At 46.4% G+C, this 60948-nt stretch overlaps 2 protein-coding genes and 1 pseudogene across 2 annotated transcripts; all 3 read right to left on the bottom strand.

Moving 5' to 3' along the window:
• Positions 1-12016: 12016 nt before the first annotated feature.
• On the bottom strand, positions 12017-14205 carry LOC137537147 (gastrula zinc finger protein XlCGF17.1-like; annotated as a pseudogene).
• On the bottom strand, positions 13828-26597 carry LOC137537145 (zinc finger protein 567-like). Its single transcript, XM_068259272.1, has 8 exons — positions 26579-26597; positions 24635-24755; positions 24384-24518; positions 24175-24298; positions 23966-24063; positions 22515-23853; positions 15591-15744; positions 13828-15494 (listed from the first exon to the last, which is right to left on the bottom strand). The coding sequence occupies exons 2-8, from the start codon at positions 24710-24712 to the stop codon at positions 14414-14416; spliced, it is 3009 nt and encodes a 1002-aa protein (XP_068115373.1). The 5' UTR covers positions 24713-24755; positions 26579-26597; the 3' UTR covers positions 13828-14413.
• A 13420-nt stretch (positions 26598-40017) lies between these two features.
• Positions 40018-52017, bottom strand: LOC137535376 (oocyte zinc finger protein XlCOF22-like). Its single transcript, XM_068257206.1, has 5 exons — positions 51986-52017; positions 50035-50158; positions 49826-49923; positions 49200-49713; positions 40018-41654 (listed from the first exon to the last, which is right to left on the bottom strand). Exons 2-5 carry the CDS (start codon positions 50066-50068, stop codon positions 40393-40395), a joined length of 1908 nt encoding a protein of 635 aa, XP_068113307.1. The 5' UTR covers positions 50069-50158; positions 51986-52017; the 3' UTR covers positions 40018-40392.
• Positions 52018-60948: the final 8931 nt, after the last annotated feature.

Here is a 60948-nt window from a genome sequence, read left to right as displayed (position 1 = left end):
CACCATCCTCCTCCTGCTCTGATTTTGGCACCCCACAACAACAACTTAGCAGTCGGCCGCCGGCAGGCAACACCACCACTAGCACCACAGCCACTCTGCTTGATATGTCAGAAGAGTTGTTCACACATTCGTGTGATGAATTTAGTGATGCACAACCATTATTGGCAGAAGATGAAGGTGATAAGGATGTCACACCACGTGATATGTCTCCGTCAGGCATCAGTACACACATGGACGTAAGGTGTGAGGTTGATGTTGGTGCCTCTTTGAAAGTGTCTGATACAAGTGAAGCGGTTGATGATGATGACAATGTGTGCATGGATGACACCTAGCTGCCTGGAAGAAGAGATGAAGTACAGGGGGACAGTTCAGAGAGGGAGGTAGAGAAGAGGAGGAGATTGTTGTTGATGAGTTGTAACAAGGAGGGGGAGCTGTCGCAAGGAGCTAGTGGCACTGTCACAGAGCATGTATCGGCACCTGGGGTCAGCCAGCCAACATGCCCTTCAACGCCTGCTGTTACCACCACCAGAATGCCAACATTCCAAAGCTCACCAGTGTGGCATTTCTTTTTGTTTGTGTGCCTCTGATACCAGCAATGCCATCTGTAACCTCTGCCAAAAGTTGTGGGAAGTCCAACAACCACCTAAGGACAACTGTTTTGTGAATGCACCTGATCGCAAAACAAAAACACCAATGGGAGGAACACATTCTAACCAGCAGGGAGAACAGTTCTGCATGATAATAAGAACCTTCTTAAATCCTAGGTAATAGTGGCAGTTTTGCATGAATTTCTAGAGATGCATTACAGTTAAGAAAAGTGCAAATCCATCCCTATACTGGTGCAGATTAACAAGTGCTTGATAGCAGTTCTATACATGTAGAACTGCAGGCTAGACATGATTGCAGAGTGCAGGTTAGACATGATTTGTGATGTGCTCCTCCCCCCACTGAATTCCTCCTCAGGGCCTGCTGCTATCAATACAGCAGGTGTGTTGGTTACCTCGGCAACAGCAATTCCCCTCACACACTGCTCTGTCTGAGAGACCTTCCTAGCTCCTCCTATTTTGCAACAGTTTTAGAGGGAATCTGCACTATCTAATGATTTCTTAAGATGTCTGAGACAGTTATGCACGGATTTCTAAAAACCTACCAATATTTTGTCTCAGACACTCTTGATAAATGTCCCCCACAGACTCAAAGCCACCCTTCTCCTCCTCCTCCTGGTCCAGCAGCATCTTCAGCCACCTCAACCTCTGCTGCCCTTGCCTCCTCTTAACCACCCTCCACTCCGCCGCCTCTCACCTTGAGCAGATCCTGCTCCTCATCTGCCCTCAGTTAGCTTTCTGTCAGGGAAGTTTTGGAGTGGAAGAAGCCGATTTCTGTGAGTCACTCCCTTGCCCAGAGTCTGAAAACTGGCCAGCTTTTACCATACAAGATAATGGAGTCTGAGGCCTTCAAAAGATGTGTCATGATTGGGACACCTCAGTGGAAGGTACCGGGCAGAAACTACTTTTCAAAAAAGACAATCCCCAACCTGTACCATCAAGTGGAAAGACAAGTCGTGGTATCCCTGGCACACAGTGTTGGGACAAGGGTCCATCTGACCACTGATACCTGGTCTGCAAAGCACAGTCAGGGCAGGTATATCACATACACTGCGCATTTGGTCAGTCTGTTGACGGCTGCCAGGCATGGAATGCGTGGCTGTGTGGTGGATTTGGTGACACCGCTACAACTTGCAGGCAGGCCTGCTGCCACCTCCTCTTCTTCTCCTCCCACTCCTCCCCCATCCTCTCCGCTATCTTCCTCAGGTGAGTCCTCTTCTGCTGCTGCAAATTTTTCTACAACAGCTACTGCACCCCCCAGGGCCAACTCCACATCCCACGCCATCACGCTGTCCTGGCCATGACTGCCTGCAAGCCGAGATTCACACCAGACTAGCACTCTTGGCCGCTTTGAACAAACAGTTGGATCAGTGGCTGACCCCACACAAATTGGAGATTTTCAAAGTTGTGTGTGACAATGGAAGCAATCTCTTGGTGGCGTTGAATTTGGGCAATATAACATGTTCCATGTTTTAAGCCTCACTATACAACGATTTATGTGTAAGTACCCAGGCTTACAGGAGGTCCTCCACCAGTCCAGAAAGGTATGTGGCCATTTCAGGCATTCCTACATGGCCATGGAGCCCTTTGCAGACATTCAGTTGGAAAATAACCTGTCAGTGAGGCGCTTAATTTGCGAAAGCCCAACTCGATGGAATTCAACGCTGCTCACGTTTGACCGCCTGCTACAACAAGAAAAAAGCCATCAACGAGTATCTGTACAAATACGGTGGTAGAATGGCCCGTGGGGACCTAGGGATTTTTTTGCCGCGTTACTGGAAGCTTATGCGCAATGCCCACAGGCTCATGCATCCGTTTGAAGAGGTGACAAACCTGATGAGTCGCAGTGAAGGCACCATCATAAACCTGATCCCATAGGCGTTCTTTCTGGGGCATGCCCTGCAAAAAGTGGTGAATCAGGTCATAGAGGAGAGGGACCAGGAAGAAATGTGGGCACCATCACCACCACCAGGCTTGTCCTCGACACCTGCGGCAACACAGAGGGAGGAGTCACAGGATGAGTGAGGTGGCTTTGGGGAGGAGGTGGAAGAACATCTGCAGCAGGCATCCCAGGGGGCTTGTGGTCACCTTTCGGGTACCTGTGGTGCTTGGGGGAGGGAGAGAACTTGCGTGACTAGAGATGGCCCGAATGGTTCGCCGGCGAACAGTTCCAGGAGAACTTTCGGTGGTTCGCGTTCGCCATGTAAGGCGAACTTTTCTGGAAGTTCGGTTCGCCCCCGTAGTGCACCATTAGGGTCAATTTTGACCCTCTACATCACAGTCAGCAGGCACATTGTAGCCAATCAGGCTATACTCTCTCCTGGAGCCACTCCCCCCCTTATATAAGGCAGGCTCCACCGGCCATTACACTCACTTATGTGCCTGCAATAGTGAGAGAAGGGACAGCTGCTGGCAGACTCTCATAGGGAAAGATTAGTTAGGCTGTTATAGGCTTGTTAGCTTGCTCCTGGCTTATTCTTATTGCTAAAATAGCACCCCACAACAGCTCTTTTGAGAGCTAATCTTGTTTTTGTGATCAATGTTTTTTCTGTGTGTCCCACTGACACTTGTGTTGCATAGACAGCCTTGCTAATTCATACTGTGTGTGTGCCACTGCCAGGCCCAGCACATTCAGTGACTACCTGTGAGTGTGACAGCAGGTGCACATTGTAATACCGATTACTGCATATACCTACCTGTTGTGTTCAGTGCACCCACCTCATCACTGCATATACCTACCTGTTGTGTTTAGTGAACCCACCTCATCACTGCATATACCTACCTGTTGGGTTCAGTGAACCCACCTCATCACTGCATATACCTACCTGTTGGGTTCAGAGAACCCACCTCATCACTGCATATACCTACCTGTTGTGTTGAGTGCACCCACCTGCATATACCTACCTGTTGTGTTCAGTGAACACACCTCATCACTGCATATACCTACCTCTTGTGTTCAGTGGCATGCTTTGCGGACATTCAGCGGAGAAACAACTTGCCGGTGAGACGCTTGATATGTGATAGCCCGACTCGCTGGAATTCGACCCTGGTCACGTTCTCTCACCTGCTAGAACAGGAGAAAGCCGTCACCCAGTACCTGTACAATTACAGTAGAAGGACACAATCTGGGGAGATGGGGATGTTGTTGCCCAACAACTGGACACTTATGTGAAATGCATGCAGGCTCATGCGGCCGTTTGAGGAGGTGACCAACCTGGTGAGTCGTAGTGAAGGCACCATCAGACTTGCCCTCCATAACAGATTCTTGTTAAAGGATTTAAAGTTGATTCATTTCACATATACAGCAGGGCCTCAAAAGTCCTTCTGTATTGTTATTTTTTGGTCACTACCTCGGGACGTGCATGCCTGCCTGCTGCCTTCCTTGGATGTGTGGTGGTAACCATTTCTTAGGCTCCAACTCTGGACCGGAATCAAACCAGGATTCCCTGGCCATTACTCGTGGTCACCATGGTACTGAAAAAGTACCATAGAAAGTTTCACACATTTGAATGAATGGCAGACTTGCCCTCCATAGTAACACATTCTTGGCAAATGCTTTTGATTTGGTTCATCTTCCACTGGGTCAAGGGCCCATCTAACCACAGATGCCTGGTCTGCAAAGCATGCTCAGGGCAGGTACATTACTTATACAGCATGGGTCTCAGGCTCCCACTCTGGACCAGAATAGAACCCTGATTTCCCGGCCATTACCCGTGGTCACTCACAATGGCAGACTTGCCCTCCATAACAGATTCTCGCCTCCTTGAGGAGGTGACCAACCTGGTGAGTCGCAGTGAAGGCACCATCAGACTTGCCCTCCATAACAGATTCTCGTTAAAGGATTTAAAGTTGATTCATTTCACATATACAGCAGGGCCTCGAAAGTCCTCCTGTATTGTTATTTTTGGTCACTACCTCGGGACGTGCATGCCATGCCTGCTGCCTTCCTTGGATGTGCAGAGGTGGTAGCTATTTCTTAGGCTCCCACTCCAGACCGGAATCGAACCAGGATTCCCCGGCCATTAGCTGTGGTCACTTGCAATGGCAGACTTGCCCTCCATAAGATTCTCGTTGCAGGTACTGAACAGCAAGCAGAACAAGTATTTAAAAAAATAGATGTAAGCTTTAACCACTTGCCGACCGCACGCTTATACCGTGCGTCGGCAAAGTGGCAGCTGCAGGACCAGCGACGCAGTACTGCGTCGCCAGCTGCAGGCTAATTAATCAGGAAGCAGCCGCTCACGCGAGCGGCTTCCTGTCAATTCACGGCGGGGGGCTCCGTGAATAGCCTGCGGGCCGCCGATGGCGGCTCGCAGGCTAAATGTAAACACAAGCGGAAATAATCCGCTTTGTTTACATTTGTACGGCGCTGCTGCGCAGCAGCGCCGTAAGGCAGATCGGCGATCCCCGGCCAATCAGCGGCCGGGGATCGCCTCCATGTGACAGGGGACGTCCTGTCACTGGCTGCACAGGACGGATAGCGTCCTGTGCAGCCTCGATCGCCTGGGGGGCAGCAGGTAGGAGAGGGAGGGGGGAATTTCGCCGCGGAGAGGGGCTTTGAGGTGCCCCCCCCCCGCATCACCCAGCAGGCAGAAGAGATCAGACCCCCCCAGCACATCATCCCCATAGGGGGGAAAAAAGGGGGGCAATCTGATCTCTCTGCCTGCTACCTGATCTGTGCTGGGGGCTGCAGAGCCCACCCAGCACAGATCAGTAAAAACAACGCTGGTCCTTAAGGGGGGGGGGGGTAAAGGGTGGGTCATCAAGTGGTTAACAATGGTGGAGAAAGAACCATTGAAAGTTAATAAGGCAGTCAGACATTACCTGACATCACTGAGTGCGGAAGAGCAATCTCGCCATGGTGCGCACCAGTCCAGCACGGCCATCACTACGCAAACAGTTGTTTGCGGTGCGTTACACAATGAGTTTGGTGTGTCAGTGTGAAGCAATACTCTAATTACACTCCCTGATTGATGTATACACGTGCAAGATGTTTTAAATAGTGATGTCGCGAACCTTCGATTTTCGATTCGCGAACCCTGTTCGCAAACCTCCGCGGTAAGTTCGGTTCGCGAAAAAGTTCACAAACCACAATAGACTTCAATGGGGATGCGAACTTCATAATTTACAAAAATTTCATTACACCTTCCAGCCACTGTTTAAGAATATGTAGCCAGGCATGGCCTTGTCTTTCGTGTTCAACAGTTGTCAAGAGAAAAATTAGACAAGACAAATAACATTTATATCGTGCTTTTCTCCTGGCGGACTCAAAGCGCAAGAGCTACAGCCACTAGGGCATGCTCTATAGGCAGTAGAAGTGTTAGGAAGACTTGCCTAAGGTCTCCTACTGAATAGGTGCTGGCTTACTGAGCAGAAAGAGCCGAGATTCGAACCCTGGTCTCCTGTGTCAGAGGCAGAGCCTTTAACCATTACACCGTCCAGCCACTGCTTAAGGATATGTAGCACCATCCAGCCACTGCTTAAGGATATGTAGCATGGCCTTGCCTTTAGTGTTAAACAGTTGTCCAAAGAGAACCCCAGATAGCCAGGTAGATTCATCTCTCTCTCTCTCGCTCTCTAGTAGTGATGGTCACCGCTTTCCGCGGAATTGTATTTTTGCGCATAAATGAGCATAAATGGTACATGCTAGGCTGGCTTCAGCATGTAGTGTTGGTGGTGGCAAGGCCATGCCTGGCTACGTATCCTTAAGCAGTGGCTGGAAGGTGTAATGGTTAAGGGCTCTGCCTCTGACACAGGCGACCAGGGTTTGAATCTCGGCTCTGTCTGCTCAGTAAGCCAGCACCTATTCAGTAGGAGACCTTAGGCAAGTCTTCTTAACACTGCTATCTTGTCTAATTTTTCTCTTGACAACTGTTGAACACAAAAGGCAAGGCCATGCCTGGCTACATATCCGTAAGCAGTGGCTGGATGGTGTTATGGTTAAGGGCTCTGCCTCTGACACAGGATACCAGGATTCGAATCTCGTCTCTGTCTGTTCAGTAAGCCAGCACCTATTCAGTAGGAGACCTTAGGCAAGTCTTCCTAACACTGCTACTGCCTATAGAGCTTGCCCTAGTGGCTGCAGCTCTGGTGCTTTGAGTCTGCCAGGAGAAAAGCGTGATATAAATGTTATTTGTCTTGTCTAATTTTTCTCTTGCATTGAGCATAAATGGTACATGCTAGGCTACTTTCAGCTAGTAGTGTTGGTGGTATAATGGATATGTTAGTTACCTACCATACACTGAGACCTGGGTTCAAATCCCAGCCATGGTACGTAAGCTGGTTTTTGAAATACTGGAATTCCCTGGCAGATAAGACCTTCCTCCCTCCGGTAGGAGAGAGGAGAAGCCCACAAGAGGCTAATTAAAATCTCCCTAGCAGAGTGTGTAGCAGCTGTACCTTAACTAATTAGTATTGGCAGACGAGTGAGTCAAATGGCTCAAGGACCTTGCCTTGTATAAGGGGGGGTGGGGCTCCACCAGTGAGTGCAGTCTGATTGGCAACAACGTGCCTGCTGACTGTGATGTAGAGGGTCAAAGTTTTGCACAATAGAGCATTATGGGGTGAATCGAACTTCCGGGAAAGTTCGCCATTGGTAGGCGAATGCAAACCACCGAAGTTGGCCTGGAACCGTACGTCGGCGAACCGTTCGGGACATCTCTAGTTTTAAAGCACTTTAGGCCTGCAATTAAGCATTCAATGTGATTTCTGCCCTTAAAACGCTACTTTGTGTCAAATCCAGATTTTTCCCCGGGACTTTTGGCGTCTATCCCACTCATCCATGCAAAAACTCAGACGTCCTTGAAAACATCTTTTCCATCACTTTTGTGGCCAGCATAAGTGTTTCTAGTTTTCAAAGTTCAGCTCCCCATTGAAGTCTATTGCGGTTCGCAAAAGTTCGCGCAACCGAACCTTCCGCAGATGTTCGCGAACCGAATATCGGAGGTTCGGGCCATCTCTATGCGTGACCTCAGTGAAGAGGAAGAGGGGCTGGCTAGCTCAGCATCCAACCTTGTGCAAATGGGGTCTTTCATGCTGTCCTGCTTATTGAAGGACCCCCGTATAAAAATGATCAAGGACCTGTACTGGGTGGCAATGTTACTGGATCCTCAGTATAAGCACAAAGTGGTGGAACTGTTACCAAATAGAAATCAGCCGCAAAGGATGGGCAGTTTCCAGAAGAGCCTGCGAAGTATGCTGTATGCAGGGATGCTCAAATCCAGACTCGGATGAAATCCGGATAGTTGTTTTCCGGATAACAACTATCCGGATTTCATCCGGTTCCGGATTTGAGCATCCCTGGCTGTATGCTGTCAAGGGGTGATGTCACAGCACAACGGGAAAGAGGTGCCAGGAATCCTCCTTCTCCCTTGGCCACGTCGGCAAGGACAACACAGTCTTCGGATGTGATGGTGATGTCAGACGTGTGCACTACTTTTTATCTGACGCATCACCACAGCCCTTCAGGATCCACCCTTTAAAGAACGCCTCCACCGACAGGTAGCGACCTACCTGGCCTTAACTGCCCATATGGACACTCTGAGGAGCGATGAACCCCTGGACTATTAGGTACGTAGGCTTGACCTGCGGCCTGATCTCTCACAATTTCCCATTGAACTTCTCGTTAGCCCAGCCTCAAACGTCAAGGACGTCCTGTCAAGGAGGACCTTCAGCACAGCAGGAGGGATTGTCACTGAGAAGAGGAGTCGACTAGGTCAAAAAAGTGTGGATTACCTCACCTTTATGAAAATGAATGAGGCATGGATCCAGGTGGGCTACTGTCTGCCTGAAGACTTGTAAAGCAGTCCCCACCCTGCATCTCTGTACACTGCATGACTGGCTGACTTCTCCGCCCACCACCACCTTCCTTGGATGTGCAGGGGTGGTAGCTATTTCTTAGGCTCCCACTCCGGACCGGAACCGAACCAGGATTCCCCGGCCATTACCTGAGGTCACTCGCAATGGCAGACTTGCCCTCCATAAGATTCTCGTTGCAGGTACTGAACAGCAAGCAGAACAAGTATTTAAAAAAATAGATGTAAGCTTTAACAATGGTAGAGAAAGAACCATTGAAAGTTGATAAGGAAGTCAGACATTACCTGACATCACTGAGTGAGGAAGAGCAATCACGCCATGGTGCGCACCAGTCCAGCACGGCCGTCACTGCACAAACAGCTCTTTGCGGTGCGTTACACAGTGAGTTTGGTGTGTCAGTGTAAAGCAGTACTCTAATTACACTCCCTGATTGATGTATACACATGCAAGATGTTTTAAAGCACTTTAGGCCTGCAATTTAGCATTCAATGTGATTTCTGCCCTTAAAACACTGCTTTGTGTCAAATCCAGACTTTTGGCGTCTATCCCACTCATCCATGCAAAAACTCAGACGTCCTTGAAAACATCTTTTCCATCACTTTTGTGGCCAGCATAAGTGTTTCTAGTTTTCAAAGTTCGGCTCCCCATTGAAGTCTATTGCGGTTCACAAAAGTTTGCGCAACCGAACCTTCCACGGAAGTTCGCGAACCGAAAATCGGAGGTTCGGGCCATCTCTATGCGTGACCTCAGTGAAGAGGAAGAGGGGCTGGCTAGCTCAGCATCCAACCTTGTGCAAATGGGGTCTTTCATGCTGTCCTGCTTATTGAAGGACCCCCGTATAAAAATGATCAAGGACCTGTACTGGGTGGCAATGTTACTGGACCCTCGGTATAAGCACAAAGTGGTGGAACTGTTACCAAATAGAAATCAGCCGCAAAGGATGGGCAGTTTCCAGAAGAGCCTGCGAAGTATGCTGTATGCAGGGATGCTCAAATCCAGACTCGGATGAAATCCGGATAGTTGTTTTCCGGATAACAACTATCCGGATTTCATCCGAGTCCGGATTTGAGCATCCCTGGCTGTATGCTGTCAAGGGGTGATGTCACAGCACAACGGGAGAGAGGTGCCAGGAATCCTCCTTCTCCCTTGGCCACGTCGGCAAGGACAACACAGTCTTCGGATGTGATGGTGATGTCAGACGTGTGCACTACTTTTTATCTGACGCATCACCACAGCCCTTCAGGATCCACCCTTTAAAGAACGCCTCCACCAACAGGTAGCGACCTACCTGGCCTTCAACTGCCGATATGGACACTCTGAGGAGCGATGAACCCCTGGACTATTAGGGGCGTAGGCTTGACCTGTGGCCTGATCTCTCACAATTTCCCATTGAACTTCTCGTTAGCCCAGCCTCAAACGTCCTGTCAAGGAGGACCTTCAATGCAGCAGGAGGGATTGTCACTGAGAAGAGAAGTCGACTAGGTCAAAAAAGTCTGGATTACCTCACCTTTATGAAAATGAATGAGGCATGGATCCAGGTGGGCTACTGTCTGCCTGAAGACTTGTAAAGCAGTCCCCACCCTGCATCTCTGCACGCTGCATGACTGGCTGACTTCTCCGCCACCACCAAGAGGGTCCATACCAGGACTTCAGGACTGCAGGTGGATCCTACATTTTTAAAAATGTCAGGACCTGAGACTAAAAGGGGGGAAAATTTATACATACCAGGGGCTTCCTCCAGGCTTACCATCCCCTTGCCATCCTCCTCTGCCTCCTAGGTCTTCTCAAATTGCCCATGGAAAGTTCTCCGGTCTGTAGCGTATGCATGCGTGGCGCGGTCGCACTGCTGCAGGTGCATAACGCTCCCAGCCACAGAAACGCAATGGTGGATTCCACACAGCCGCACTGTGCCTGCACCTACTGGAGGACTTTTCAAGGCCAGTTTTAATGAACCAGGAGAAGGAGGACAGCGAGGGAGCGGTAAGCCTTGAGGGGGCTGGAGGAAGCCCCAGGTATGTATACATTTTTTACACCTCTTTTTTTCAGGTACACTTTAAAACAGAACTTCCTCTCAGCTCTAAAAGATATGCATTAGCATAATAACCTCAAGGCTGGTTTCACACTGCTAACTGACATTTTAGGTGTGGTGCAGTCTGATGATCGCATCAAGCCGCAATGTTAAAAACAGCTTTTAGAGACTTCTGCAGCAATGCACGGTAATCTCTAATCCGGCTGTAAGCCAAGTTATAAGTAAGGCTCTCCAGTGCTCACTTCCTGTTGCTGAAATAAGAATTGTGCGGAAGTGTATTGAAAGAATGCACTGCTGTGCATGCGCGCCGCTAATGTAAACGTGAAACAGTTGAAAATACCTGCAGTGCCTTTGACTTACATGACTTTCAGTTGCCGCACATCACCGCGGGTGGTTGCCGATAATGCGCTGTTGTAATGTCAAATCCGATACTTCCAGCGCATTGCACCGCAGTAAGTATGAAAAGCCCCATAGATTTTCACTGCTGTAGTGTTACCCTTCTGCTGACGTCATGACGCTGCTCAGTCCCAACCCTCCTCCTACTGGAGGGTACGGGAGCTGTGCAGGAAGGCTGCGATCGCTGCAACCAGACTTGATGGTAAGCGGCTGGATTGGGGGATTAGGGGGGATCGGGGGTGGGGGGCACTTTACCTAACGTTGTTATCGCTGCCTACATTGTACAGGAACCCCTACACCTGGCTAACTAATACTGCAGGGCTCCTGTACTTCGCAAAACCTCCTGAGCGGCATGCCCAGCACTGAGCCAGGCATACCGCTTTCTGCAAAGATTCCTTGCTAGACACAGTGTTGGGCATAATGCTCAGGAGGATAAAGGACAACAGTAGTGGAAGGGATATGAAGACTACCATATTTTTTTCCTTGTAAGCAATACTAGTTGCCTGGCTGTCCTGCTGATTCTCTGCCTCTAATACTTTTAGCCATAGTCCCTGAACAAGCATGCAGTAGATCAGGTGTTTCTGACATTATTGTCGGATCTGACAAGATTAGCTGCATGCTTGTTTCTGGGCCAAATAGATCAGCGGGTCTGCCAGGCAACTAGTATTGTTTAATGGGAAATAAATATGACAGCCTCCATATACCTCTCACTACAGTTGTCCTTTAAAGAGTTTAGGCTGACTAATTCTTCCTCATTTGTGTCTAATCACAAGTTGTAATTTGAACTCTCCTCTGTGTTACCTGACTGCCCTGGCAGACAAGGCAGATGGGCTAATTTGAAATCACAGGATGTTAACAATATGTCTGCTTCCATGAAAGCGGGAAGTAGACACACTGCAGATGTATTGCAGGATTTGTATCAGCCGTAACAAAGACATGTTTTTTCATTAAAGGTTATTATGCTGTTACGTATCTTTTAGAGCGGAGAGGAAGTTATGAGTTCAGGTCCACTTTTAAACCACCAGCAATCAAGAAAAAGCTCTAATAATTGTTTTGATAGTAACTTGTTCACCCACTTTTTGGTCTTTTTTCCATTGCAAAGTGCTGAAAAGTTAATCTAAATAGAAGATGAAACATTATCTCCTAGGAGAAAACTCAGGAGAAAATGAGCCTAAGTGTATGAATACGGCTTTTCACCAGTGTGAGATCTCTCATGTCTGACAGGAAATAATGTCTGCACAAAACATTTCCCACACTCAGCACATGCAAAGGGCTTTTCACCAGTGTGAGATCTCTCATGCCTGACAGGAAATAATGTCTGCACAAAACATTTCCCACACTCAGCACATGCAAAGGGCTTTTCACCAGTGTGAGATCTCTCATGTCTGACAGGAAATAATGTCTGCACAAAACATTTCCCACACTCAGCACATGCAAAGGGCTTTTCACCAGTGTGAGATCTCTCATGTCAGACAGGAAATAATGTCTGCACAAAACATTTCCCACACTCAGCACATGCAAAGGGCTTTTCACCAGTGTGAGATCTCTCATGTCTGACAGGAAATAATGTCTGCACAAAACATTTCCCACACTCAGCACATGCAAAGGGCTTTTCACCAGTGTGAGATCTCTCATGTCTGACAGGAAATAATGTCTGCACAAAACATTTCCCACACTCAGCACATGAATAGGGCTTTTCACCAGTGTGAGATCTCTCATGTCTGACAGGAAATAATGTCTGCACAAAACATTTCCCACACTCAGCACATGCAAAGGGCTTTTCACCAGTGTGAGATTTCTTTGTTTTGTTTTTTTTCAGAAATAAGATTTTATTCAGTTTTTAAGGAAAAGAATGGTACAAACAGAGTGAAAAGTTGGCATCAATGTATACACATATATTCAGGGCTGTGGAGTCGGAGTCGGAGTCGTGGAGTCGGGCAATTTTGGGTGCCTGGAGTCGGAGTCGGGAAAAAATGCACCGACTCCGACTCCTAATGAATTTGTAACTGTAATTCAAATAGAAAATATGATAAAATGTTCTATTTCTCAGATAATAGTCATTAAAAATAATGTATATATACAGTAATAGCTGTGCTTAGTCCACAAAAATGAAATAAACCAATCAAAATTAGTTACTTGTGCTGCTTCAATAAAGCAGTCCCCGTATTTTTAAGGTCAGATATACAGATCTGATTGTGACTGTATATATGATGCGTACACAGGAATCTCTTATATATACTAAATAACATCTATGCTGTAAGAATAAAGCCTGATGTGTAGCTGTGTCACTAATAGAGATGGTCAATGAGATGGAAATAATTCTGCACTGATGCTGATTTATGCAAATGTATGCACTGAAATCAAATAATTTGATATGTTATTAAAATTTGGTTTGGTGACTACAAATTAAAGGGTACCTGAGACGGATGAAAAGTAAAGTTTTATACATACCTGGGGCTTCCTCCAGCCCCCTTCAGGCTAATCAGTCCCTCACTGTCCTCCACCACCCGGATCTTCTGCTATGAGTCCTGGTAATTCAGCCAGTCAGCGCAGTCCGGCCGCATGCCACTCCCACAGCCAGGAACATTCTGCACCTGCGCAATAGTGCTGCACAGGTGTAGTATGCTCCTAGCGGTGGAGTGTGTTCAAGCGCACTACGCCAGACTGGCTCAAGTACCTGGACTCATAGCAGAAGATCCAGGTGGTGGAGGAGGACAACGAGGGACTGATTATCCTGAAGGCGGCTGGAGGAAGCCCCAGGTATGTACAAAACTTTAATTTCATCTGTCTCAGGTTTACTTTGTTACACAGTAGTACTATACTCTACATATGCACTCCTCACAGAGCTGCAGGGAATCCACTGAGAATGCTGTGCACATTGAACACAGAGGTGTTGTCTGTTTACAATCTCCTCATTCCCCTGCAGAGTACCTGCACATCATTCTTACATGTACCCACACTTACATTGCCTAGGGCCTGATAGATGTTCTTTGTTCCGGTTTGTACCTTTTACAAGTACTATTACTAAGGACTAGTTTTAGTCTAAAGGGAATAAATATAGTAGTCTACATATCCTTCTCACTTCAGTTGTCTTGTAAAATTCCTAAGCGTTGGCAGTTATGAGACGAATTTCATGTTACATACTTTTAATCAACAAAATTGTAATATGCAAATTAGAGGAGTCGGAGTCGTGGAGTCGGAGTCGGAGGAATCCTAAACTGAGGAGTCGGAGTCGGTGGATTTTTGGACCGACTCCACAGCCCTGCATATATTTGAGAAACAGTCCATCCATAAATGACATTTACATTGAACCATAAGAGGTATCCTGTTACTGCTCCCAGAAAGATTGTATACAGTCATTATCTATGTTCTGAGTTAGGCAATGATGGTTCGCTCAGCAGAGGAGTGGCGGGGGATGGAAGGAGGGGGGGAGGGAAGATAGGGGGAAAGGAAGGGAAATGGGGGGGGGGGGGGAAGCGTAGGGAGGAACATAGCAAGGATCCAACAATCTAGAACAGAAACAATAACCGTCCACAACTGTATCAATCGAGAAGAGCCTTACATCTTATTAAACATTATGGACTGGCAGTTTACTGTTCACTATCCCGTGCCCATGGCTGTCAGTGTGAGATTTCTTATGTCTGTCAAGTGCCGATTTCTGTACAAAACATTTCCCACACTCTGCACATGGATAGGGCTTCTCACCAGTGTGAGATCTCTCATGTGAGATAAGGCTTGCTTTATGTGCAAAACATTTCCCACACTCAGCACATGAATAGGGCTTCTCACCAGTGTGACATCTCTCATGTCTGACAAGATGTGATTTCTGTACAAAACATTTCCCACAATTAGCACATGAATAGGGCTTCTCACCAGTGTGAGATTTTTCATGATAGGAAAGATGTGATTTATGTGCAAAACATTTCCCACACTCAGTACATGAATATGGCTTCTCACCAGTGTGAGATCTCTCATGTCTGACAAGCTCTGATTTCTGCACAAAACATTTCCCACACTCAGCACATGAATAGGGCTTTTCACCAGTGTGAGATCTCTCATGTCTGCCAAGGAGTGATTTCCGTGCAAAACATTTCCCACACTCAGTACATGAATAGGGCTTTTCACCAGTGTGAGATCTCGCATGCATGACAAGAAATGATTTCTGTGCAAAACATTTCCCACACTCAGCACATGAATAGGGCTTTTCACCAGTGTGAGATCTCTCATGTGTGCAAAGAAGTGATTTCCGTGCAAAACATTTCCCACACTCAGTACATGAATAGGGCTTTTCACCAGTGTGAGATCTCTCATGTGTGACAAGAAATGAATTCTGTGCAAAACATTTCCCACACTCAGCACATGAATAGGGCTTTTCTCCAGTGTGAGATCTCTCATGTCTGCCAAGAAGTGATTTCCATGCAAAACATTTCCCACACTCAGTACATGAATAGGGCTTTTCACCAGTGTGAGATCTCTCATGTGTACTAAGAAATGATTTCTGTGCAAAACATTTCCCACACTCATCACATGAATAGGGCGTCCCATCAGTGTGAGATCTCTCATGACTTATGAGCTGTGATTTCAATTGAAAACATTTCCCACACTCAGCACATGAATAGGGCTTCCCACCAGTGTGAGATCTCTGATGACTGACAAGATGTGATTTCCATACAAAACATTTCCCACACATGGAACAGGAATGAGACCCTCCATCAGGGGGAGAGCTGTGCTGGGTATGAGGCCCCTCAGGGTTAGACAGGTGAGGTGAGTCTGGGGGAATATTTGGGGTAACCAGGATATCTGCAGGAGACTCTTGTCCAGTGACATCATCATCCGTTGTACAGTCTGTGGATCCAGAGAGACGAGTCTCTGAGAGGTTCCTGATGCCTGGACTCCGCGCTGCAAATAGAGAAACATCATCACTTCCTGTTAGAGAATTCTGAGGGGAGGAACAATTATCATTAGGGATGAAAGGAAAGAGGATGGTGGGCACTGCTGTACAACTTCCTTTATTTGGCAATGTGCAGACAAGTAGGCTGTGCGTTACATCATCACCTCACAGTCCATAAGAGACTAAACATGTAAAGGTGCAGGGAAGGGGGGGGGGGATAATGGTGGGTGCTGGTTGCTAGGAGCCGACAGCAGTTTCATACACAAGCGCTTCTTCAGAGGCTATGACAAGGGGGTGGGGGCTGGGACTATGTGGGGAGGTCAGAGGGAGGGAAGCCAAACAACACGGCCACTATTCCAAATAGAATTACAAGTCTTGCTGCAGCACTTAATTATACAAGCCACTAACATAATATCCCATGATGAATATAGGTCAGGCCATGCAGAGCAGAGAATCTGGCTGGAATAGTCAGCAGTGTGTTTTATGGTAAAGCTGTAGAAAGGAAAACAGATCCATGTAGTCAGTAAGGCCTGGTGGCCACATGACATCTACATGTAAAATCAGTGCTGCTTCTTCTCTTGGGATTTTTTGCTCCCTATTTCCACCACTAGAGGGGGCTGACATGTGTAATACTCCGGCAAAGCTCAATGTATGAGGGCCCCCAAGGTGTGTCATAGAACAAATGCAGGAAGCACCCCCTCTAGGGGTGGGAGTAAGGAGTAAAATTCCTAAGAGAAAAAGCACTGGTGATATTATGTAGTGATGCTATGGGGCTTCTAGACCTTAATGACTACACAGATTATGTCTTATTGTGTACGGTGTTACTATACTGTCACCTAGTTAAGCCAGTTAATGTATTTAACTAACTTGACCCACCTTGGCATCAAATAGTAGCCTAGCAACCTATGTGTAAAGCAAGGTGGTACTGCTCTTACCCCCATTCAGCCACAATGGTGTTGGGAAAGGACCTCTTACTCTTGGTAATCCGCACAAACTGTACAAGCAAATCCACAACACCTGATAGCTCCAATAAAACGCCACTCTATATTAAAGAGGGTCTGAAGCGAAAATAAATCCTGCTTTTTACCTGCTATTTAGCTTAAGCAGTATGAGGAGAGGTGAAACGCTGCATTCCTGTGGCAAAACAAGGGCTTTATACCCCCAAATCCCCAGGGCAAAATGCGGGGAGTGCTTCCTGATAGAGGCAGAGCTTTGCGCTGCATCTCTGCCTCTACTGGAGTCGATCTCCACCTCTCCCCGCCTCTCTCAGTCTTCTTTCACAGAGAGGGGCGGGGAGAGGCGGAGATCCGCACGGAGATTGACTCCAGCAGAGGCAGAGCCGCAGCACAAAGCTCCACCACCCCGGGCAGCAAAATCTATGACCTGGAAAGTCGTGGATGCTTGCCCTGGGATTTGGGCGGTATAATGCCCTCGTTTTGCCATGGGAATGTGGCGTTTCAGCTCTACTCATACTGCTTAAGATAAATAGACGGTAAGAAGCAGGATTTATATTCACTTCGGACTCTCATTAAATGGTCAAAGGACAGTTTATCTTTTTACTTTAGTTTAACCACTTAAAGTGGATCCGAGGTGAACTTTTACTCATTGCATAATTGTGTTCCTTTCATATAGATTATAGGGCATTCCTCAAGCCAAATACTTTTTTTGTTTTATTTTAATACTCTAATTCCCTATAAACTAAACAAGCCTCGCCCACAGCTTCAGAGTGCCTTGGCATTATCAGACTCATGTAGCAAGGGCTTATGGGAGCTCAGTCTGGGCAGGAGGAGATTACAAGCCAGAGATTTCAGATATAGGGGAGGAGGGAGGAGGAGAGGGGATTGAGCTGAGGGCTGCAGATGCTATCAGCTTGCCTTTGTGTAATGTGACAAACAGAATATGGCTGGCCTCGCATCACAGGAATAAATGATCATAAACTGTTGAAGCTGTTTGCAGCTAGATTTTCTGTGTAAACTTTGTAAACTTTAGATAAGACATATAGACAAGTTACTTGTCATAGTTAGTTCTTCATCTTGGATCCGCTTTAAGGTTCCTCTTACGTCCAAATGTGTTACGTTGTAGGTTCCTATTTGCAAGATTTATGTCCAGCACGTGCACGTCCTCATGCACGCTTGTGCACTCTCATGCACATGCATGCTTGTGCACTGATCACATTGTGAATGACTGCTGCTAGCAACAGTCATTCACATAAAGTTACAAAAAAAAGTTGTTGTTTTTTCTAACTTAAAGTGACAGTGTAAAATAATAAAATAAAGTGTTTTATTTGTTTATTAACTTTTAGCCACTACCAAACTAATTAACCTCTTGTGTCTTCTATACTTGGCCTTAAGATTTGTAGACACCCGTCATGGCTGCCGTCCATGGGGATCTGATGCGATCACTATGGCGACAGCTCAGGGAACGAACGCTGTATAGAGGCATTGCAATGTGGTTGCCTAGCAATCGCTACTTACACACAGGCTGGCGATAATGGCGGGCTACATGGCCGACTAGCGATGAAATATGGCATGTATGGTATTGTTTTATCCGGGACAAGCTAAATAATGTATTTTGTGGTGTTTTAAAACTGTGGCACTTGTCATGTAACAGTTAGGAAAGAAGAAACATGAAAAACATGTGTAATTTTGCATTTATGCCTAATTTTTCTCGATAAACAGTGCTTGAAATTAAATAATACTTGAAAAAAATATTACCCTAAGAAAGCTTAGAATGTACTGAAAAAAAACAATACATGTATCACTGTAATGGCATAGGTAATAACAAGTTATTGCTGTATCATTAGCGACACAACAGATATGCCAAAATTGTCAGGATCCTTAAGGGGTTAAAGGGAACCCGCGGTGAGAGGTATATGGAGGCTGCCATATTTATTTCCTTTTAAACAACACCAATTGCTGGACACTACTCCTGATCCTTTGTCTCTAATACTTTTAGCCATACACCCTGAACAAGCATGCAGCAGATCAGGTACTCTGACTAAACTGACTTAGGTTTTACTGGATTAGCCATATGCTTGTTCCAGGGTTTTGATTTAGACACTACTCATGCCAGCAGATCAACAAGACTGCCAGGCAACTGGCATTATTTACAAGGAAATAAATGTGGCAGCCTTCAGATCACTCTCACCTCGGGTTCCCTTTAAAACCCTAGAACCTGAAGTGGTTAAGAGACGCCTGATGATGGCAGTCTTGGCAAGTTGCTGTCTTTTTTATTTGTTTTATACGTTTTTCAACATGGCCTTCACCAGCGAACAAACACTGAGCATTCAGGACTTAGCTGTACCTGATCTTCCCCTGGTTATTTCATCTACTCTTAGCCTTCTGGGGATTCTGACCAGCAGAGCTGCAGTGCTGAATCAGGCAGTGAGGCTTAGAAGAATAGGCAAGCTCTCCAGGATCCAGGTGTGGTTTTGGCGCAGAGGACTGTGTTCACCGCTACCTGGAATCATACTCTCTAATGTCAGCTTAATATGCAACAAAGTAGATGAGCTGCAACTACTGATCAGGACTAAAGAGGACTTTTACCTTTCTGTTGCTCTTTGCTTCACAGAGACCTGGCTGTCTGAGCTGATTCCAGACAATGCTCTGCACATTAGTGGATTCACACTCTATGGGCTTAATTCACTAAAACAAGCGATGTGCCTTATCAGAGTTAACATGCCTTATCAGAGTAGCATAACGTGCGCTACAAACGTATGCCCGCTAATTGGGAATGACAAGAGTTGACAGGAAACTTGACAGGCAGCCTATTGAACCAATCAAAATGCGGGGATAATGTCCTTTAAAGTGATTGGACCTGCAGTGGCTCAGGGCAGGACGAGTGGAGCTCTCTTCATTGCCAATTAGCAGGCATAGGTGTGTAGTGCTCACAATGCTACTCTGATAAGGCATGTTAACTCTGATATGGCGTGGTAACTCTGATAAGGTGTGTTAACTCTGATAAAGCATGCTGTTTGTCTTAGTGAATCAAGCCCTATAGATCTTACTGGGACCCACATATTTCTGGCAAAGGTGGAGGGCTCTGTTTCTATATCAGTGATAAGTGATGTAAGGATGTCACGGTTATTAGGAGGACATGCTCGGCTGGGCTGGGAACATTCTTCATAAACTGCAGACCCTCCTATTCACCCTGTGAGATTTCTTCATTCATTCTGGTTGCTGTGTACATCCCTCCACAGAGATGCATGCAGCCTGCGCTCCAGGAACTGGCAGATCAGATCACTGAGGTGGAGGGGGCACCCTGATTCTTTTCTCATCATTCTGGGGGATTCCAACACTGCCAACCTAAACAGAGCACTTCCTACATACAGGTAACACATCACAACTATAGAAGGTAATACTCATATATCCCTCTGTCTTCAAAGCAGCTGCGGGGAACTCTGCTCATAGGTAATTATTATTTGTGCATTATCTCCAGGGAGGGGAAGCTTCCATGGGGGTGAAATTCTCAGTTGCCAGCCTCTATATGTGGCGGTGGGAGGAGCTATGCAGGCAGCAGGTGTGTATTATCTTCAGAGAGGCGGAGCTTCCATGGGGGTGAAATTCTCACTCGCCAGCCTCTATATGGGGTGGTGGGAGGAGCTATGCAGGTGTGTATTATCTTCAGAGAGGCGGAGATTCCATGGGGCGAAGTTCTTGCGCTCACTCACCAACCTCTATATGGGATGGTGGGAGGAGCTATACATCTCTGGAGATTTTAAACCCATTTTTGGATCACACTGAGTTCAATTCACTGTTTTGATAAACAATAATAGGTTAATAAAATACCACATTCAGTATATTAGGCCCCTTTTACACCTGCAGGGGAAACCTGTGGTGCATTACCCTATTTTACCACAAGAGGCCGCTAAAGCAATGAAAGGCTATGGAGACTTTCACACTTATTGCGGCTCCATTGTGGTTGTGGCGGAAGTATCCGAGCTGACGCAAGGGCAGCAGCACGTTTCTGCAAGCACCACACATAACACACAGTGCTGGGGTAATGGAAGTCTATGGGTGACACAATGGGGTTGATTCACTAAACAGTGTTATTGAATAGCGCTTGAACGCTACATGAATTACGTGCGTCATTGTTACATTATAACTACTGAGTGCGCATTACAAACTGCACAGCGCGCAGTGGTGTAGACAGCGCTCATGACAAATGCACAGCACGCGCTGGGAATGTGCTTTACAACCGCATAGAGTGCTATGCACGCTGGAACTATATAGTGCGCATTACTTTGAATGCGTAGAAGTTTGTAATGTTGAATGATGCAAGCATTTTGATTAGGCGGTACGCCTTAACATTTGTCAGCTGTTTTTGGTCTATATAAACATTGCTCATCAGCACTTGCTTCAGAGTAGTTTGAGACTGGGCAAGTAAGTGTTATTTGTTTGTAGGTGTGCTTTGCATTTTTCAGCTGTTTTTGTGTATCTTTAGATTTTTTTAAGTAGTAATTAAGTTGTGTTGGTCATGTGTACTGTGCCAAGCAACCATACCTTTTATTGATTGTGTATCACTGCAGGCAATGTAACATGTGGATACTGTGTAGTGTGACTTGTGTTGTGTGCTGTGTAATGTTTGTGGTATGAATGCATACTGTGAATTTTGATGGTATAGTTAATCACATGTTATTGCTGACATAAATGTTTAATGTAAGGCACTGTGACGCTGCAGCACACTGCTGGGGACTCTGAAGATTAATCGCATTTATGACATTTCAAAAGTGTGAACAGTCCTGGACAAATGTTATTTTTTTTTTCTTTTATATTTTTGTTTAAATTTGTCTTCAGTGATGGAACCGTTTGAGGATTGGCTGGATGAGTGCATGTCAGGTAATGAATGCTAACTTTGCTATATTTTTAAAGCATACACTATTTAAATTAATAACACATCATTTTGTATGCGCGTAATACTTTAATGGCGCAAAGTATTACGTGCATGGAAAACATCACCGCTCTTGATTATTTCACTACCAACCGTTTTCTAACCAATGTGCGCTATACTGTACTTGCTGATAGTGCCATTGCTTGTAACGTTATGCCGATAGCGCACACAGCATTACGCCATACGTGCGTTCTGAAATAGCGCTGTTTAGTGAATAAACCCAAATAAGTGTCATAGGGCCTGATTCACAAAGCGGTGCAAAGTGTTTGCACGCCTGTGAAAACCCCTGTATCACGCCTAAACTCAGTTTAGGCGTGATAAAATGAAACTCGCGCAATCGCCCGGCACACGGTGCAGTTCGCGCGATGTGCCCATTAAAGCCTATGGGCGCTGCGCGCGGAATTGCGCCATTGCTTTGCGCGCGATAAAGAGCAAAAGCGGTGCTAACTCAGCATTGCACGGCTTATCACGCCTAAAGTCTTTTAGGCGTGATAACTGAGTTATCACCGCTTTGTGAATCGAGCCCATAGTGCGCACCAATGGGAATTCCAGTGACCTTCTTCCTACCTAGCACAGGGTTTGTCACTGAGTGGGGGGCGGGGCTAAGCATATGACCAGGGCTGTGGTGTTGGAGTAATCCTTAGGTACCTGAAGTCGTTGTTGCTCTTGTGAATTTGAATGCTTGTTTAGCATAATTGCACGTGGCATAGATGTTCAGTAGAGCGACGTTTAGCTACTTTTCACTTAAGTCCCCCCCCCAAAACATGACTGACATTCCTATAGCCCCTCCCCCACTTACTGGCTTCATGTGATCTATACTGTGCCCAGCAGGGACATATTTCCTATTTATCTTAATATATATTTTCCATCTCAAATTTGTATCTCTCACCTGTGCTCATCCGTGTAATAATGTCTTCCTCCTTATATGCTCTCATCACGTCACCCTCCTCCACAGAGTGCTGATCATTCCTCACATATGTCTCTTCTTCTTCCTCTTTACTTGTCCTCATCATGTCACCCTCCTCCATAGACTGCTGACCACTCCTCACATATGTCTCTTCTTCTTCCTCTTTAATTGCCATCATCATGTCACCTTTCTCCATAGACTGCTGATCACTCCTCACATATGTCTCTTCTTCTTCCTCTTTACTTGTCCTCATCATGTCACCTTCCTCCATAGACTGCTGATCACTCCTCATATACATCTCTTCTTCCTCTTTACTTGTCCTCATCATGTTACCCTCCTCCATAGACTGCTGATCACTCCTCACATATGTCTCTTCTTCGTCCTCTTTACTTGTCCTCATCATGTCACCCTCCTCCATAGACTGCTGACCACTCCTCACATATGTCTCTTCTTCTTCCTCTTTAATTGCCATCATCATGTCACCTTTCTCCATAGACTGCTGATCACTCCTCACATATGTCTCTTCTTCTTCCTCTTTACTTGTCCTCATCATGTTACCCTCCTCCATAGACTGCTGATCACTCCTCACATATGTCTCTTCTTCGTCCTCTTTACTTGTCCTCATCATGTCACCCTCCTCCATAGACTGCTGATCACTCCTCACATATGTCTCTTCTTCTTCCTCTTTAATTGCCATCATCATGTCACCTTTCTCCATAGACTGCTGATCACTCCTCACATATGTCTCTTCTTCTTCCTCTTTACTTGTCCTCATCATGTTACCCTCCTCCATAGACTGCTGATCACTCCTCACATATGTCTCTTCTTCGTCCTCTTTACTTGTCCTCATCATGTCACCCTCCTCCATAGACTGCTGATCACTCCTCACATACGTCTCTTCTTCTTCCTCTTTAATTGTCCCCATGATGTCACTCCACCCCATAGACTGCTGATCACTCCTCACATACGTCTCCTCTTCTTTCTCTTTACTTGTCCTCATCATGTCACCCTCCTCCATAGACAGCTGGTCACTCTTCACATATGTCTCTTCTTCTTCCTCTTTAATTGTCCCCATGATGTCACTCTCCCCCATAGACTGCTGATCACTCCTCACATATGTCTCCTCTTCTTCCTCTTTACTTGTCCTCATCATGTCACCCTCCTCTGCAAATTGATGATCATTCCTCATATACGTCTCTTCTTCTACCTCTTTATTTGTTATCGCCATGTTCTCCTTCTCGATTGACTGCTGATCACTCCTCACATAAGTCTCCTCTTCTTCTTCTTTAACCACAGCATTTACATGTATCAGTTCTCCACCCTAAGTGCACAAAATAAGAAGCACTTTGCAATGTCAATGCAGATAACAGCATAAACAAAAGCAAATAATATCACACTGTTTGGATTCTCCAACGACCTTCAGTTGCACCCACCTGATAAGGATGAGATATGGTGTCATGTTCCTGTGGAAAATCCTGGGAATAAAGAGGACCTGCACATCTCTCTGCTGGGTTTCTGTTACTGAATACATCTGTAGGAAACACATACACTGACTGAATACATTGTCTCCATGTGATCAGATGATCTAGGTGGATCCTTCATACTGCTCTCTCCTGTACAAGAAATGAAAGTCTCCTCTTACCTGGCGATGTGAGGTGCAGCTGATTCTCCATCATGGCGTCCTTGTGGAGTACCTTGTGTCCTTCTATATACTGCCACTCCTCCATGGAGAAATAAATGGTGACATCCTGACACCTGATAGGAACCTGATACACAAAATGATACAGTCACCACCGAGACACACCCCTTGCTGTTACTGTATAATGTCCCATAATTTTCAGCACTGCTCACCTCTCCTGTTAGCAGCTCCATCATCTTCCTGGTGATCTCCAGAATCTTCCGCTTTTTGTGTCCCTCAGATTTCAGGGAGTGAGGTGGGGGCACCGTGATGGTCACATGATCACCAGACTTCACTGGAGAGTAACTCTGTATGAAAAGACCAACAACAAAGTCACCTGACCTTCCAGAATCCTCCTCACCTCTCTAGTCAACTGTGTGTTTTATTAATAAAGATGTCATGTGACCTCAAGAATCCTCCTCACCTCTCCAGTCAGCAGATATATGATCTTCAGGGTGAGGTTGAATATCATATCGTTCATGTGATTCTGGTCCTCATCCATCCTCAGTGATGTTGGTCATGTGATCTATACAGGATGTTGCTGCCTGTTGAGAGATAATATGGTGAGGATCATCTAGATTGTACAGTTGCCACTGGTAAAACTACTAATACAGGATCCATCCTTTCCCCAGCACTCTCTATTGCCTTAACTTGTGGGTGGTAGGGCCTCCCACTGATACCATTCCTGTGATGCTACAGCAGTGCTGGTAGTGGTAGATGGATGAGGATATGACGAGAGAAGTGGAAGTGAGGCCAATGCGAAACCTTCCTTATACTTCTCTGCATGGAGGTGGGGGAAGGGAGCAATACGGGAGTGTGGGCATGGCTATACGGGAAAAGAAATAGCATAAATTGGGGGGGGGGGGGCATTACTGAGAAAAAATTGCATTACTGGGGTGGGGGACATTCTCATTATATACTGGAGGATAATGACAATGGTGGGAGACAAAGGGAGGACATGGCTGCACTTTGAAAGAAATGGCATTACTGTGGGGGGGACACAACACATACTGGGGGGATAATGGCAATGCTGGAGGGCGCAGGGAGTACGTAGCCACTGCTCCCCCATACCCATGTCTGTACTAATCCCCCCACTGCTCCCCCATACCCATGTCTCTACTAATCCCCCCACTGCTCCCCCATACCCATGTCTGTACTAATCCCCCCACTGCTCCCCATACCCATGTCTGCACTAATCCCCCACTGCTCACCCGTCTGTACTAATCCCCCCACTGCTCCCCTATACCCATGTCTGTACTAATCCCCCCACTGCTCCCCCATACCCATGTCTGTACTAATCCCCCCACTGCTCCCCCATACCCATATCTGTACTTATCCCCCCACTGCTCCCCCATACCCATGTCTGTACTAATCCCCCCACTGCTCCCCCATACCCATATCTGTACTAATCTCCCCACTGCTCCCCCATACCCATGTCTGTACTTATATCCCCACTGCTCCCCCATACCCATGTCTGTACTAATCCCCCCACTGCTCCCCCATACCCATGTCTGTACTAATCCCCCCACTGCTACCCATTACCCATGCCTGTACTAATCCCCCCACTGCTCCCCCATACCCATGTCTCTACTAATCCCCCCACTGCTCCCCCATACCCATGTCTGTACTAATCCCCCACTGCTCCGCCATACCCATGCCTGTACTAATCCCCCCACTGCTCCCCCATACCCATGTCTCTACTAATCCCCCCACTGCTCCCCCATACCCATGTCTCTACTAATCCCCCACACCCATATCTGTACTAATCCCCCCACTGCTCCCCCATACCCATGTCTGTACTAATCCCCCCACTGCTCCCCCATACCCATGTCTGTACTAATCTCCCCACTGCTCCCCCATACCCATGTCTGTACTAATCCCCCCACTGCTCCCCCATACCCATGTCTGTACTAATCCCTCCACTGCTCCCCATACCCATGTCTGTACTAATCCCCCCACTGCTCCCCCATACCCATGTCTCTACTAATCCCCCCACTGCTCCCCCATACCCATATCTGTACTAATCCCCCCACTGCTCCCCCATACCCATGTCTGTACTAATCCCCCCACTGCTACCCCATACCCATGTCTGTACTAATCCCCCCACTGCTCCCCCATACCCATGTCTGTACTAATCCCCCCACTACTCGCTCATACCCATGTCTGTACTAATCCCCGAACTGCTCCCCCATATCCATGTCTGTACTCATCCCCCCACGGCTCCCCCATACCCATGTCTGTACTAATCCCCCACTGCTCCCCCATACCCATGTCTGTACTATTCCCACACTGCTTGCCTATGTCTGTGTAAACCATACGACATTTGCAATGCCGAACGGGCAAAAACTTTCTAGAATTACAAAACTACCTCCTCCAATGTATCCTGACCACTTCCTGCTGTGTTAGATCATTTCCTGTCTGTGGCTGCATTATTTCATGTCTGTGTGATCGTCATCTTGTGGTGAATTGGCTAACTGCAGCCTCTGTGGAATCTGCACTAAACTTTCCAATATTATTATTATTATTATTATTATTATTATTATTATTATTATTATTATTATTGTTATTTCTGTTACTGCAAACAGCCCCATCTATCCCATCACATATAATAATAATCATAATTAATAACAAGAAAAATAAAAATAAATAATCATTATTATAATTATTAGTGCCCAGATATCTGCTGGAGATGTAGAGCTGCCATATGGATGTGGCTCCATAGTTACATGAAGTTTCTTGCACCTGAATTGCCACAATACACTGACATCCCGGAGACTGATAGCATGTTTTGGCCAGTGGAAAGCTGCGCAGTGCAGGTCACCGTATGAGTGGTGGGTCAGCTGTTGCCATGGTGATGCTCCAACAAAGCCTGCTACCTCTGCTCCTGCTCCCGAAGTTTGGCCAGAGCATTTTCATTCGACAGCCTCTCAGTCCCCAGTGTCGCTAACTGCAGCTGTGCTTGGCAGTGGTGGTGCTCCATGTTGCTTCTGAGGCCAACATGCTTGTGGGGTGTACCTGCGGTTGCTTAGGGGATTACTGCAAAAACAGCTCAGGAGATTTGGGCGCAGTCAGCACATCCGTAGGCCACACCGGTGCTATTAGGGCTATAGTGGTGCTTAGTGAGTAATTTGGGCACCATCAAAATGGAGGATGGAGAACAAATTACTGTAAAAACATTGTAATCTGGCTGCCAGCAATAGCTGGAAGCTGAATTACATATTTCCCCATTATCCATGGTAGCCTGGAGGGGGAATAGTTATTATTGCCGCTGGGACTTTTGCAAGAACAGGGTGAGACATTTTTTCATCTTTACCCTGCACCCAAATCTTATGTGGCTTAATCATATGCATGCTGCTTAGGGACCAGGATCAGAGGAGACTGCAGCTCCTATTCTCCCTGACCCGAAGAAGTGGCTCCACCAGCTGTGCTGCTGCTGCACCAGTTGCTGAGACCCCACCCCCTTCCACAATGGTGACCCAGTGGCAGGTGAAGGACAGGTAGTGGCCCTGTCCATAGTGGCTGCTCCATTAGTCCATAGTCAGATGGACCTGGTTGTCTACAGAGTTATTGAGCACATGGGTCACATTCTGCTCTATGTACTCATGCAGTGCCATAATTGTCATCCTGGAGAAGTAGTGGCAGCTCAGGGATCCCACACTAAAGCAGCTCGCGCATATCAATCCCCTCCTCCACATGAGGAGTATGGCGGAGCTGGGAGCACATAGCATGGGCCAGCATCCCGTTCAGCTTCTGGATGTGCCTGTTGCTGGGAGGCAGAGCCTGGGTCACATGAAATGTCTAGTGGATCAAGCTCTGGAGCTGAACAGAACGGGAAACTGTAGGGGGTGCTGAGGAGCCCAATGATGACTGGCTGGTGTTACCAGCAGAGGCTAGGGCTTTCAGTTCCCGGGGACAAAGACTAGTAATACACCCTCTAAGAAGGAACCTGCGCACCGTGCCAAAAAAGGAGCGTGGCCAAGCAACAGAATGTGGGCGTGGTAATGGGTGGAGCCAAATATACATGACTTTAGCAGTGTTGTAAAAGGTCTGCCAGTGAAGTTTGAGCTCTGCCATAGTGTTTCCCCCAAAATACATGTAATCTGACAGCATTTCACTAAAAATACACGTAATATGGCAGAGGTTCCTCCAAAATACAGATAATATGGCAGTAGTTCCACCAAAATAGACATAATCTGGCAGTAGCGGTTCCCCCAACATATTTATAATTTGGCAGCTGTTCCCCAAAATATACGGTACTTAATCTGGCAGCAGTGGTTCCCCAAAAATACAGTTAATCTGGCAGCAGTTCCCCCAAAATAGGTGCCTCCAGAATAGGTAATCAGGTCTATAGGTGACCCCAGTGGAAGTAACCAGGCCTATAGGTTCCCCAGAATAGGTAGCCAGGTATATAGGTGTCCCCAGAATAGGTAGCCAGGTGTATAGATGTCCCCAGAATAGGTAGCCAGGTGTATAGATGTACCCAGAACAGGTAGCCAGGTGTATACATGTCCCCAGTATAGGTAACCAGTTCTATAGTAGTCCCCGGAATAGGTAGCCAGGCCTATAGATGTCCCCAGAATAGGTAGGCAGGGGTATAGATGTTCCCAGAATAGGCAGCCAGGTCTAATATATGTAAAGGCTTTGAGGAACATTCAGTGTCCGCCCATTACAAGAAATACCACAATAAAGACCCCTCCAGTTTGAAATATTGTATAATAAAACAACTCACAAAAAAACTGGAGAGGGAACAATACAGAGAGAGACTTATCAAAAGCAGAAATGAAATGGATTATTACGTTGAATAGTTTGCACCCAAATGGACTGAATATTGATTTTGATCTCAATTGTTTTTTCAGGGTAATTCTTAAGGAAAAAGAGAATTTAGAAGATAAGGTAGGATGCTAACAGAAATTTACTTGTACAATTTTTAGTAATTTATATTTATGGGACGTTGCAATACATGAAGAATACCATTGAAAGACTGCTATAGAGAATCAATTCATTTTTTTCCACTAGATGGCAGCAAAGAGAACTCTGGCTCATACTAGAGACTATGTAAACTGATTATGTGAGGTTGTTTAGTACCGACCGATTTAAAGGGAGTATATATATATATATATATATATATATATATATATATATATATATATATATATATATATATATATATATATATATATATATATATATATATATATATATATATATATATATATATATATATATATATATATATATATATATATATATATATATATATATATATATAGGCTGCGTGCATGCTTTGCATAGTATTGCATATAATTTGGTGTGTGCTGCTCATCCCTTGGTATATATATATATATATGTGTGTGTATATATATATATATATATATATATATATATATATATTATACAAAATGTATCTAAATGTACGGAGGGATTGAAAACCCTCCTGCGTTATGTTCAATAAGCGGTGGAGCGCAAACAAACCACCGCTGGCCAGAAATAAGAGGGCCGCCATACAGGAAGTGATGCCGACCGGAAGTAAGATGGCCGCCATACAGGAAGTGACGTCCTGTCATTAGTGATGGCCGGAGTCGGTGGCGTTACAGTTCTGGCAGCCAGGATAAGGTAATTTTTTTAGATGGGGTATAGATGTCCCCAGAATAGGTAGCCAGGTCTATAGTTATCCCCTGTATAAGTAGCCAGGTGTATAGATGTCCATACCTCCCAACCTTTTGAGATAAGAAAGAGGGACTTTTAAGCCATACCCCTGCCAAACCCTAATCAAGCCCCCGTCACATCCCTATTCACGCACACCATAAAGATTTCATAAGAAAAATCTGTTGTTTTGTAATTTAAACCACACTGGTCTTTTCTATCTTGCTTCATTTTCCTTCATATTAACATTCTAAAATTAGAACTATTTCAATATAAAGGGTGAGAATAAAGTTTAGAGTCAATCCAACACATATTTTGGTAGAGAAATATCTATATTTACATAGAAAGAGGGACAAAGTCCTGAAAGAGGGACAAATTAGGAGGAAAGAGGGACAGGGCTCCCAAAGAGGGACTGTCCCTCCGAAAGAGGGACAGTTGGGAGCTATGGATGTCCCCTGAATAGGTAGCCAGGCTATAGATTTTCCCAGAATAGGTAGCCAGAGGTATAGCTGTCCCCAGAATAGGTAGCCAGGCAGCGACATAGCTAAGGAGCTATGGGCCCCAGTGCAAACTTTACATGGGGCCCCCAAGCATTCTTTCGCAGTGTCAGAGAGGCAAGAAGGGGATGGGGAACAGTTTGTTAATGATTACAACTATTTAGAGTGTTTATAGAAGTGATTATTAGCAGCACAGGACCAATAGAGAGCTAATACTGTGTTTGATGAAGGACCCCTTGGGGCTCCTCTGGCCCAAGGGCCCCGATGCAGTTGCAACCTCTGCATCACCTATTGCTATGCCACTGTAGCCAGGGGTGTAGATGTCCCCAGAATAGGTAGCCAGGGGTATAGATGTCCCCAGAATAAGTAGTCTGGTGTCCCCCCAGCAGTGGCCAGGGGTCCTCCTAGGGTGGCAGTGCAGAGAAGAGGGAGCGGTGGGCACAGCGGTGGGGAATGAGGGATGTCTCTCCCTCGTTCTCCCCTGCAGATATTAGCGGCGGACGGCAGCACACTTCCGATTTCCGGCTCAGAGATCTGTGCACCACTGCTCTGGTGACGTCACTAGACCATAGAGGCGCACAGATCTCTGCACCAGGAAACAGAAGTCTTATGCCCCGCTGCTAATATATGCAGGGAAGAGCGAGGAAGGGAGAGCCCCAGGTGAGGGAATAGAGGGGAGACGTCCCCCTTCCCCACCACTGTGCCCACCGCTCTCCCTTCACTGTGCTGAGTCGAGTGGGGGGGGGGCTACCTCACGGCTGGGCGCCCTCAGGGACCCTGCAGCAGGGGGCACATGTCCTACCCCGCCACCCCCCCCCCCCCCAAACCTATGCCCCTGGTTACTATCCAGCCTCAATTTTGGGGGGAACACTGGAGGGTTGTTTGTGTTTCCTCCTTCCTGCTGCTGCTGGACGGACATGCAGAGGGATGTGATGGTTCAGCAGAAGGCGGCACAGAGGTGCTGCTGCTCTGACCACCCTGTTGCCTCCTGAATATTCCAAACTCCCTCCAGGGGTAAATCCTCAAGTGGGAATGGGGGCCCATGGTCGCAGCAATTCATGCAGATGGTGATGCACGGATCCACAGCAGACTGGTGAAGAGACTGGAGAAGACACAGGTGCGGTGAACATCCTCTTATGGCTTTAAGGGGGTGTAGCTGTCACTCTTGTTGGGGGGTGGGTGGTGGTTTCAGCAGTGGGCTGTGACTGCTGGCTTCCATGTCCACTGGTGGCCCTTCCCCTGACCTCCGTGATGTGCTGCCCCACCCTCTGCCATCCTGGTTCCTCTGCCTCATCTGAGCTCACATTTGAGGCATGTGGAACAAAAATAGGATCCTCCTTATTACCCTATTCCTCCTCTGACCCCTGACCTCTTCAGCTGAAACATCACACATATTGGCACATTGTTGTGATGAACTGCCTGCCACCTGCCCCTCCCCTTCCGCACATGTGTCCTGTGACCAATGTGTAACCTGTGCTGTGACTGTCATCATCACCATCCCCACCTCTTCCTACAGGTGACATGCCACATGCAGGAGAAGATGCAGCAGGCACCTCCTCTTCCTGCAGATCCCCACCCTGCTGATCCTGCCCACCAGGCCCCAGGAACACTTCAGCTTGCTCCAAAGCTAGGCGTACCTCCCAACTGTTAGAGCCAGCAAAAAGGGATACTAAGACAAGCCCTCACCACTTCTTTAGTCACACCTCAATTGTATATATGCCATGCCCCCTCCCTATCATTCCCTGGTCTCTCTCCCTCTCCTATACAGTTTCCTGGTGTCTAGTGTATCTCCCCTCCCCCCCCCCTCCATTTTATGCCTTGGTAAGCAACCCGCCTCCAGCTTATTCCCAGTTGGTCTAGTGCTTACCCTTGTACCTAATATGCACCCCCACTCCTTGTCTTCTGTGCTGCCTACTTTTCCTGGGCAACCTGATTAGCATTAGAGATGGCCTGAACTGTTCACTGGCAGACAGTATTCAGCAAACTTATGCTGTTCGCAACCATGGCGAACAGTGAACATTTGGTGTGTTTGACCCACCCCCTGTACATCACCATTGAGCAAAACTTTGACCCCTTTCCTCATAGTCAGCAGACACATAGCAGCCAATCAGCTAGCACCCCCCCCCCCCTGGACCCCCCAGCCCCCTATTAAAAAGCAGTTGCGGTGGCCATATTGGATTCATTCTCTGGCTGCAGTGATAGTGAGAGCAGGGTCAGACTTGCTGCAGATAGGTAGGGAAAGCATTAGCTAGGTCTGTGTTCTTGTTCCTCACTGACTACACCCCAAATAACCCTTTTGAGGGCTAGTACATCGATCTCCTGTGGGGTTTGTTTGTGTGACACTCCACTGCCCTCTGACACCCATAGCTATGCACACTACTGCTATTTGTTGCCACATTAAGTTGCAGGCACAGAGTACCACTACGGTGCATTATTTTTCACTGTATTCTTATCGTACTATTGTATTTCTCTGTGTGTGACACTCCACAGCCCACTGAAACCCAGAGCTATGCACACTACTTCTATTGTGGCCACATTACGTTGCAGGCACAGAGTACCACTCCAGTGCATTATTTGTAGGAATGTAATGTGATTTCTGGCCTTTAGCGATTAAAACACGACTGCGTCAACTCCATCATTTTTGAAGGGGGGACTTTTGGCATGGATCCCCCTCCAGCATGGTGCAGCCCAGGTGTTAGCCCCCTTGAAAACAATTTTTCCATCCCTTTTGTGACCAAGCACAGTCTTTGTAATTTTTAAAATTCCCCAGTCCATTGAAGTCTATGGTAGTTTGCCAGATTTGCCTGTTCGCGAATATTTGCAGAAGTTCGCGTTCGCGGGCCCAAAATTTAATGTTTGCGACATCTTTAATTACCATTATGCTGTGTACACCATGCAATTTTCCCATCAGGTCAACGAGTTGATTAATAATTTCCAGCATGTCAGATCTGCTTCCGATCGAGAAATCGACTGATTTTGATATCAGAACTTCACAAAATTGATATCTTTCTTGATCGGAAGCAGATCGGAGATGCTAGAAATGATTGAACGACCCATAAATCTGATGGCAACATTGTATGGTGTGTACCAGTCCATGGGAGTCTGAGGATGTGGGCAGGGGGCTGGACTTCATTCCTCCCATGGGCTCCCCTCCTGTGCCTCCCAGTACTGGATATATAACTGACCAATCTCACACAAAGGAAAAGAGACACAGCACTCTGTATGGGGGATGGGTGGATCAAAGGAACACTGCCCATCCTGCTGCAGGCAGGGCTGGTTACAGCTACAATGGGGCCATGTGGCGAATGTAACCTGCCCTCCCAGCACCTTGTCCTCCCCATCAGTAAATTCATTCACCAGGGCCCCACAGCCAGCTGCCAGCCAGGCACCCATCAAATCACCCCCCAACCTAATTAACACAGCTTCATACTTGGCAATGACCACGGCCAAATTATTTTTTTGCAGCTTCCAGGATGCGGGTGACAGGTGAGTGGTTAGGGAGGGGACCCTTGTGGGAGCAGTGCCTGTACCGGGGGTCCTGCTAGTGACACAATCGATGATTAAGTCCGACCGAAGCCTCCCACCTGAATGCTGCCTAGTTTATGCAATTCCTGCTAGATTTGGTATGGCAGGCAAAGGGTGTATAACTGTGCACCTGATTGGCTGACAGGCACCTGCTGACCAGATAAAGTTAGGAAATGGCAAGAGCTGGGAGTAAGCAATTGTGTGTGCTGCAGTCAGCATTCAGTATAGAGGCAGTGGGGGTGAATTCCCTGGTGGTGAAAGTTCCGGGGCCTGGCACTTCCCTCTAGGTATCACATGGTGGTTTGGGGGCCCCGACCAGTGAGAGAGTCCGGGGCCCCCAGCTGTCATGTGAACCAGTGTTTGAGGTTCCAAATGAAGAAATCACTGAACAACACAATTCAGAAAGCAGTGCTGTGTGGCACTATGTAGCCAGGGGGATGAGCCAGGCCTAATGCTCCACATACACCAAAAAGCCAAAGGAATATTGTCCCAGTGAAATCATACTCTTCTAGTGCAGAGAAAACACTGCAACCTGCACCGCGGCATACACACCGCCAGACCAGAACAGCTAATTATGGCACACAGGCCAGTGTGGTAATTATTATGGCACCACCATAAACCACAATGAAAATATGATCTACACCAGCACCTACCATATATCTACGGCACACAGATTCAGTATTGTGACTAATATTGTCTACATAAACCAGCTTACTATATGGCACTTGGATTCTGTATCTGTATAATAAAGCTCTAAATATGGTCGACACCGGGTTCTGTATAAACCTCTAAATTTCGTCTACACCAGACTCTGTATTTGTACGGAGACAGCTCTGTCACTGAGCTGTCCCCAGGGGTGGCACACAAAGTGATCCCTCTTGTAGGCTGATGCCTATGAGAGGGATTAAGCTGATTGGATCTCAGGGGAGGGAGGGGGGAATATAAAAATCTTAAAAAAAAAAGCTAATTTTATTTAGAATATATAGTTGTCTGAATTGTAAAAAATGGCCTGGTCACTGGGGGGGGGGGGGGGGGGGGGGATTGGGTGGGTGTAAGCCTGTGGTACTCAAGCGGTTAAGGCAGTGTTCCCCAACACTGTCCTCAAGCCCACCAACAGTGCATGTTTTGTTGAAATCCAGAGAGGTAGTTAATTAGCTCTGGTGAACTCTGGGTTAAAGGACAACTGAAGTGAGAGTTATAAAAGGGCTGCCATTTTTATTTCCTTTTAAGCTATACTAGTTACCTGGCTGTCCTGCTGATCCTCTGCCTATAATACTTTTACCCATAGACCCTGAACAAGCATGCAGCAGATCAGGTGTTTCTGACATTATTTTCAGATCTGATAAAATTAGCTGCATGTTTGGTATTATTCAGACACTACTGCAGCCATATAGATCAGCAGGGCTACCAGGCAACTGGTATTGTTTAACAGGAAAAAAATATGGAAGCCTCCAAATAACTCTCACTACAGTTGTCCTTTAAATACCTAGAAATGATCTGCTAGAACGGAGCTGGTAACAGCTGAGCAGGACCAGAGCTCTTGGCACTACTGCCAGACACTGTCCTTTCCCCGCTCCTGCACTGTTGTACTAGGCCTGTATTGGTCCATTTCTCTTGACGCCGCTTGCTTAGATTACTCTCGAAGTGGACCCCAGTTGATATTTGACCCCGGCTTGTTCTCGACTATTCTCAGCCTGCTACCTGTTTGACCCTCTGCCTGAATCTTGTCCTGAATGATTGCTTCCTGCCTTGACCCTGTGCCTGACTCTCTTTCCTGAAATATTGTCACTGCCTCAACCCTCTGCCTCTCATTCCTGAAAAATTGCTGCCTGCCTCGACCCTCTGCCTCTCTTTCCTGACCTATTGCCACTGCCTCAACCCTCTACCAGACTCTCATTCCTGAACAATTGCTGCCTGCCTCGATTCTCTGCCTGATTCTCATTCCTGAACCATTGCTGCCTGCCTCGATCCTCTGCCTGATTCTCATTCCTGAACCATTGCTGCCTGCCTCGATCCTCTGCCTGATTCTCATTCCTGAACCATTGCTGCCTGCCTCGATTCTCTGCCTGATTCTCATTCCTGAACCATTGCCACCTGCCTCAATCCTCTGCCTGATTCTCATTCCTGAACTATTGCCACTGCCTCGATCCTCTGCATGATTCTCATTCCTGAACCATTGCCACCTGCCTCAATCCTCTGCCTGATTCTCATTCCTAAACCATTGCTGCCTGCCTCGATCCTCTGCCTGATTCTCATTCCTGAACCATTGCTGCCTGCCTCGATTCTCTGCCTGATTCTCATTCCTGAACCATTGCCACCTGCCTCAATCCTCTGCCTGATTCTCATTCCTGAACTATTGCCACTGCCTCGATCCTCTGCATGATTCTCATTCCTGAACCATTGCTGCCTGCCTCGGTCCTCTGCCTGATTCTCATTCCTGAACCATTGCTGCCTGCCTCAATCCTCTGCCTGATTCTCATTCCTGAACCATTGCCACCTGCCTCGATCCTCTGCCTGATTCTCATTCCTGAACCATTGCTGCCTGCCTCGATCCTCTGCCTGATTCTCATTCCTGAACTATTGCCACCTGCCTCGATCCTCTGCCTGATTCTCATTCCTGAACCATTGCTGCCTGCCTCGATCCTCTACCTGATTCTCATTCCTGAACCATTGCTGCCTGCCTCGGTCCTCTGCCTGATTCTCATTCCTGAACCATTGCTGCCTGCCTCGGTCCTCTGCCTGATTCTCATTCCTGAACCATTGCCACCTGTCTCAATCCTCTGCCTGATTCTCATTCCTGAACCATGGCTGCCTGCCTCGATCCTCTGCCTGATTCTTATTCCTGAACCATGGCTGCCTGAGTGCCTCGGTCCTCTGCCTGATTCTCATTCCTGAACCATTGCTGCCTGCCTCGGTCCTCTGCCCGATTCTCATTCCTGAACCATTGCTGCCTGCCTCAATCCTCTGCCTGATTCTCATTTCTGAACCATTGCCACCTGCCTCGATCCTCTGCCTGATTCTCATTCCTGAACCATTGCTGCCTGCCTCAATCCTCTGCCTGATTCTCATTCCTGATCCATTGCCACCTGCCTCGGTCCTCTGCCTGATTCTTATTCCTGAACCATGGCTGCCTGCCTCGGTCCTCTGCCTGATTCTCATTCCTGAACCATTGCCACCTGCCTCAATCCTCTGCCTGATTCTCATTCCTGAACCATGGCTGCCTGCCTCGGTCCTCTGCCTGATTCTCATTCCTGAACCATTGCTGCCTGCCTCGATCCTCTGCCTGATTCTCATTCCTGAACCATTGCTGCCTGCCTCGGTCCTCTGCCTGATTCTCATTCCTGAACCATTGCTGCCTGCCTCGGTCCTCTGCCTGAATCTTGTTCCTGATCTCAGCTTGGCCTTGGTACCCGATTTGCCTTACCCTTCAAGCTCATCCGTTCTGAAATTTAATCCTCCACAATGTGGTGTTAACTATTCTCTGACTCACTGGGCCAAATGCAATTAACTTTTTCACCTGAGTTTTCTCCTAGGAGATAATTTTTCATCTTCTATTTAAAATAACTTTCCAGCACTTTTCAACTGAAAAAATGCAAAAAAAAAGTAAATGAAAAAATACTATCAAAATAATTTTGAGTATTTTCTTGCTTTCTGGTGGCTTAAAGGGCATTTTATTGATGAGTTTAAAAATATCACCCAGGAGAAAACTCAAGAGAAAAAGTTAATTGCATACGGGCCACTGTTAGGGTTTTTCCTTGAGTGTAACATGGTGGGCACTAGGAAGCAAAATCCATCATCCCTTCTGGGCTGCTCTGGCGAAGACCCGTGGTCACCTGGACTCTACGCTCTTGGGGAACTGTCACCTCAGTGGGAAGGTCAACAGGACACCTATCACCGTAACATAATCAGAGGCAGATATGGCCATTGTGGAATGTTGTTATATCGGGGTGGCCATCGCTTTAACGATGCAGCCCATGCTCTACATAAAAATCAGCTCCCAGATCATAGTATGAATACCCAGCACAAGAATACAGTGAACAGCTACTGCAGGATATATAGTTTATGGCATCGTTAGGATGGTGGACACAGGGGCAGTTCTTCCATAAAGCAATGTGAATCATGTGCTTCAGGGTGGCAACAATTACAGGGCGGCAAGAAGCGGCTCCCCTCCCCAAATGTCCCCCTCCTCGCACAACCCTTAGTCTCCCCTTCCCTAGATGTGCAGCGCCGCTTCAGTCACCTGCTCTCAGCCTTCCAGGGATGGGATCTCCATCTGTTGGCCTGTATCCATGGCTACAATGGTGACCTGTTACATGCTGCAGGGTCACATGAGGCACTGCTGTAGTCAGAGAGGAAGCAGAACTTCACATGTGGTTGGTGATCCCATTACTAATCTTCTGAGAGCGGGTGAGTGATGCTTTGCCAGTGCAGCACCTACCCGGCATCCTGGGGATCAGATGCTGAGGCCAGCAGGGAAGAGATGCTGTTTTCGAGGAAGCAGAGGGGGGTAAGTGTAGTGCCAGCATCTGCAATGCACAGTCCAATGTGTCTCTCCTCTCCGGTCCAGCTTTGCACACACACGTCGGTGGTTTGTCCTCACAATGTATTGCTTGAAGTGGAAGAAAGTCTAGAACCAGCCCTGGGTGGGCACACCAATATAAAATGGTTACATAATGACTGAGCAAGGGAAGCAGATACATGGAACAGCAGGCACCCCAGTATACCTGTATATAGGTCACAGTGGTAGGCCGGCCTCCATATCGATCTGAATAATCAGGAATGGGAGGGGAGGCACTGCAGCGGCCCACATGCTTCTTGATTCGGCACCAGGTGCTCGATTTGTATGGACTCACCAGTGCCTTCTATCAGGCTAGCATAGCCCACAGAAGACATATGTGCGTGATTGTAGTCTGGAGTATGTGCAATGCTGTGCTCCCGACTACAGAAAACCAGACCTCTTGCCAAGCGATCTGCAGACTGCCGCTCTGCTGGGGGCTGGGGCTAGTCAGTCTCCTCAGACCCGCTCCTGTAGCAAGGCGCTGCTTGCATTTCCTGGTTATCGTAAAGAAAGGGGACACAGTAGTGCAGACTGTGCCACCTGAGAGGGGTAATGGGGGGCATTTGAGGGGTGCCTATGGACTCTGGGAAGCAGTATTTAGTTGTAAGTTATTAAATATGAATAACTGGTTGTACAAAAAGTTTGGTTACCCTTGTCCTTTTGCTAATTTGAATGCATTTAACTGCTCAATACTGATTACTGGCCACACCAATTTGGATTAGCCTGATTAAGCCTAGAACTTTATAGACAGGGGTGTCCTATCATATGAAAAGGTAGGTGGCCAATTGCAAGTTGTGCTTCTCTGACTCTCTGCTGAAGAGTGACGGCATGGAATCCTCAAAGCAAATCTCCAAAGATCTGAAAACAAAGATTGTTCAGTATCATGGTTTATGGTACGGCCACAAAAAGCCATTTCATAGATTTAAAATGTCATTGTCACTTGTAAGGAATGTAATCAGGAAATGGAAGGCGACAGGCACCATTGCTGTTAAACTCAGGCCTGGCAAGCCAAGAAAAATATAGGTGGATATTCAGAGTATTATTAGATTATGAGAATGGTTACATACAAAACAGAGATCACTTCCAAAGACCTGCAAGAGCAACTAGCTGCAGATGGGGTATCCTTTTACAATTTCAACATAATTTGCACAAATAACATCTGTATGGCATGCTGACGAGAGAGAAATCCTATCTACATTCACATCATAAACAGAATCACTTGTTATATGCAAAAGCTAATTCAGAAAAGATAGATTCATTTTGAAAAAAAAAATGTTTTGGATTGATGATACAAAAATGTGAGTTATGTGATAATAACAATAATTGCAAAGTACTGAAAAGTTAATCTAAATAGAAGATGAAAAATGATGGAGAAATCTTAGGAGAAAACATGAATAGCATATGGACCTAAGTACTGTATATGGCTTTTCCCCAGTGAGTGAGATCGCTCATGATTGACAAGAGATAATTTCTGCACAAAACATTTCCCACACTCAGCACATGGAAAGGGCTTCTCGCCAGTGTAAGATTTTTTTTTTTTCAGTAATAAGATTTTATTTAGTTTTTAAGAAAAAGAAAGGTACAAACAGAGTGAAAAGTTGCCATCAATGTATACACATATATTTGGGAAACAGTCCATACATAAATGACTCTACATTGAACCATAAGAGGTCCTGTTACTGCTCCCAACAAGATTGTATTCAGTCATTATCTATGTTTTGAGTTATGCAATGATGGTTCACTCAGTGGATGGAAGGAAGGGGGGAGGGGATGAAAGGGGGGAGGGGAAGAAAGAGGGGGGGGGGGAGAAAGGGGGAAAGGGGTGGGTGTGAGGAGGGAGGGGAGAAATTAGGGGAGGTTGGGGAAAAAAAGGGAGGGACATAGGTAGGATCCAGTAATAATCTAGAACAGAACCAATGACCATCCACAATTATATCAATCAAGAAGTGCCTTACATCTTTAGTTAAAATTGTGGGTTGGCAGTGGGGACTGGTGATTAATGTTCCCTATCCCTTGCCTATGGGAGTCAGTGTGAGATCTCTCATGTCTGACAAGCTCTGATTTCTGTACAAAACATTTCCCACACTCAGCACATGGATAGGGCTTCTCACCTGTGTGAGATTTCTCATGATAGGCAAGATGTGATCTATGTGCAAAGCATTTTCCACACTCAGAACATGAATATGGCATCTCACCAGTGTGAGATCTCTTATGACTGATGAGCTGGGACTTCTGTGCAAAATATTTCCCACACTCAGCACATGAATAAGGCTTCTCTCCAGTGTGAGATCTCTCATGACAGGAAAGATTTGATTTGTTTGCAAAACATTTCCCACACTCAGTACATGAATAAAGCTTCTCACCTGTGTGAGATTTCTCATGATATCCAAGATGCGATTTATGTGCAAAACATTTCCCACACACAGCGCATGAATACGGCATCTCACCAGTGTGAGATCTCTTATGACTAATGAGCTGTGATTTCTGTACAAAATATTTCCCGCACTCAGCACAGGAATAGGGCTTCTCTCCAGTGTGAGTTCTCTCATGTATGACAAGATGTGATTTTTGTACAAAACACTTCCCGCACTCAGCACATGAATAGGGCTTCTCACCAGTGTGAGATTTCTTATGATAGGAAAGATTTGATTTATTTGCAAAACATTTCCCACACTCAGCACATGAATAGGGCTTATCATCAGTGTGAGATCTCTCATGATAGGAAAGATTTGATTTATGTGCAAAACATTTCCCACACTCAGCACATGAATAAGGCTTCTCACCTGTGTGAGATCTCTCATGAGTGACAAGTTGTGATTTTTGTACAAAACATTTCCCACACTCAGCACATGAATATGGCTTCTCTCCAGAATGAGATCGCTCATGTCTCACAAGATGTGATTTCTGTACAAAACATTTCTCACACTCAGAACATGAATAGGGCTTCTCACCAGTGTGATATCTCTCATGTATGACAAGATGTGATTTCAGTATAAAACACTTCCCACACACGGAACAGGAATGAGACCCTCCAGCAGGAGGAGAGCTGTGCTGGCTATGAGGCCCCTCGGGGTTAGACAGGTGAGGAGAGTCTGGGGGAATATTTGGGGTCACCAGGATATCTGCAGGAGACTCTTGTCCAGTGACATCATCATCCGTTGTACAGTCTGTGGATGCAGAGAGACGAGTCTCTGAGAGGTTCCTGATGCCAGGACTCCGCCCTGCAAATAGAGAAACATCATCACTTCCTGTTAGAGAATTCTGAGGGGAGGAACAATTATCATTAGGGATGAAAGGAAAGAGGATGGTCGGCACTGCTGTACAACTTCCTTTATTTGGCAATGTGCAGACAAGTAGGCTGTGTGTTACATCATCACCTCACAGTCCATTAGAAGAGACTAAACACATACCGGTGCGGGGGTGGATAATGGTGGGTGCTGGTTTCTGGGAGCCTGATGGAAGTTTCACGCACAAGCGCTTCTTTGGAGGCTGTGACAAGAGGGCGGGGCTGTGGCTATATCTGCCCTAGTTGGAGAACTAACTGCTTCTGCTAAAAGTAACCTACAATCCAAGAATACAGTGTGGGGAGATCAGGGAGAGCGAGGCCAAACAACACGGCCACTATTCCTAATGGAATTACAAGTCCTGCTGCAGCTGCTAATCATACAAGCCACAAACATAATATTAGTGGCACAGGGCTGTGTATTAAGCCCTCTCCTCTATGCACTTTTCACCCATGACTGCCAGCCTATCCATACCTCAAACATAATTGTTAAGTTTGCAGATGATACGACTGTCATTGGGCTTATATCAGACAATGAGGAAGCTGCATACAGAGAAGAAGTTAGGAACCTGACTGCATGGTGCGACATTAACAACCTGTTATTAAATACAAAGAAGACCAAAGAAATTATTCTGGACTTTAGGACCACCAAAAAGACTACTCACCTACCGCTAATGATCAATGCAGAGGCTGTGGAGAGAGTTTCCAGCTTCAAATTTTTGGGAGTCACCATCGCAGAGAACCTGTCCTGGGCTGACAATGTTTTAGCTCTAACTGGCAAAGCACAACAACGCCTCTACTTTCTGAGAAAACTAAGGAGCGCTAACCTCCCACAGAAGCTGCTGGTTCATTTCTACAGATGCACTATAGAAAGCGTTCTGGCCAATTGCATGACGGCCTGGTACAACAGCTGCACCAAAGCTACTAGAGAAGCCCTGCAGCGAGTTGTTAAAACAGCAGAAGCCATTATTGGCACTGAACTACCATCAGTGGAACTTTTGTATAATACTCGCAGCTTGAGAAGGGCCAAAAACATTATCAAGGACAACACTCATCCTGGAAATGCCTTGTTTGAGCTCCTTCCATCAGGTAAACGTTTTAGATCAATCCGCACACACACAAACAGATTGAAAGACAGCTTTTTCCCATCCGCCATAAACTTGATGAACTCTGAATCCTCTCTGAAATAATTAACACTGTGTACAAATTGTTTAACCACTTGCCGACCGCACACTCATACCGTGCGGTGGCAAAGTGGTAGCTGGAGGACCAGCGACGCAGATCTGCGTCACCAGGTGCCTCCCTAATTAATCAGGAAAGGCCGCTCGCGCGAGCGGCCGTTTCCTGTTAGATCACGGAGCGGGTCTCCGTGAATAGCCTGCGAGCCGCTGATTGCGGCTCGCAGACTAAATGTAAACGTAGGAGACATATGTCTCCTTTGTTTACACTGTACAGCGCTGCTGCGCAGCAGCGCCGTGAGGCAGATCGGCGATCCCTGGCCAATCAGCGGCTGGGGATCGCCGCCATGTGACAGGGGACAGCCTGTCACTGGCTGCACAGGACGGATAGCGTCCTGTGCAGCCCCGATCACCAGGGGGGAAAGGTAGGAGAGGGAGGGGGGGAATTTCGCTGCGGAGGGGGGCTTTGAGGTGCCCCCCCGCAAACCTCAGGCAGGCAGGAGCGATCAGACCCCCCTGCACATCATCCCCATGGGGGGGGGGAAGGGGGGGCGATCTGGCCGCTCTGCCTGCACCCTGATCTGTGCTGGGGGCTGCAGAGCCCACCCAGCACAGATCACTAAAAACAGCGCTGGTCCTTAAGGGGGGGGGGGTAAAGGGTGGGTCATCAAGTGGTTAAACATCTGTAATACCTGGCATACCTGTATAATTTCTTCTCTTCCTTGTTACTATCACTATGTTCCCTATATGCACCGTGGGGTTGTCATGAAAAGTAATTTCGTTGTGTTACACAATGACAATAAAGTGAATTGAATTGAATATAGGTCAGGCCATGCAGAGCAGAGAATCTGGCTGGAATAGTCAGCAGTGTGTTTTATGGTAAAGGTGTAGAAAGGAAGACAGATCCATGTAGTCAGTAAGACCTGGTGGCCACATGGCGTCTATATGTAAAATCAGTGCTGCTGCTCTCTTGGGATTTTTTTTTAATCCCTATTTTCACACCTAGAGGGGACTGACATGTGTAATACTCCGGCAAAGTGTATGAGGGCCCCAAGGTGTGTCATAGAACAAATGCAGGAAGCACCCCCTCTAGGGGTAGGAAGAGGGAGTAAAAATTCCTAGGATAAGAAGCAGCACTGATATTATGTAGTGATGCTATGGGGCCTCTATACCTTAATGACTACACAGATTTGTCTTATTTTGTACATAGTGTTACCATAGAACACATAGTCACCTAGTTAAGCCAGTTAATGTATTTAGTTAACTTGAACCAACTTGACATCAAATGATAGGCTAGCACCCTGTGTGTAAAGCAAGGTGGTACCCCCATTCAGCCACAATGGTGTTGGGAAAGGACCTGTTCCTCTTGGTAATCTACACAAACTGTACAAGCAAATCCACAACACCTGACGGCTCCAATAAAACTCCCCCCCTTGTTAAATGGTCAAAGGACAGTTTTGTTCTCTAGTTTAGTCTGAGAGGTGCCTGGCGATGGCAGCCTCGGCAAGTTGCTTTGTCTTTTTTTGTTTTATATGTTTTTCAACATCATCTTCCCCAGCGAACATCCCCTGAGCATTCAGGACTTAGCTCTACCTGATCTACCCCTGGATATTTAAAGTGGACCTGAACTCTTGCACAAGACAAAAGGAAAACAGAAATGCACCCTGTACGTATTTAGAGAGTTTATCGTGTCTAATTCCCCATCATTTGAGTCTAATCATAAGTTTAAATTTGATCTCTCCCCTGTGTCACATGACTGCCATAGCAGAGAGGGGAGATAAGCTCATTTGAAAGCACAGGATGTAAACAATATGTCTGCTTCCATGAATCAGGAAGTAGAAACAGTGCAGATTAATTTTAGGATTCGTTTCAGCTGTAACAAACAAATGTTTTCTGTTTAAAGCAGTAGGTTCAGCCATACTATGCCAGGGAAAAAAAACACATATATAAGTAGATAAATACTTAGTATTATACTGTCCACGTTTTGATTTCAGTGAATGTTATATAGTAAATGATGAGAATTCTTTTAGTGGTGGGGGCCATGTATTTTGCCCACAGTTAAGGCTAACCCGTGATGTCATTTCTGCCCTTTACTTTTTTTCTTGTCTCCTCCAATCGCTAAGTCGCCTCAGCCTTGCTTGTAAACACAAGTGAGCAGGGGATCAGGTTTCAGATAAGCAGCTGGCAGGGAAGAGGAGGAATATATTATAGATAAAAAGAACCCCCAGCATGCAATTCTTTGGCACAACTACTAAAGGGCCAGTGCTCCTTAAGTATGTGATAACTCCAAATCATAACAGCAGAAAAAGTTTTGAAAGTTTTGAATGCAGGATTAGCATCTTTATCACTTAATACACTCAGACCAGTTGCTGTTGAAATTTGATTTTTATGGTGACGATACCGCTTTAAAGGTTATTTATGCTTTTGCATATCTTTTAGAGCAGAGAGTAAGTTTCAGGTCCACTTTAATCTACGCTTAGCCTTCTGGGGATTCTGACCAGCGGAGCTACAGTACTGAATCAGGCAGTGAGGCTGAGAAGAAGAGGCAAGCTCTCCGGGATCCAGGTGCGCGTTCAGCGTAGAGGACTGTGTTCACCACTACCTGGAATCATACTCTTAGTCTCCATGGGCGTTTCTAGCCTTTTTGTCACTCCAGACAAGAAGTCCAGTCACTCCCTCCCCCCAAAAAAAAGAATACACACACACCAAAATATGAACCACGTGCAGTATGATTTACTCAACAATCCTGTCGCATTTTGCTGCACACCCTCTTCCTGCACTACCCCAGCTTAGTGTGTAATGCAGAGTATAGTGCAGCAGAAGCTGAACCCTCACTGCTCCGCTGGAGTCCAGTGCTGTGCTTCCGCCTGTCCACTCACCACTCGCCCTAGTGCCCAGCATCTCCTACCACATGTAGCATGATTGCACACTACATGAGGAGAGTGAGGTGCCAGCACTAGAGGGAGCAGAAAATAGACATGTTGGTCATTCCTCTCTGGAGTCCAGGTACAGCACTGGACTCCAGAGGGGATGTAAGAACACAACTTCTGCTGTCCAATACTCTGCCATTACACACTGGACTGGGGGAAAAAGGAGGGGGACAGGAACAGAGTGGGAAAAGGGGACAGAGGGAGGCACAAAGGGGGACAGAAGGAGGCACAGTGGGACAGAGGGATGCACACGGAGTCAAATCATCCAAAAGGCAAATTAGGCAGGTGCCTAGGGCCTAGAGGGAGTCTAGGGGCCCAGTTTATGCTGGCCCCAACAAATCTAGTCAAAAAAGCTAGGTGTCTATCAAGGGTGAACCCAAAGTTGTTGCTTGCCAAGGGCACCAATTAACATTAATCCATCTCTGGACTGGGGGGCAGAGATGGCACAGGGGGACTGAAGTTGGCAGAAAGAGACAGAAGGAGGCACAGGGGGACAGAGGGAGGCACAGGAAGGCAGAAGTAGTCTGGGGACAGAAGGAGGAACAAACACCCATGGGGGAATGCCTTAGTTCAGGTGGTGGGGCTTAATCAGGGGCATAGTGCCCCCCAGGACCAATGGCACTCCAGACAGTGGCCTGGAATGCCTATGCCTAAAAACGCCCCTGAATCTCTTTAATGTTAGGTCGATATGTAGTAAACTAGATAAGCTTCAACTACTGATCAGGACTGAGAAGGACTGTTACCACTCTGCTGCTCTTTGCTTCACAGAGACCTGGCTGTCTGAGCTGATTCCAGACAATGCCCTGCAGATTAACCTTCTTGGCGGTTATCACAAGTCAGGCTCGGGGTGGAAAAAACAAGCCAGGAGTGGTAATAGAGCTTGACTCGTGGTAGCCGCCGAGAGGTTAATGCAGCATAGCGCGCAGCAGGCATTTTACCTCACCTCCTCTGGGATCTGGACTCTGTATCCCTCGGGTGAGAGCGCTATTTGTCATCATGTCAACAGACTGCATTCTCACTACAGAGTTACAGTGCCACCTGGAGAATAGAGGAAGAACTGCAGCGCTGGATCCCAGGGAGGTAAGTGCTGGGGCTGCTGCAGGCGGAGCCAAACTCTATATGGGGTGGTGGGAAAAGCTTTAAAGAGAATCTGTACTCTAAAATTCTAACAATAAAAAGCATACCATTCTATTCATTATGTTCTCCTGGGCCCCTCTTTGCCATTTCGGCCACTCCCTGCTGAGATACTGGCTTGTAATTGCCAGTTTTAGTCAGTGTTTACAAACAAAAGACATGGCTGCTAACCAGCATGTGATAGGCTGAGAGAAGCTCAGTCTGTGACTCATACAGAGCCTGGAGGGGGCTTGGAGAGGGTGCGCATAACTTCTACCTATCACAGCAGAGCAGCACATTCCTGTCTCAGCCGACAAAAGAAAGATTAGATTATATAACAGAGATAATACAGCCACTGTGCAACTAGGAAAGGCTGCAGTAAGACAGACCACATTGAACTTATAGGTGTAACGATTGGTGTCAGCAAGGACAGATTTTCTGATTATTGGTGATATGCAATATCACCAATAATACAGATGCTATACCTGATTATGTGGTGATCTGCCGAATCACCAATAATGCGAGTATAGCAAGACACAGGACAACCAGGTGTAAGATAAGTGTTTGGTGCAACAGTAAATATAGATAGAGATACCCACTATCCCAGAGGAGCTGGTAGAGGGAAGTATCTCTAAAGGACTCTGGAATCAGTACTCCAGCAGGCTGGAGATGCAGATGAATAGTGATCGGTTCACCCGAGGAGCGGGTGATGCACAGTAAAACAGAAGGTACTTATCACCCGAGGAGCGGGTGATTCAGACTGTACTATAACTATCAACCTGAGGAGCAGGTTATTAAGACTGTATAAGATAGCTGCAGTACAGTCTTAATCACCTGCCCCTCAGGTTGATTACTAAACTGAGAATCCCTCACCAGAACTAAGCTCACTGGTGAGGGTAGGAGAGTCAGACAAGCAGGATCGGCAACACACGGACAGATACGGTACAAAGACAGAAGACTAAATCAGAGTAAGGTATAAGCTGAGTCGGCAACAAGATCAGATAGGCATAGGCACAGAATCACAAGGCAGAAGAGTAGTCAAGGCTAGCAGAGGGTCATAACAAATAATACAATTCAATTAGTACTTTAGCTATGAACAGAATCTGACTAAGTGTGGATCCCCAGCTCCTGCTGGTTCTAGCACACTTTTGGATCTGACTAAGGTCTGAGTGCTAACATGTAGCATTTGCAACAGCAGACGAAGAACAACTGACAGGCAGGTCCTATATATACTCAGAGCATTCCACAGCGCCGCCCCAGTCACTCAGCCAATCCGGAGCACTACTGGAGTCAGCTGACCGGCTGATCAGCTGACTCCCCTTCTACTTGCATAAAGGTCCTGTCGCCTGGCGCGCGCGTGCGTAGCCCTCAGTCTATGTGCAACTGAGGGACCAGGCAAAACTCCAACATGTAACTGCGCGGCGGAGGCCGCCGGCTGAGACGCGGAGACGGCCGCCATGCTGCTCACCGCCGCGGCGGCCTCTCCGCTATCTATTACAATAGGATAGAAGAAATAAGGCTGAACATTTTGTTGCAGGGTCTCTTTAAATTTGTAGAGATTTAAACCAATTTTTGGATCACACGGAGTTCAATTCACTGAAACCTGTTTTGGTAACAAATATTCGGATAATAAAATACCACATTCAGTATAATAGTCCCATTTTACACTTGCAGGGGAAACCTTTCTGCATTACCCTATTTTACCACAAGAGGCCGCAAAAGCAATCAAAGTCTATAAGGACTTTCACACTTATTGCGATCCGTTGCAATGCGCTGGAAGTATCTGAGACGACACAAGGGCAGCAGCACATTTCTGCAAGCACCACACATAACACACAGTGCTTGGGGTAATGGAAGTCTATGGGTGACGCAATCAGTAAAAGTGTGGCACACACTGATGGGAAGCTGTACTTCCTACTTCCTGCCCAGCAGAGAGTACGTCACTGAGGGGGGGGGGGGGGGGGGGCTATGCATATGACCAGGGCTGTGGAGTTGGAGAAATTTTTAGGTATCTGGAATTGGTGTCGTTCCTCATGTGAATGCCTGTTTAGCATAATTGCACTTGGCATAGTTGTTTACTAGAGGGATATTTTAGCTACTTTTCACTTTAGTCTCCCCTCCCCCCCCCCTCCCCAAATATCACTCACATTCTTACAGCCCCTCCCCCAATTATTGGCATCATGTGATCTATACTGTGCACAGCTGGGGCATATTTGTTAGTCAGTTCAACAATTATTTTGAATATCTAATTTTTTCACTCACCAATACTCATCCCTGGAATAATGTCTTCCTCCTTAGATGCTCTAATCATGTCACCCTCCTCCATAGACTGCTGATCACTCCTCACATACGTCTCTTCTTCTTCCTCTTTACTTGTCCTCATCATGTCACCCTCCTCCACAGACTGCTGATCACTCCTCACATACGTCTCTTCTTCTTCCTCTTTACTTGTCCTCATCATGTCACCCTCCTCCACAGACTGCTGATCACTCCTCACATACGTCTCTTCTTCCTCTTTAATTGTCCTCATCATGTCACCCTCCTCTGTTGACTGCTGATCACTCCTCACATATATCTCTTCTTCTTCCTCTTTAATTGTCCTCATCATGTCACCCTCCTCCATAGATGGCTGATCACTCCTCACACATGTCTCTTCTTCTTCCTCTTTAATTGCCCTCATCATATTACCCTCCTTTGCAGACTGCTGATCACTCCTCACATCCGTCTCTTCTACTTCCTCTTTAACCACATCATTTACATGTATCAGTTCTCCACCCTAAATGCACAAAATAAGAAGCAATTTATAATGTCAATGCAGACAACACCGTACACAGAAGGAAATAATATCATACAGTTTGGGATCTATAATGACTCTCAGCTCCACCTACCTGATAATGTTGAAATATGGTGTCATGTTCCTGTGGACAATCCTGGGAATAAAGAGGACCTGCACATCTCTCTGCTGGGTTTCTGTTACTGGATACATCTGTAGGAAACACACACACTGACTGAATACATTGTCTCCATGTGATCAGATGATCTAGGTGGATCCTTCATACTGCTCTCTCCTGTACAAGAAATTAAAGTCTACTCTTACCTGGTGATGTGAGGTGTGGCTTATTCTCCATCATGGCGTCCTTGTAGAGGGTCTTTTGTCGTTCTTTATACTGCCGCTACTCCATGGAAAAACAGACTGTGACATCCTGACACCTGGTAGGAACCTGACACAAACAATGATACAGTCACCACCGAGACATACTCCTTGATATTACTATACAGGATCTTCTAAAAAAATTAGCATACTGTGATAAAGTTCATTATTTTCTGTAATGTACTGATAAACATTAGACTTTCATATATTTTAGATTCAAAAACACACAACTGAAGTAGTTCAAGCCTTTTATTGTTTTAATATTGATGATTTTGGCATACAGCTCATGAAAACCCAAAATTCCTATCTCAAAAAATTAGCATATTTTATCCGACCAATAAAAGAAAAGTGTTTTTAAAACGAAAAAAGTCAACCTTCAAATAATTATGTTCAGTTATGCACTCAATACTTGGTCGGGAATCCTTTTGCAGAAATGACTGCTTCAATGCGGCGTGGTATGGAGGCAATCAGCCTGTGGCACTGCTCAGGTGTTATGGAGGCCCAGGATGCTTCGATAGCGGCCTTAAGCTCATCCAGAGTGTTGGGTCTCGCGTCTCTCAACTGCTCCCCCATACCCATGTCTGTACTAATCTCCCCACTGCTCCCCCATACCCATGTCTGTACCAATCTCCCCACTGCTCCCTCATACCCATGTCTGTACTAATCCCCCCACTGCTACACCATACCTATGTCTGTACTAATCCCACCACTGCTCCCCCATACCAATGTCTGTACTAATCTCCCCACTGCTCCCCCATACCCATGTCTGTACTAATCTCCCCACTGCTCCCCATACCCATGTCTGTACTAATCTCCCCACTGCTCCCCCATACCAATGTCTGTACTAATCTCCCCACTGCTCCCCCATACCCATGTCTGTACCAATCCCCCACTTCTCCCCCATACCGATGTCTGTACTAATCCCTCCACTGCTCCCCCATACCCATGTCTGTACTAATCCCTCCACTGCTCCCCCATACCCATGTCTGTACTAATCCCCCACTGCTCCCCCATACCCATGTCTGTACTAATCCCCCCACTGCTCCCCCATACCCATGTCTGTACTAATCTCCCCACTGCTCCCCCATACCCATGTCTGTACTAATCCCCCCACTGCTCTCCCATACCCATGTCTGTACTAATCTCCCCACTGCTCCTCCATACCCATGTCTGTGCTAATCTCCCCACTGCTCCTCCATACCCATGTCTGTACTAATCTCCCCACTGCTCCCCATACCCATGTCTGTACTAATCTCCCCACTGCTCCCCCATACCCATGTCTGTACTAATCCCCCTACTGCTCCTCCATACCCATGTCTGTACTAATCTCCCCACTGCTCCCCCATACCCATGTCTGTACTAATCCCCCACTGCTCCCCTTACCCATGTCTGTACTAATCCCCCCACTGCTCTCCCATACCCATGTCTGTACTAATCTCCCCACTGCTCCTCCATACCCATGTCTGTGCTAATCTCCCCACTGCTCCTCCATACCCATGTCTGTACTAATCTCCCCACACCCATGTCTGTACTAATCTCCCCACTGCTCCCCCATACCCATGTCTGTACTAATCCCCCTACTGCTCCTCCATACCCATGTCTGTACTAATCTCCCCACTGCTCCCCCATACCCATGTCTGTACTAATCCCCCACTGCTCCCCATACCCATGTCTGTACTAATCCCCCCACTGCTCCCCCATACCCATGTCTGTACTAATCCCCCCACTGCTCCCCCATACCCATGTCTGTACTAATCCCCCCACTGCTCTCCCATACCCATGTCTGTACTAATCTCCCCACTGCTTCCCCCATACCCATGTCTGTGCTAATCATACAACTTTTGCAATGCCGAATAGGAATAAACTTGCTAGTATATAACAAGAATCACAAAAATACCTCTTCCGACAATGTATCCTGTCCACTTCCTGCTGTGTTTTTTAAATTTCCTGTCTGTGGCTACATTATTTCCTGTCTGAGTGATCGCCATCTTGTGGTGAATAGGCTAACTGCAGCCTCTGTGGAATGTCCTCCACTGAACTTTGGAAAAATTATTATTATTGTAATTTCTGTTGCTGCAAACAGCCCCTTCTAAAACGCATCACATATAATAATAATCATAATAATTAATAACATGAAAAATAAAAATGAATAATCATTATAATTATTAGTGCCCAGATAGTTGCTGGAGATGTAAAGCTGCCATATGGATGTGGCTCCATAGTTACAGGAAGTTTCTTGGACCAGACTGGAAACAATATACTGACATCCCGGAGACTGATAGCATGTTTGGGCCAGTGGAAAGCTGCACAGTGCAGGTCACCGTATGAGTGGTGTGTCAGCCGTTGCCATGGTGATGCATCAGGGGTTTGCTACCTCTGCTCCTGCTCCTGGAGGGTTGCCAGAACATTTTCAGTCATCAGCCTCTCAGTCCCCAGGATCACTAACTGCAGAAGCGCTTGGTAGTGGAGATTAGTTTTTCGTGGATCAAGGTCTGGCCCTGAACAGAATGGGAAGCTGTGGAGGGTGCTGAGGCCACCGAGGACTGGCTGGTGTCACCAACCTTAATTTCGTGGGGGGTGGGGGTCACTGGAGGGTTGTCTGTGTTTCCTCCTTCCTACTTCTGCTGATGGACGTGCAGGGGGATGGGATGGATCAGCAGAAGTCAGCACAGTGGTGCTGCTGCTCTGACCACCCTGTTTCTTCCTAAATATCCCAAACTCCCTGCAGTGGTAAATCCTCAATTGAGAATGAAGGCCTCATGGACGCAGCATTTGGATCCACAGCAGACTGGTGAAGAAACTGCCAAACAGGTGAACATCCTCTTATGGCTTTAAGGGGGTGTAGCTGTCATTCTAGTTGGGAGGTGGGTTGTGGTTTCAACAGCGGGCTGGGTTGGCTGGCTTCCATGCTGTCTTATATGTCTCTAATGCCGCTGACAGGAAGTAAAGTCAGCAGGGTTGGCAAAGAGAAGACAGAGGCACGCAGAGCTCCATCGCCACCTGGAACCAGAGAGAGAGGCGAGTTTCCCTTCCGCTATCCTTTATGGAAAATAGAGCCACTGAATGGGAGGCCCGAGGTGAGTGGGGAGTTAGGCTGTCCCCTCTCCTGTGCCCCCTCCTGCTGCCCCTCACTAGGCTTAACCACCCCACTGTGCTCCCCTGCACCCACATCCCTTAAAGGGGAGATGGTTACGCTCCTGCTCCACAATGTGGTGTTAACTGTTCTCTGACTCCCTGTTAGGGTTTTTCCTTGAGTGTAATCTGGCGGAAACTAGGCAACAAAATCCATCATCCCTTGTGGGACCCATGGTCACCTGGACTCTATGCTCTTGGGAAACTGTCACCTCAGTGGGAAGGTCAACAGGACACCTATCACCGTAATATAATCAGACGTGGATATGGGCATTATGGAATGTTGTTATATCGGGGTGGCCATTGTTCTCATGATGCAACCTATGTGCTAAAGAAAAATTCCTGTTGTAGCCATGAACCGTTTTTTAGCATCAACGGACGACCTGTCCGGTCAGTCCGACAGCACAAGCGGCGGGGAGGAAAAAGGTACCAAAGGAGGAAACAGAGGGAAACAGAAAGGGGCTTATCGGATGCAACTCAGGAGGGGCAGATAACCCCGGTTGACCTAGTGGTAAACATCTCAACATATACGTTAAATGAGGCTGAACATCAAGTTCTTAATCGAGGACTTTCATTCTGCCCTACAAACTTTCCGGACTTCTTCACATTGGATTTGGAGTTGACGAAATTTTTCAGGACTCTTAAGCTCAAATATTTTTTCAGTAATGGCTTTATTAATAACCCTCAATACAATCAGGGGGCTGAGACAGAATGTCTAAGACTCAAAGAATGGGGATTGAGGAATGTAAGCTCTTTCACCCCATCCTCTCATGGAGTGATTAACTCGTATATAGAAAAAGTTAATGATGATATAAAGTTATTGCGAGCAGATTTTGAGTGTAAAAAAGTTAAGAACATCACCAATAACCTTTCTTTACAGGAACGGAGGGCTATTATGTCTCTGTCGTCTAATAAATTAATTACTATAAGAGCAGCTGATAAGGGTGGTGCCGTTGTTATTATGGATACAGTGCAATATAGACAAGAAATTCTTAGGCAATTAAATGATGAACAGGTGTATACTAAAATCACTTATGACCCTACTGTCAATATCAAATCCCAAATTAGTAAGATCTTAGATAATGCAGAAAGTCAGGGAACCATCGATAGGGACCTTAAAAAATTTTTGGGTAAAGATTTCCCACGGATTCCGATCCTTTATATTCTCCCAAAAATCCACAAGGATTTGCACAACCCCCCTGGTCGCCCGATTGTATCGGGCATAGACTCGATTTTTACTAACATCTTGATTTTCCTTGACAGGATCCTGAGGCCAATGGTGGTCATCTTGGAGTCTTATTTGAAAGATACACAGGAATTTCTAACGGCTATCTCAAAAGTCGAGAACCTGGGGGATACTTCACTGCTGGTCACCATGGACGTGAGTAGTCTATATACCGCGATTCCCCATGATGGGGGATTGGAAGCGGTTGATTTTTTTCTAATGACTTGTTCAGATCTTGATCATAAGCAAAGACGTTTTGTTTTAGAGTTGCTTGGGTTGATTCTCAAAAGCAACTATTTTTTGTTTGAGTCTACATTCTACGTGCAGCGGAGGGGCACGGCGATGGGCTCGAACGTGGCCCCCTCATATGCCAACCTGTATATGGGTTTATACGAAGAGGCTTTTGTTTATTCTGATACATTGTTTTGTAAACATGCCGTAATATGGAAACGGTATATTGATGATATCTTTTTGATTTGGGAGGGGCCACGTTCGAGCCTAGATGCCTTTGTGTCCACGCTGCACGGGAAATGTCCGGCTATTGAACTCACGGTCCATGTTGACCAGCAGAGAGTAAACTTTTTGGATACCTGGGTGATTAGGAAGGGGGACAGACTGGTGACGGATCTGTATGTGAAGGAGACGGATAGGAACTCCGTCCTTCATTTCACAAGTTTTCACCCTCCACATATTAAGTTCAACATACCCAAAGGGCAATTCAAGAGGATAGAGAGAATTGTTGGGGATCCAGACATGAGAGCATTACGTCTAAAAGAAATGAGATACAAATTTTTACAGAGAGGATATCCTCCGAATTGTCTAAAGGCAGACTTTAGGTTTAAACTGGGGGCAACTTTTGGTAGGAGTAGGGGTAGTGTTAGGTTAGGGGTGACAGAGAGAATACCATGCGTTACCACCTATAATGTGTTATCGGATAAAATCGGGCACATTATAAATAAACATTGGCCTATGCTAAAACAGGGATTGCCCACAGTAAAAGAATTTCATGATCTGCCCTTATTGTCCTATAAGAAGGCACCATCACTTAGAGATAAAGTAGTGAAAAATGACTTGGGCCCTGAAATAATTAACATCATTAAGAGAAACGGATTATTCCCATGCCTAGGTTGCCACCTATGCAGCTATGTGGTTAAGGGGGATAGCTTTACCCACCCTAGCCGGGGGACAAAATACACTATCAAAGGCAGCTTTAGTTGCGACTCAAGGTTTGTGGTGTATTTGCTGAAATGCCCGTGTGGGCTGGGTTATGTGGGTAAAACCACCCAGCCCCTTAGAGACCGTGTGGCCTCACACAAATCTAATATTAGGAACAAAAACCGGGAACTTTCCGTTTCTGATCATTTTTGTATAAAACAACACTCTCTATCACAACTAAGGGTACAGGTGATCGAGGGGGTCCCAATCCCACGTAGGGGGGGAGATAGGAATAAAATTTTAGCATTAAGGGAAAACTATTGGATTAACAAGCTTGATACTCTTGTACCTAAGGGGCTTAATAGAGACTACGATTTGGCTGCATTGATATGAATTAGATGGTAGTGGTTTCCGCTTATTGGTGTCATCCTTTTTCTTATAGATAGTTGTTTCTTTTGGGGGGGGAGCGACGGTGCGGTAGGATAAGAATTTGTTATCCTTTATTGCTGTGGAGGCTTTGAGCCTTGTTACACCTGTCGCAGTGTCGCTGTCCTGGATTAAGAAACAAATAGGGGCGGCGACATTTAGTGGTTGGGGATCTCCGGTGTACCTGCATGGCTAATTTACATATGGGCGGTGACTGCACCGCATGTGTGTCTTGGCAATGGCTGATGCACACCCATGTGATGTTTACATCGCATGGGATGTGTATCATGCCGTTTTTCCGGGTGCTCTCTGGCGGACGTGGTCGGCATGTTCACCATTGGCTAGGGGATGGTCACATGCTTTAGTGCGTGTGACGTATCCATTAAGGCGTATCCGCTGTGGTGTTAGATGCGGACGCTGTCGGCGCTTTAGGGATTGGTCCATGTGAACAGGTGGGTGTGATTGTTCGTAGAGACGCTCCTCCCAGACCTGCTGGACCAGCGGACTTCGTCGGCCTTGTGGTGATTGGTTCCCTAAAGGGTTACCATCTCTCTTCCGCGTGAGTTATGAGCCCTGACACCGGATTGGATATTTTTTTCCGGGCAGGTGGCTGGAGATCTGCAATGCGGCTGGTGATTGGTCGCCCCTTTAGAAGTCCTACATGCGGACGCGGTAGGCTCTGTTTTGATTGGCTGTTTTGGAGGTAACTGTGTAAACTGATATGGAGACACGGTGATCCGTGTATACACATATCCCTACTCGGTTTTTATACATGAGGGGATTTTGGGTGAGTGTCTCATACAGCTAATTTATATGTATGTAATCTTTATTATCATGTGAGATTTGGATTTCACCTGTGCGTTGGTTACAACCATTTGTATGTAACATGTTGCAATTGGTATCTTTATGTTACTCATGAATATGCATGTATGCTAATTAGCAGTCTTCTATGTGGTCCTCTTGTGGACCTTATAGGTGTGTGAAAAGTAGTTTGTGATCATTGTGGGCCTGCCATGATTTGAGAAAGGACTGAGAACGGCCCGAAACGCCTGTGCGTCATCGTAGGCATACCCACATGTGGATTTTAATCTGATGTATTTTATCTGAAGATCACTCAATAAAAACCTATTTTAGATGGTGCTAATCTGATGGAGTTAGTAGCCATGAACCGTAGTCATGTTGTGGGTATACATGTTATTAGTAAGGACTGCTCTGTAATCTGTGAACTAATCTGGTCCCCGACCACCACCACCAGCAGCATCAGCAGCAGCATTACACCTCTGCCTGGCTCCACTGCATGGATACTGCCTTTGACACCATCTGCAAGTTTGTGCAGTGAGACAGCACAAGGATTAGTTCCCAGATCAGATATTTTGTCCTCACAATGTATTGCTTCAAGAGGAAGAAAGTCTAGAACCAGCCCTGGGTGAGCACACCGATATAAAATGGTTCCATAATGGCTGGGCAAGGGAAGCAGATACATAGAACAGTGGGCACCCCAGTATACAGTACCTGTATCAGTAATTATATAGGTCACAATGGTAGGCCGGCCTCCATATAGATCTAAATAGTCAGGAATAGGAGGGGAGGCTCTGCAGTGGCTCCCATGGTTCTTGATTTGGTACCAGGTGCTCCATTTGTATGGACTCACCAGACAGTACCTTCTATCAGGCTAGCATGGCCCACAGAAGACCAATGTGTGTAATTGTAGTCTGGGATATGTGCAATGCTGTGCTCCTGTCCTGACTACAAAAATCCAGATCTCCTCCAAGCAATCTGCAGACTGCTGCACTGCTGGGAGACACTTGAGGAGCAACTATGGACTCTGGGAAGCAGTTTTTAGTTGTAAGTGATTAAATATGAAAAACGTCATGCAAAAAGTTTGGCTACCCTTGTACTTTAGCTAATTTGAATGCAAATAACTGCCCAATACCAGTTACTGGCCACACCAATTTGGATTAGCCTGTTAAGCCTAGAACTGTATAGACAGGTGTGTCCTATCATAAGAAAAGGTATGTAAGGTGGCCAATTGCAAGTTGTGCTTCTCTCTGACTCTCTGCTGAAGAGTGACGACATGGAATCCTCAAAGCAACTTTCCAAAGATCTGAAAACAAAGATTGCTCAGTATCATGGTTTATGGGAAGGCTATAAAAATGTATCTCATAGGTTTAAACTGTCATTGTCACCTGTAAGGAATGTAATCAGGAAATAGAAGGCCACAGGCACAGTTGCTGTTAAACTCAGGTCTGGCAGGCCAAGAAAAATACAGATGGATATTCAGAGCATTATAAGAATGGTTACAGACAAGCCACAGATCACTTCCAAAGACCTGCAAGAATATCTTGCTGCAGATGGTACATCTGTACATCGCTCTACAATTCAGTGTAATTTGCAGAAATAACATCTGCAGAAATACTAATTGAATCTAGCATGGCATATTAAAGCTAGCTCATATTTTAAAGTGTTTAAAAGTTCTTATACATACATAAAAAAATAATATTATCTAATATCAAATTCATTCTCTCCCTTACCTATCCACGTATTTTATTCTGGCAGATTTAGCAGCTATTTGGTCAATAAAATAGGACATTGTGGCTCCTTATTTTCACAGTATGTTTGACCCCCACATTCCTGCCTACGCTAAGCTGAAGCCTCCACTTCTTATTGGGGGCTTCAGTGTCACAGTAAAGGTGAACCCTACATTTACTACATTTGAGTCACATGATCTCTGCAAGCATGGCTCTTATAGACCCCAAATGTGGAGGATTAGAAGGGGACCCCCAAGCTGCTGCTGTACCGAATTGCAGACCGTTAGATCGGTTTATATCTCAGGAACCAGTTGTGCTGGAGGTCTGCAATATGATGCAGGAGTGGCACGGCGGTCCCCTCCTTACCCTACAAATGGGGGAATTGTAGGAGACTTGGCTGGGGGGATATTCAGCATGAAATGTAATGAATGAGGGTCGCATCTCTCTGCACATGCCCACATCTCTGGTGACAAGCAGCGATTCTCTCTCCTCCACTGCTAATTCTCCCCATACCTTCCCACCGGGTTGACAGAATAATACAATAAGCAAACTCTGATGAAGCTCACAAGGAGGTAGTTGAAACATATCAGTGGGTGGGGCTAATCTCTCCTGCATCTTGGAACGCTCCACCCACTGTCTGCCCTGGCACATGTGCTATGCTTAAATGATTGCCATACCGGGAATATTCTTGTATGAACTGCAGCCTTGCTTGCTGTGGGAGAGGGTGAAACGAGGATACTATGGCCCAGTTGACAGCTTGATGCTGGATATGAGAAACGGACATCAGTGCATGACTGGCAACAGCATGTGTTCAGCAGAGAACAGGAACTCTGCATCGTGTCAGTAGCCATTCTGACTGAGGAAACCCCTCTATGTAGATGGGCGAGATTGTTCCTGTTTACATTGCCTAGCAATGTGCTTGCTTTGGAGGCAGTGGCATGCTACTCCGAGCGCTGTAATAACAGCGCAGGAGATATTGCAGCTACCATAGGCTGTAATAGGAATTACGGCTATAGCAGCGCACACTGAGTAACTTCAGCATTGTCAGAAGACGGAGCTGAAGTTTCTCTTAAAATATTTTAATTCGGCTTCCAGCAATAGGTGGAAGCCAAATTACATCATTCTCCACTATCCACGTCGACCTGGAGGGGGAATAGTATTTAACGCCACCGGGAACTTGTGCAGCAACAGGATAAGCCATATACCGGCTCTATCCTGCGCCCAATTCATACAGTATGTATCTGTCTACTCACCTATCACAAAATCCAGATATGACTCTTATCCGGTACCAGTGTATGGATGGGCATGTGTGTGTGTAGAATGTGTTAGTGAGTATGGGAGCATTCCACAGCAGGGCTAAAATCATTTCTCATTGAAATGGAATATAAGTTCTAATAAAGCTGGGATTTTTTACCTAACTTTTTTATCGCTGCCTACATTGTACAGGAGCCCCTACACCTGGCTAACTTATAATGTGGGGCTGAAGTACTTTGCAAAAGCTCCAGAGCGGCATGCCCAGCACTGAGCCAGGCATACCGCTTTCTGCAAAGATTCCTTGCCCGACACAGTGTCGGGTATACCGCTCAGGAGGTTAAAGAGTTTAGGCTGTCTAATTCTTCCTCATTTGTGTCTAATCACAAGCTGTAATTTGATCTCTCTCCTGTGTTACCTGACTGCCATGGCAGATGAGGCAGATGAGCTAATTTGAAACCACAGGATGTTCACAATATGTCTGCTTCCATGAAAGCAAGAAGTAGAAACAGTGCAGATCTATTGCAGGATTTTTATCAGCTGTAACAAAGAAATGTTTTTTCATTAAAGGTAATTATGCTGTTAGAAAAAAGAGAGCAGAACCCATCTGCACCCAAGTCTCACTTCTATGAGTCATAAACACCAGGGGTATATAAAAATAAATATCATTTATTAATGCACTTAAAAAAGTTAATGTTAAACATACAATTTTAGGTGATCTGAGTGTCTGGGCAGCTGAGGAAAAAAGATGTCGTTATAAAGCAGCAGATATGCAACAATAGGCCATAATTCAAACCAAGGGATAATAGCATTGCACTCCAAATGTTAGAAAAATAACCCATATGGCTAAAAGGTCCTTGATGTAAGGGTGCTACGATGCAAAGAAAATTATATAATAGCAGTGATAAGTTGACATACAGTTCCTGACCATGAGCAGGCAACCGATGGTATCATATAGTTCCTGTCCACAAGCAGGCAACTCGTAGTGCAAAAGAGACTCCTGTCCACAAGCAGGCAGTTGATGGTTTTGAAGGATCAGGGATTGCCTATAGGCCAAGATGGAACCCAAACTTTCAGGTAAGCAAGTATTGTAACGACAAAGATCCAACTCTAAGTTCCCGTCCAAAAGCAGGCAACTATGTT

The sequence above is a fragment of the Hyperolius riggenbachi genome, chromosome 10, assembly GCF_040937935.1.
Source record: "Hyperolius riggenbachi isolate aHypRig1 chromosome 10, aHypRig1.pri, whole genome shotgun sequence".
In the NCBI taxonomy this organism is placed as follows: Eukaryota; Metazoa; Chordata; class Amphibia; order Anura; family Hyperoliidae; genus Hyperolius; species Hyperolius riggenbachi.
This window is presented reverse-complemented; position numbering and strand designations above follow the sequence as displayed.

Coding starts and splice junctions, on each gene's coding strand:
- LOC137537145 (XM_068259272.1), bottom strand. CDS start 24,712: ATGGATGAGGACCAGAATCACATGAACGATATGATATTCAACCTCACC. Junction 24,299..24,383: donor TGGAGCTGCTAACAGGAGAG/GTGAGCAGTGCT, acceptor TTTGTGTATCAG/GTTCCTATCAGGTGTCAGGA. Junction 24,064..24,174: donor GCTGCACCTCACATCGCCAG/GTAAGAGGAGAC, acceptor TGTTTCCTACAG/ATGTATTCAGTAACAGAAAC.
- LOC137535376 (XM_068257206.1), bottom strand. CDS start 50,068: ATGATGGAGAATAAGCCACACCTCACATCACCAG. Junction 49,924..50,034: donor GCCACACCTCACATCACCAG/GTAAGAGTAGAC, acceptor TGTTTCCTACAG/ATGTATCCAGTAACAGAAAC. Junction 49,714..49,825: donor CCATATTTCAACATTATCAG/GTAGGTGGAGCT, acceptor TTGTGCATTTAG/GGTGGAGAACTGATACATGT.